Here is a 60948-nt window from a genome sequence, read left to right on the forward strand (position 1 = left end):
AACAGCTTCAGTTAACCCCTTTCAATCTATGACTTGTTGTACCACAGTAAAGTAGAACATTTACCCGGTCTGTATGGGATGAATGAGGGTTGTTGAGCGAAAAAATGGTAGAAATAGCTTCGGCTCAGGCCAGAATCTTTCAATCTTCCTTGGATATGCGAGTGAAGCCAGAGGTCTGGAGGGTTGCAAATGTTACAGCCTGTTTTAAAATGGAGAGAATTATAAACCTTGTAATTATGGGCCAGTCAGCCTAAAGTCGGTGGTGGTGAACAATCAACAGGCCATAATCTCGAGAAGAAATTACGTGTCACTTGGAAAAACATGAATTAATAAATTACAACCAGAACAGATATTGTAAAGTCAAAGTGTGTCTGACAAACTTGAATGAGTTATTTGATGATATAATGGAGAGAGTTGATGAGGCTACTGCGGTTGATGTTGTGTATCTAGACTTTCAAAAGGCTTCTGATAAAGTACCGCTTAACACAGTTGATTGGACAACAGATAAATCTTGGGATTAATGGGGCAGTGACTGTATGAATACAAAATTGGCTAAGGGACTGACATCAGCTAGCAGTGGTGAACCGCTGATTTTCACGTGGAAGGGAAACATACCGTGGTGTCACCCACCCAAGGATTCAATATTAGGTCCAGTGGTCTTATTAATCGCAATTAAAAGACTGGACATAAGTCTAAAGACATCATTTCAAAGTTTGCAGATGAAACAAAACTCAGAAATATAGTGAGCAGTGAGGAGAGTAGCAGAATTCAGGAGCAAATACACAGTCTGGTGAAGTGTGTAGAAAGGTGGCAAATAAAATTTAACAAATGCAAAGTGATACATTTTGGGAGAATAAATGAGGAGAGGCAATATAAACGGAATGTCACAATTGTAAATGGGGTGCAGGTACAGAGGGACCTGGGTGTTTAAGTTTTCTAATCTTTGAAGGCCAAGTGATAAGATTGTAAAAACGAAATGCAGGATCTTTGAATGTAAAAATCACTGAGTACGGTAGTATAGTGTTTATGTTACTAGACCAGTAACCTCAAAGCCCAAGAATAATTTTCCAGAGACATGAGTTCAATCCCACCATGGCAGCTGTGGAATTTAAATTCAATTAAATAAACCTGGAATAAAAATATAGTATCATTAAGGGTGAGCATCTAACTATCAGATTGTAGTAAACTCCCATCTTTCCTGTACTAATCCCGTATACCTTGATTAATTTTATATACAAAATCTATCGATCTCTGGCTTGAATATAGTCAACGACTGAGCCGCCAAAGATTCAACACCGAATATATTTCTCCTCATCTCAGTCCTAAATAACGGAGTGCCGATTCTGAGATTGTAACCCCTGGTTCTAGATTCGCTAGTCGTTGAAAACATCTACACTGTCAAGCCCTGTAAGAATGTTGCATATATTAACGAGATCAGTTTTAATGTTAGAGAATATGGACGTAATCCACATAATATCTCCTTATAGGACATTCCCCTCATCCCAAGGATCAGTCTGGTGAACCTTAGTTCCACTCCTTCTATGGCAAGTCTATCCTTCCTTAGGTAAAGAGACCAAAACTGTACACAATACTCCAGGAGGGTCTCACCAGGGCCCTATATAATTGCAGTTAGATGTCTTTACTCTTATACTAAAATCTTATGCAATAAACATAGAAACATAGAAAATAGGTGCAGCAACAGGCCATTCGGCCCTTCGAGCCTGCACCACCATTCAATAAGACCATGGCTGATCATTCACCTCATTACCCCTTTCCTGCTTTCTCTCCATACCCCTTCATCCCTTTAGCCATAAGGGCCATATCTAACTCCCTCTTGAATATATCCAATGAATTGGCATCAACAACTCTCTGTGGTAGGGAATTCCAGAGGTTAACAACTCTCTGACTGGAGACGTTTCTCCTCATCTCAGTCGTAAAGGGCTTACCGCTTATCCTTAGACTATATCCCCTGGATCTGGACTTCCCCAACATCAGGAACATTCTTCCTGCATCTAACCTATCCAGTCCCGTCAGAATTTTATATGTTTCTATGAGATCCCCTCTCATGCTTCTAAACTCCAGTGTATACAGGACCAGTCGATCCAGTCTCTCCTCAAATGTCAGTCCTCCTATACCTGGAATCAATCTGGTGAATCTTCGCTGCACTCCTGCAATGGCAAGAACGTCCTTCCTCAGATTAGGAGACCAAAACTGAACACAATATTCCAGGTGAGGCCTCACTCAAGCCCTGTACAACTGCAGTAAGACCTCCCCAATCCTATACTCAAATCCCCTCGCTATGAAGGCCCACATATCATTTGCCTTCTTCACCGCATGCTGTACCTGCATGCCAACTTTCAATGACTGATGCCCAGGCCCCGTGGCACCTCCCCTTTTCCTAATCTTCCGCTATTCAGATAATATTCTACATTCGTGTTTTTGTCATCAAAGTGGATAACCTCACATTTATCCACATTATGCTGCATCTGCCACTCATTTGCCCACACACCTAACCTGTCCAATTCACCCTGCAGCCTTTCAGTGCCCTCCTCACAGCTCACACCGCCACCGAGTTTAGTGTCATCTGCAAACTTGGAGATATTACGCTCAATTCGTTCATCCAAATCATTCATGTATATTGTAATAGCTGGGGCCCCAGCACTGAGCCCTGCGGCACCCCACTAGTCACTGCCTGCCATTCTGAAAAGGACCCGTTTATCCCAACTCTCTGCTTCCTGTCTGCCAACCAGTTCTCTATCTATGTCAGTACATTACCGCCAATATCATGCGCTTTAATTTTGCACACCAATCTCTTGTGTGGGACCTTGTGAAAAACCTTTTGAAAGTCCAAATACACCACATCCACCGGTTCTCCTTTGTCCACTCTACAGTTACATCCTCAAAAAATTCTCGAAGATTTGTCAAGCAAGATTTCTCTTTCATAAATCCGTGCTGACTTGGACCGATTCCGTCACTGCTTTCCAAATGTGCTGCTATTTTATCTTTAATAATTGATTCCAACATTTTCCTCATTACTGATGTCAGGCTAACCAGTCTATAATTACCTGTTGTCCCTCTCCCTCTTAAAAAGTGGTGTTACATTAGCTACTCACCAGTCCATAACATCCGATCCAGATTTGATAGACTTCTGGAAAATGATCTCTCACCATTTAAAAAAATCTTCAGCTTTTGGATTTTTCTTGCTAAAGTGGATAAGTTCACATTTCTCCACAGTGTCTGCCATTTGCTCTGATCTTGCCCACTCACATAGCCTATCTATATCTCCATGAATCCTCTTTGCATCCTCCTCACAACTTACATTCCCACCTAGCTTTGTATCATCAGTGAAGTTACATATATAACTTAGGCCCCCTCATCCAAAATCATTGATATAGATTGTAAATATCTGAAACCTAAGCACTGATCATTGTGCTATCCTACTTGTTATAGCCTGACAACCCGAAAATGATGTTTATTCCTACTCTGTGTATTCTGTCCATTAACCATTCCTCGGTTAATGCTAATGTATTACCCCCAATCCCATGAGCTCGAAATTTGTTTAATTACCTCTTGTGTGGCGCCTTAGCGAAAGCCTTCTGAAAATCAAATGAACCACCCTTATCTATTCTGCTATTTACAACCTCAGAAAATCTAACATATTCGGCAAACAAAATTACCCATGAATAATTCCATGTTGAATCTGCCCAATACTATGACTATTTTTTAAGTGCCCAGCTGCCACGTCTTTAATAATAGATTCTACCATTTTCCCTATTACTGGTGTCATTCTAACTGGTCTGTAGCTCCCCGTTTTCTCTCTCACTCCTTTCCTAAATATCGGTGTTACATTTGGTAACTTCCAATCCGCAGGTACTGTTATAGAATCTATGGAATTTGAAAAATGTCAGCCAATGCATCCATATTCTTTATAACCAGCGCTTCCAAAACCTAGGATGTAGGCCAACAGGTCCAGAGGATGTATTGAATTTCAGTCCCATTAATTTCACCAGTGTTATTTTTTTACAAATACTAATTTCTTTCAGTTTCTCATTCTCACTAGACCATTGGTTCTTTGCTATTTCTGTGAGGTTTCTTGCACCTTCTTCATGAAGGCAGACACAAAATATTTGTTGATTTTGTAATATTCTCTATTATAATTGCTCCTGTCTCAGCTTCCAAGGGACCCACATTTACTTCCTCTAATTTTTTCCTTTTGTTTACTTATATAGCTTTTAGTCTCTTTTCATTGTTTTTGATAGTTAGCTCTCATATTATATTTTCTCTTTCTTCATAAATTTATTGGCCCTCCTTTGCTGCATTCTAAAATCCCCCCCCCAATCCTAATGCTTACTCCACCTTTTGGCAACATAAGAAGTTTATTCCTTTGTTCTAATAATACCTTTGCTTGTCTTTTTAGCCAAGGTTGGGCCACTTTTCCTGACTGCTTTATGTGCCTTAAAGCAATGTGTATTTGTTGTTAATTATGCATTAATTCTTTAAATGGTAGCATCGCTTGTCGGCCATCATGACTCTTAATGTAGTTTCTCAACGTACTGTAGCCAACTCATCGCTCATAACTACGTAGTTGCTTTTTTACATTAAAGATCCACGTTTCGGATTTAACAAAATCACGTTCAAAGTCCCTTTGTCCCTCCCTCCACGCCTCTCTAACTCTCACTTTCTGTTGCTGCATTTCTCTTCCCTCTGTATCTCTTTGTTTCTCTGGCTCTCACTCTCGCTTTCATGGCTTGCCCCCCCCTCCCCCACCCCACCGCCCAGTTTGCATATTTCTTTTTTTCTATCTCTCCGTCTGCCCATTCCCTTCGTGTCTCTTTCTCTATCTGTTTATCTCTATCAGTCTAACTCTCTTTGCCCCCTCTATTTATCTCAATATCTCTCTCAATATCTCTCTCAATGCCTCTCTCAATGTTATTCTGTCTCCTATTCTGTCTTTCTCTCTGGCTCTCTCCTTCTCTATCTCGCTCAATGACTCTCATAATTGTTCAGGGTGACGAGGAGTTTATTGGCCCATTTCGTAGTGGCAGCGAAACAGTTAAAATATGCACCGAGCAACCTGTTAATTCAAAGAATAGTCATTTAATTCATGGCCCCATTTATACCCAGTTCACCATCGGCCATCCCTTAAAATCGAGCTTGACTTGCTTCCACTCTAAAAGTCAGTTCTCACGTGATTGTACAGTTCAATACGGGAATTACAGTCTCTGTCACAGGTGGGACAGACAGTCGTTGAAGGAAAGGGTGCGTCGGGAGTCTGGTTTGCCGCGTGGTCCTTCCGCTGCCTGCGCTTGTTATCTGCATGCTCTCGACAACGAGACTCGAAGTGCTTAGCACAGTCCCAGATGCTCTTGCTCCACTTAGGGCGGTCTTTGGCCAGTGATTCCCAGGTGTCGGGGGGATGCTGAAATTTATCACTGAGGCTTTGAGGGTGTCCATGAAATGTTTCCTCTGCGCACCAGCGGATCGCCTGCCGTGCAGGAGTTCCGAATAGAGTGCTTGCTTTAGGGGTCTTGAGTCGGGCATGCGGACAATTAATGACTAATGGAAACATATTTTCTAATTTCCAGCCCTGCAGTATAGAACACGCAGATCAAAGTTAAACAAGAGAATGTAATTATTAATGGAAAAGTGAATAATTTCTGCTCTAAAATTATACTCGGTGATGTGGGCAGTCGTTCTACTTCAGATTGGACAGGACTGTTATAAAACATAATAAATTACTGTATGTTTAAAACAACTGAAAAACGGTTTCAATATTCTGAAACTCAATCTAACAGGAGAATGTTTCTGGACAAGTAAAGGCCATTGGCCCTAAAAGCCTGTCCCGGTTAGAGAAATGAACCACCAACCTTTCCTCCCAGTTTATCCACAGAAACATGTTCAATTATCTGTGGACCCAATTTACACTGACCCTTTAGTGTCCTTTCCTGGTATCTAATACCCCGCTCTATTATGCTCCGGATGAACAATATCACCCTGACTTCATTCTCAGTCCTCACTTCACAATCTCAGCTGATCCGTTATTAAATCATGTTGTTATTTGCGTGTTTGTTTCCCGCATTCATTTTATGAACTACCTTCAAAATATAGATCAATAATTCAACATCATTTGTCTCTTCGCGCAACAATACAAATCCAACTCTCACAGCCTTTCCTCTGTCGATATTCCTGGCGCACACAATATTTTTGATTCTTCTTTGTAACTTCAATGTTGTAAAAACAGTTTTCCTATAGTCAGACAGTTCGAAGTGCACACACTACTCCAGATAACACAGTCTGATACAATAACAGTGATACCCTGATCATTCACAGTCTGACCCTCTCCCAGTGTACACTATACCCCAGATAGCCTGCCCACGTTCTGATACAGTAACAGTGTACCCTGACCATTCAGTCTGTCCCTCTCCCAGTACACAAAATACCCCATATAACCTGCCCACAGTCTGATACGGTAACAGTGGTACCCTGACCATTCACAGTCTGTCCCTCTCCCAGTGCCAACAGTACCCCAGATAACCTGCCTACAGTCTGATACAATAACAGGTGGACTCTGGTCTATTCACATTATGTCCCTCTCCCAGTGCATACATTACCCCAGATAAACTGACCACAGTTTGATACAGTGACCGTGGTACCCTGATCATTCAGAGTCTGTCCCTCTCCCAGTGCACCCATTTGTCCAGATAACCTGCCCTCAGTCTGATACAATAACACGGGGTCTCCGGGCTATTCACACTCCCTCCCTCTCCCAGTGCACACACTAAACCAGATAACCTGCCCACAGTCTGATACAATAACACTGGTACCCTGAACATTCACAGACTGTTCCTCTCCCAGTGCACACACTAACCCAGATAGCCTGCCCATGGTCTGATACAGTAACGGTGCTACCGTGACCATTCACAGTCTGTCCCTCTCCCAGTGCACACACTACTCCAGATAACCTGCCCACGGTCTGATACAGTAACAGTGGTACCCTTACCATTCACTACCACTGGAGTCTACTACCACTGAACCGTCTCAAACATCACAGGAGGATGAAGAAGAAGAGAGCCACTGCAGACTCCTGCTGCTGTGCATCAGCAGGAGCAGGAGTAGGAGGAGATAGAAGAAGAAGATATTTATTTAGTGGCGGAGGAACAACCTGCGGCCATCTAGGTAGAGATGGAAGAAGCACTGGGACCAAGCAGTGTGCAGGTAGTGATGCCAAGGTGCGTCATATTGCAAACGCTGACCCCACGGAGGTCCGCTCAGCGTGGCAAGCAATCGCCTACCATGGAGGGCCAGACAGAGAGCTTGATTTTCCAGTGCAGGGAGACAGTCGCGATAGGTTGTTTGCAGGATTCTCTGCGAACTGAATCAAGTTCCCTGCAAACTGTAGCCAGTTCCCAGCAACTTGGAGTGAGTTCTGCGAGAACTTCTCGAACTGCTCTTCTGAGCAGTCACAGATTGCAAGGGAGACCTTGGAGGCTGTTCGGCAGCTGACAGCCGCAACCAATGCCCTATGGCACGCGTTGCTGGCTGGACACGACGCTGTACCCCAAGGTGTCATGTCTGCTTGCAGCAAGACACCGAGCATGCAAGCGAGTATGGAGGGCACAGTTGCTCCTGACTCGGAAGTAGAGCCTCAGGCTTCCACTTCCTCTCCATCACCTCCAGCACAGCAGGAAGTCTTGCACGATGTCTTGGTGTCAGTCTGCATAGACCATAACGGATGGGTGGGGTGCGACCAGGAGGTGGGGCTGACCTGGAGGGAAACGTGACCGCAGGTAGGGAGGGGGCGTTTCTTCACAGTTTGTTCACTTGTTCACTTGTTCTTGTTCCTGTTTTGTGGGTTTTGTTTGTTGGTATTGGTTAATTGTTACTTGTTAATTGTTAACATTTTGTATTTGAGGGAAGGGTGGGTTGATGCCGAGGGCAGGGGGCGGGGAATATGCGCTTTGTTAATTTTTTAAAAAATCTTTAATTCAATAAATTGTGTGTGTCTTCTCTCTTAGTTATCAACTATACAGATGTTATTCCATATCTGAGCATCCTATTAATGTACGAGTACTTTAGTAAAACCTTCTAATAAATTCTATTATATAAAAGCTATTCACTAAACACCTCTGTAAACCTATTCACTAAAAACAATGTAATAATACTGATATGAAAAATTACAGCTCTCATCCTCATTAAATTCTATTATATAAAACCTAATTATATAAAACCAAACGTAATCATAACTATATGAAAACTTACAGCGCTCAGTAACTTATACTATATAAAACCTATTTAATAAAATAACGTAATAATACCTATTTTATATTCCCTAACTCAATATTCTGAGTACAACTCTAGTTGAATCACAACTAATCCTCTACCTTTCCATTGAAGTCAAAATGGCGTCCGAGATACCCAATTTCCTTCTCTTAGATCCAGAAAAAGCAACTATTTGTCAGCACTGTTTTGGGCCTTACATCGGCCCAGCGAAGTGCATGGTAAGTGCTGAAACTTGGGATGGGCCTTCTGTGGGCTATAATTTCGGCGATCTTCTCTGCGATCAAAGTGGAAACGTTTCTAACTTGTATATTTCACCTTCTTTCTGATGTGGAATAGCACAATCCCACAGCAGATTCTTCTACTATCAGACAGTCCTCGAAGGAGTATTCAATCAAATCCGCATGGCATCAAGTTGCATGTAATGCCTTTTTTCACACATGACATGAAATGCACAGTCAGAACGCACATCACGTTTGCACTCGCTATCGCCCTTATACACAAACTCACAAACAAACTAAAATTCCTGCATCCTCCAAAGGCATCTTTTCCAATTTGACATTTGAAATCCGGGTCAGACAGCACATCTGTTTTAATCAGACACAGAATGATCCGGGACTGACAGCACATCATTTTAAACAGACAGAGAATGATCCCGGACAGGCAGCAGAGAGCCTTAAAAGGGATATGGAAAGAGAATGAATAACAACAGAAAATTCTGTAAAACTCATCAGGTCGTGCAGATTCCATGGCTGAATAAGCTGGTTTGAAGTTCAGTTGGATGATCATTCCGATCTTTAAAGAGAAAGTTAAAAATTACAGATTATTTCAACAACAGCAGCGCCTGGAAAAAATAGGCAGCGAGAAAGGACTAAAGGGAAGGTCTGTAATACAGTGGAGTGATTAAATAATAAATGGCACAATGGGAAAAGGCAAAGTGGTTGGTAATCGAGCAATAAAGTAACAAAGGATGGTCCAGAGGAGTTGTTAGTGGAAACAGCAGAACCATTAGCATCATCTGCTGCCCCAGACAATAGGAGCGGTGCTTATGATCCGAGTTGTTGAACGTACTGCTGAGGCCTGAAGACTATAAAATGCCTAATCGAAAGATAGTTTGCAAAAACCTTTTAATCAGACCAGGTAGCTTGGCCATCACGGATTGATTTCCTGTACAGTTTGAATTCGGGAACCAAGGGAGTAATTCAAAAGCCAGTTTCTCACATCTTTTCTGCGCTGCAGAAAAAATGACACAATCATATTCAGGGCAGAGTGTGTTTCACGTTGACGTACAGATTGATGCTGAATGTATGATGATCCGAACTGAAGTGGGCTCATGCGTGCAGCAAGGAAGATATACTGATCAATTTTAGCTGGAATTGAACACGGATTTATGGTTGTCCAATGAGACACGGAGCCGAGTACATCTGAGAACTTTAACTTTACTCAGTAGGGTGAATTTCACTTTGCTCCGTGAAAGTCTGGGATTTGGACGCTGTGGGAAGAAGGTGCGAAATCACAAGTTTTAATTTGAAATATGTCTGTTTTCTCGCATGTCGACCGGCTGTGAGAAGCGGATCTTTGATTAAAAGATGGCGGGGCTCGTCTGGGATTTTAACCCAAGACCTCTCGCATTTCAGCTGTGAAGATCCCAAAGGGAGAATCATACCCCTAGACCAACGATCCGCCGACAGTAGACAGCGTGGCTCTCAGATTCTAATGGTAGTGAGAAAGCAATTCGGCCCCTCGTGCCATTGTTATGTCTCTGAGAGTGCTATCTAATTAGTCCCCCTCTCCATAGCCCTTATCATGTTTTCCCTTTGATGAATATGTTATTAGTTTGAGACAGGACACGACCGACGTGCAGCAACCTTGATCATAAATCTGAATTTGCAATGAGTTGTAATTGACAAAACAGCCAGAAGCGCAAAATCTGTAACACAATACCGACGAGGATTTAATTCGAAACCACCCGTGCAAAGCACAATGTATTAGCAGTCCATCGGCCTAACCTCTCGGCCACCTCGTCTCCCATTCGGATCAAAGTCGGCCATTCAATCTCCTGCCTTTGGCACCCAAACAGAAATAAACTGCAAGAATGTTCTCTTCGCCACTTGTCCCGCCCGAGCAAGCAGATCGACAATCTTGAAAATATGCCATCAGCGTCGTGAAGCAAATTTTGCTTCCGGTGAGTGACTGTGCGACATGTTTCGGTTGGAGTCAGATTCACAACAGGGAATATAAAATTTCCCGCAGCGATTTAACTGGCCGCAGCAGGACTCAAACCTGCAATGTTCTGATAACGTCGCAGATAGAAACGCCGTCAGACGCCTTATTTATTAGGCCACGCGGCTGCTGCCAGCAGCGCAAATTTGCTGTGAATATTGAGAGCAAATTCGGGACAACAACTTTGTCAAGGAGTGCATTTAGTAAAAGATGAGCATATTTCGAGTATATGAACAGATGCGCTGCGCTCTGGGTTACACGAGCGCAGCCAACTCCAATGTAACTTGGAACACAACAGTTTAATAATTCGGTCATCACAGCTGAAATTCCACAATTTTTAAAAATATACAGGATGATCCGTGATTATTAGAAAATTCGTCTTAAAGGGACAGATTATGAACCGGAACTGACAACTATCCCTTTTAAACAGACACAGAATGATCCGGGACTGCAAGCAAATCCCTTTTACACAGATGCTGGATGATCCTGGACTGGCAGCACATACCTTTTAACAGAATAAAATTAGATTCCCATCATCCCTGAAGGCAATTGTGCAGTGCGTGATTGAGTGTGGAGTTCAGGACCACGCGGGGCTGAGACGGTTATTGAAGTCCCAGGTGGTAGACAGGCAGGGAGGTGGGTGGGAAGTAAAACCAACCCAGAAAGAAGCAAATTAATATATATATATATATATATATATTAGTTTTTTAATAGAAATAAATTTACATTTTATTTTCAAAAAATTGAATTGATTTGTTTTGAATTAATAAATAATAACTTAATAATCTATATATTTTTTGATTGAACTTAGCCTGTGTGTCTGGATGGGTAGCATTGGAAATCAGGGGGAGCAGCCAGTAAATACCCACACATACATTAAGACCATATTGGAAGACAAGCCACGAGGGAAGATTTGGGCTGCAATAGCGAACTTATAAAGTGGCGTGTGTCTTTCTGCTATTTTTCAGTTATGCAATGTCACTATCCGACAGCAGTTGCTTGTGCTGCAAAAGAGGTCAAAAGTAATAGAGCCCAGTGCAGGCAGAATAGAAAAAGCACATTGATTGTGACAGTTAAAAAGAAGGGTTGAATACTTTGTATATAAGTATACATATGTATAGATATATATACACATATATATATATATATATATACACACACATATATGGTCATGTCTTGTCTTGTATTGATTTGATTTGAATTTGAAAATAAAGGGGAGGAGGTCATCATGTCACACAGCCCACACACAAGCTCTGGCTGAAATCGCTGTTTCTAATTTGTGTATTTTTCCTTCTTTCAGAAGTGGAATGGCAAGATCCCACAGCAGATTCTTCGACAGTCAGACAGTCTTCGAAGGAGTGTTCAATCATATCAGCATGGCATCAACTTGCATGTAATGCCTTTTTTCACGCATGACATGAAATGTACAGTAAGATCAAACAGTACGTTTGCACTCTCTCTTACAGAAAATCACAAACAAACGTAAATTCCTGCATCCTCCTAAGACAGTTTTATGAAGTTTGATATTTGAAATACGCAGCAGACAGCACATCCCTTTAAAACAGATACCTAATGCTGCAGAACTGGTAGCACATCCCTTTTAGACAGATTCAGAATGATCTGGGACTGAAAGCAAATCTTTTTGAAAACAGATACAGATTAATCCTGGACTGACAGCACATCCGTTTTAGACAGACACAGTATTATCCGGGACCTCTCGTATTTCAACTGCGAGAATCCCAAGGAGAGAAACATACCCCTCGACCAATGAGCCGTCAAAAGTAAAGCGCGCAACCGATTAAGTATAAATCCTCATATTCTGAGGGAAGTGAAGAAAGCTTATCAGGCCTGTGCTGTGTCTCTGAGAGCGCTATTTAATTAGTCGCCCTCGCCATAGTTCTATTAATGGCTCTCCATTGAAGATTATAGTAGTAAATTGATTCATGACATTACCTAAGTGCAACATGCTTGACAGTAAAAGATGAATTTGGACATGAGGTTTATGGTGATTTACAAAACGACCAGAGGTATCAACGTTTAAAAACGTTAATGGGATTCAAACCACGCGTGCAGAGAACAATTGATTAGCAAGCCATCGCTTTAACCTCTCGGCCACCTCGTCTCCGGTCTGCAGCACCCTCAGCCATTCCATTTCCTGCTTTTTGCTTCAAAACAGAAATGATCTGCAATAAAGTTCCCTTCACCGCTTGTCCTGGCCGTGCAACCAGATCGACAATGCTGAAAATGTGCCATCAGCTTCGTAAAGCAAACGGCATTCATTTACTTCAGGTGAGTGACTCGAAGGCATAGTTGACTTTGAGACAGAGTCACAACAGAGAATATAACATTTTGCACAGAGAATTAATTGATCGCGGCACGACTCGAACCTGCAATCCTCTGATAACGTCGCGATAGAAATGGAAAGCGGGTGCATTATTCATTAGGCCACGCGGCCGTTGCAGCCTGAAAAAAAATTGTTGTTGGCTATATTGGGAGCAAATTCGGGGCAATAGCTATATCAAGGAGTGGATTTAGGAAAATATGAGCATATTTCGAATATATGAACAGATGCGCTGCGATCTGGGTGCTCACCGGCGCAATAACCCCAATGTCAGTTGGAACATAACAGATTAACAATTCGGTCAATACAGCTGAAATCCCACTCCTTTTAATAATATACAGGATGATCCGGGATTATGAGAATATCCGTTTTAAAGGGACAGATTATGAACCGGAACTGACAACCATCCCTTTTAAACAGAATCATCCGCGACTGCAAGCACATCCCTTTAACACAGATGCAGGCTGATCGCTGACTGACAGCGCATACCTTTTAAAAGAATAATGTGAGATTTCCTGATGGCAATTGTGCAGTGCGTGAGTGAGCGTTGGGCTCAGGACCTCGCGGGGCTGGGAAGGTTATTGAAGTCCCTGGTGATAGACAGGCAGGAAGGAGGGTGGGAAATAAAACCAACCCAAAAAAAAGCCAATTAAAAAAATATATATATTTAAAATTAAAAAAAAATACATTTAAATGTTATTTTTAAAACATTGAATTTGATTTGTTTTAAATAAATAAATCATTAATTAATAATCTATATAGTTTTTGATTGAACGAAAGCTATGTGTGTGGATGGATTACATTGGAAATCAGGGTGTGCAGTCTGTAAATACCCAAACACATTAAGCCCATGGTGGAAGACAAGCCACGAGGGAAGATTTGGGCTGCAATGGCGATATTTTAAAGTGGCGTGTGTCTTTCTGCTGTTGTTCAGATGTGCAATGGCAGGATCCGACAGCAGCTGCTTGTGCTCTGAAAGAGGTCAAAAGCAATAGAGCCCAGTGCAGGCAGAACAGAAAAAGCACATTTAATGTGACAGTTAAAAAACAGGAATGTCGACATTGTATATATTTATATATATAAAGAAAGTCAGTCAGTCAGTAAGTCATGTCTTGTCTTGATTTGATCCCACAGCATATTCTTCGACTGTCAGACAGTCCTCGAAGGAGTGTTCATTCAAATCCGTATGGTTTCAAGTTGCATGTAATGCCTTTTTTCACACATGACATGACATGGATAGTAAGATCGCACAGCACGTTTGCACTCTCTCTATCTCTCTCACACACACAAATTCATAAACAAACTCAAATTCCTCCACCTTCCAAAGACAGTTTTTGAAATTTGAAATTCGAAATCCGGGATTGATAGCAAATCCCTTTTAAACAGACAAAGAATGCTCCGGGACTGACAGCACTGATCCTTAAAAAGGGATATGGAAACAGAATGAATAAAAGCAGAAAATTGTTAAACTCAGCAGTTCGAGCAGATTCCGTGGATGAAGAACCCGATGTCCCATTCAGTCAGATGATCATTGCGATCTTTTCGGAGAAAGTTAAAGATTACAGATTTTATCAAGAAGAACAACGTCTGGAAAAAAAATAGGCAGCGAGAAAGGACAAAAGGGAAGATCTGCGATACAGTGGAGTGCAGCAGTGATTAAATAATAAATAGCATATAGGGAAATGGCAAAGTGGGTGGTAATCGGCCAATAAAGTAACAAAGGATGGTCCAGAGGATGGGTTAGTGGAAACAGCAGAACCATAACCAGAATCTGGTTCCCCAGACAATGAGAGCGATGCTTATGATCCAATTTTTTGAACTTGCTGTTGAGGATGGAAGACTGTAAAATTCTTGATCTAAAGATAGTGCGCAAACCACTTTTAATCAGACCAGGCAGCTTGGCCACCCGGATTGATTTCCTGTACTTCGGCAGCCATGGGACTAATTCAAAAGGCAGCCATGGGACTAATTCAAAAGGCAGCTTCTCACATCTTTTCAGCGCTAGAGAAAGCAGGACATGCAATGTATGTAATAACTCGATAGACTTAATACTGTAAACTAACACAGGTATATATCTGGATTTATTAGGGCCCAAAGTGATTACATTAGATGATGGCTGATCTTTTATACTTGCGCCGCACACATGTGTGTACAGCCTAATGACCTCTGACAGTGGCGCCACCTGGTGGCTGGTAACGCCAAGCATACATACATGACGATATCCCCATTTAGATATTAATAACAGTCTTTTTACAAATTGCGACGGTCCAGGGCTTTCTGCTCCCGAATTGATCGTCTCAGTTCAACTCCAGCCTTGGGCGAGCGTTCTGAATTTGTTATAACTGGGGGCTGGGTAGCCGATCTGATGGGAGTGACAATGACCATGTCAGGGATTGAAAGTCCAGATTCATTGATGACAGCGGAGTCCTCTGATGACTGAGGGTAGGTTGGTTGGTCACTGATTGTATCTTCCTCAGACTGTTCCGGTTCTTCCGTGTGCCGCAGCTTTATCTGATCAACATGTGTCCTGCATGGTTGCCTATTCTTGAACTTGACAATAAACACTCTGTTCACCTCCTTTGCCGCAACAGGTAACAGTACCGGCGATCCACTTGGGACCTTAATTTAGTACATACACAGCATCGTTAACAGAAATGTTGCGTGACACAGCAGCATGATCACGATATCACTGCTGACGTTGTCGTCTGTATTCAACATGATCATTCACTCAGGATGGACCAGAGAGAGCTTGGTCTTGAGATCTCTCTTCATGAATAGTTCAGCAGGGTGGACCTCGGTAAGCGTGTGGGATCTTTTCCTATAACTAAGCACTAGGCATGATAAGCGAGTCTGCAGTGAATCTTGAGGTACATGTTTCATACTCTGCTTGATGGTTTGGACAGCACAATCTGCTTCACCATTAAATGCGGGTTTGAATGGTGCTCACCTCACATGTTTGATACCATTGGGTTTCATGAACTCTTGAAACTCCAGATTAGAGAAGCAAGTTCTGCTGTCGTTTACAATGAAGTCAGGCAGACCATGGCAAACATGACACGAAGATTCTCAATGGTAGTGTAGATGTACTGGATGACATGATTATACGCTCTGTCCACTTGCAATATTCATCCACCACAACTAAAAATATATTTCCCAGAAAGGGACTTACAAAGTCAGTGTGGATCCTGGACCATGGTTGAGATTGCCACGACCACAGACTCAGCGGCGATTCCGCTGGTGCTTTAATTAGCTGCATGCAAGTGTTGCACTGATGCACACATGATTCCAGATCAGAGTCAATTCCAGGCCACCATACACGAGACCTGGCAATGGTTTTCATCATAACAATACCGGTATGAGTGCTATGTAGATTATGTACAAGCTTCTCTCTCCCTTTCTTAGGCATAACAACAGGATTACCCCACAGTAAACAATCTGACTGAATGGATAGTTCGTCTTTGCGACGGTTGTAAGGTTTCGTCTCATCACCCATTTGCTTCGGTATGGCAGACCAATCACCACTAAGGACATGACGTTTCAAAACTGATACTATCAGGTCCTGGCTGGTACAGTTCTTAACTTGTTGAGCCGTGATAGGGGTGCCTTCACTTTCAAAAGCATCCATAACTAACAGTAAGTCTGCAGGTTGTGACGTCTCCATCTCCGGTGTGGGCAACGGCAGACAGGTCACTGCATTGGCACAATTCTCGGTGCCAGGTCTATAGAGAATGACATAATCATAGGCAGATAATGACAGCGCCCACCTCTGGATGCGGGATGATGCAATGGTATTTATACCTTTGTTTTCCGAAGACAATTAAACGAGTGGATTGTGATCTGTTTCCAGTTCAAACTGAAGACCGAACAGGTACTGATGCATCGTTTCAACCCAATACACAAAGGCTAATGCATCTTTTTCTACCATGTTATAGGCTCTTTCCGTCTTTGAAAACTGTTAGAAACATATGCATCAGGTTGTAGTTTACCCGACTCATTGGCTTGTTGCAGCACACAACCAACTTCATATGACGATGCATCACAGGCCAATAATTGATGTTTAAACGGATCATATGTATCAGCAGCTTGTTAGAGCAAAGCAGATTCGTAGCTTTCTCAAAAGCTCTATCTTGAGACGCAGCCCAAACCCAGTTGTCGCCTTTTCTGAGCAGCATGTGCAGTGGCTCTAATAAAGTGCTCAATCTAGGTCGGAAATTACTGAAGTAGTTGAGTAGATCAAGGAACGAACGCAGCTCCATCACATTCTGAGACTTGGGTGCATTTTTGATGGCCTTGGTTTTCGTGTCTGTAAGCCTGATACAGTCAGGAGCAATTTTCCTCCCCAGGAATTCGACTTCCGGTGCCATGAAGATGCACTTCGAACGTTTCAGTCTGAGTCCCACTTTGTCCAGATGATGTAAAACCTCTTCCAAGTTGTGCATTTGTTCGGTGGTGTCACGACCTGTGACCACGATGTCATCTTGGAATAAGATGGTTCTAGGGACGGACTTCAGTAGACTCTCCATGTTCCTCTGAAATATGGCTGCAGCCGAGCGAATTCTGAAAGGCCACCAGTTGTAGTTAAACAGTTCTTTATGACTGTTGATTCACATAAGTTTCTTCGACGTCTCGACCAGCTCCTGTGTCATGTAGGCCGACGTCAGATCCAGTTTAGTGAACGACCTTCCCCCGGCTAGTGTTGCAAACAGGTTATCAAACTTCGGTAACGGGTATTGATCCTGTTTCAAAATTCGGTTGGTCATAACCTTGCAGTCTCCACAAATCCTGACAGTGCTATCACTGTTCAACACAGAAACAGTGGGGCTGGCCCATTCATTAAATTCGACTGGTGATATGACCCCTTCAAGATGGAGTCTGTCCAATTCGATTTTGACCTTCCCCCTCATCATGTACGGAACTGCTCGAGCTTTATGATGGACGGGTCTTGCATCCGAGTCCGCGTGCATCTGCACATTGGCTCCCCTGAAATTGCTGATGTCTGGTTCAAACAGTGAGGGGGACTTGCTCAGCACTTGAGCACATGGATTATCATTCTCTGACGACATTGCATTGATATCATTCAAATTCGTTTTGATTTTTCCCAGCCAATTCCTGCCGATCAGCGTTGGACCATTGCCTGGAACGATCCATAAATATAAATCATGAACCGTGCCATCATACAACACTCTGACCACTGCAATGCCAATTACCATTATGAGTTCTTTAGTGTACGTATGCAACTTGGCATTGACTGGACTCAGCTTAAGCCTCACAGCCTTAGTATCCCAAAGCTTGTTGAATGTCCTCTGGCTCATTATTGATTGACCTGCACCCGTGTCCAACTCCATCGGTACCGGCACACCGTTATGGTTCACATTAATCATGATTAGTTGGCTCTTTGTTAGGAATGAATACAGTCCATACACTTCCTTCTTTGGTATTTTGGATGGTATATACGGATCCGCGCTATACTGGTCATCAACCTCCACCTGGTTTGTCGCAGCATGCTTGCTCAGTTGCGGACACATGCGCTGGAGATGCCCCAGTCTCGAACAGCCTTTACAAATGTACAGTTTAAACCAGCAATGATGAGGCCAATGATGGCCTCCACAACACGAACACAATGAAATCGGATTCATTCCCGTTGGTGGACTTTGGGCAGCCACAAGTTTCTCATATGTCGTTGAGTAGGCCCTGCCACATGCAGCTCTGCCAAACGACGATACAATCTTGTTTACAGTACTTGCCAAGTTCCGATTTTTCGATGATGTCTACTTAAAGTTTTTGTCCATTGTCATGCATGCCTGGGCAAACGTGATGGCCTTGCTCAAATCCAACATCTCCGCTGCCAGTAGCTTATGCAGGTTCACCTCTTGGTTGATGCCGATTACGAGGAAATCTCGCATGTCTCCCACCCCATTTTCGAACTTACACAGTGCAGCTAGTCGTCTTAGGTCGGCAACAAATTCCGACACATCCTGGCCCTCAGAACAAACATGCTTGTAGAATCGATAACGAGAGATGATGATGCCTTCTTCTGGTCTGAGATGGTCACGTACCAGAACACACAATTCCTCATAGTCCTTGTCGGTTGGACTTGCAGGCGAGAGAAAATTCTTTATGAGTCCATAGATTTTCAGACCGCATACCAGGAGGATGACTGCCCTGCGTCTAACTGCATCAGTGAGTTCCTCCATTTTGTTGGCCACGAAGTACTGGCCCAGGCGAGCTACAAAATCTGCCCAGTCCTCTCCCTCCACGAACCTCTCCAGAATTCCAATTGAGCTCATTTTTGCATGCGAAGGTTCTTAAGTTACCTCGTCGCCAATTGTAATGTATGTAATAACTCAATAGACTGAATACTGTAAACTAACACACCTGACTGCTTTATTAGGGCCCAAAGTGGTTACATTGCATGATAGCTTGCCTTTTATACCTGGGCCGCGCACACGTGCATATAACCCAATCACCTCCGGCAGTGGCGCCACCTGGAGGCTAGTAACTCCAAGCATACATACATGACAGGACACACTCATATTCAGGTCAGAGTGTGTTTCACGATGACGTGGAGATTGACGCTCATCCCAATTAAGGTGAGCTCATGCGTGCAGAAAGAAAAATATACTGATCAAGTTTTGGCCTGAATCGAATACTGGTTTAGGTTGTCCAATGAGACAGCGAGCTGAGTACATCTTTAACTTTACTCAGCTCGGTGAATTTCACTTTTCTCCTGTGAAGTTCTGGGATTTGGACTCTGTGGGATCAACGGCGCGATATCACAGTTTTAATTTAAAACATTTCTGCTTTTTTCCATGTGAGAAGCTGATCTTTGACTGAAAGGTGGCGGGGCTCGTCCTGGATTTGAACGCGGGACATCCCGCATTTCTGCTGTAAGAATCCCAAAGCTAGAATCATAGTCCTAGACTAACAATCCGCCGACCTTGGACGCGCAGCTCTTAGAATCTGACGATAGATACCTTATCCATTAGGCTATGCGCAGCTGCCGTCCATACATCATTTGTTGTTGGTTTTATCGGGGCAACTGCTGTATCAAGAAGTGGATTTAGGAAAAGATGAGCATATTTCGAGTAAATGAACAGATGTGCCGTGGTCTGGGTGCGCATCATCGCAGGAAAACCCAATGTAACTTGGAAAACAACAGCTTAACAATTCGTCACAGCTGAAGTCCAACTCCTTTATCAATACACCGGATGATCCGGGATCATGGGAAAACCCGTTTTAGAGGAATAGATTATGAACCGGAACGGACAACCTTCCCTTTTACACGGATGCAAAATGACCTTTGACTGACAGCACATTCCTTTCAAAAGAACAAAGTGATATTTCTATCATCCCAAAAGGTAACTGTGCAGTGCATGAGATGGCGTGGGGCTCAGGACCACGCGTGGCTGGGACGGTTATTGAAAGCCCAGGTGATAGACAGGCAGGAAGGGGAGAGGGAAGTAAAACCAAACCATAAAAAATCCAATTTAAAAAAATATATATGTATTTAACATTTTTTGTTAATTACATTTTATTAAAAAAATAAATTTGATTCGTGTTAAATAAGTAAATAATTAATTCTATTTATATTTTGATTGTGTCGATAGATAGCATTGGAAATCAGGGGATGCAGGCAGTAAATCCCCACTGAAGGAGGATTTTATAATCCCACTATAGTAAAACCCGGGCAAAAGTCAATATGGTCAGCGGCAAACCTGACTGCCCGAGCAGCAGGAGGATAGAGACATCACTTACACTGTTCCAAGAAGTTGCATGGGACAAGATGTCCAGCTTTGAGAATGTAAAACCGCAGTCGTCTGAGACTGCGAGTAGTGTGCTTCTCTGTAACTGTCATAGGCATTGTGGTTGAGACGTGCAAGCCACACAATTCGAGTGAACGTGTATTAATACACTGTCAACCCAATGTTTTAGATGGAACGCTAACTGTCATGAAACCTTACGGTCAGGCCAAGACAGGTGTATCTATGCCCAAAATAGGTCAATGTAGCTGTATAATTGAAGCAATAATGTTATGTTTGGGGAGAATTAGCTGTGGAAACGCCTGAGTAAGGATCCAACAAGACCGCTCTCCCCTGCAGGTATAGGAATAAACGATTCTTTGACTTTTAACAGACTTCGAGTCGTGTATCCATTTGTTACACTATATCGGATGGCATAATCGGGAGGATAACTCCTGGGAGACCAACAGACGACCATTGACAGATCATACAGGAATTAGTATTTTAAACTACCACTCTTAAAATCCGATTTAATCTGTGACGGGACATGTCGGTCAACTAGGGAATCCCTACATAGAGAAGTCTGTGAAAGAATAAAGACTCGTGGTAAAAGTAAGTTTGTTTGTGATGTGTAGGTGGCGGTGTCTGGTTGACATGTGAAACTTAGAATATTATAATGTTTTCTTAAAGGAATTTGTAGAGAATTGTTGTTGCAATATTTGCCAGCAAGATTTTTTTAGGATAAGAGGTACATAGATATTGAAGGGGACGTATATATTGGATATATATGCGTACAGTGGACAGTATAAGAGATAGTGGTCTAATTGTGGTCTATTATCGGCTGCCTGACACGGACACTGATAATACTGTATAAGAAGTAGGCAGATAATTGTTATCCGTCTTTCCATTCGGTCATTGGGAATTGCCGACAGCGGTAAAATAGAGCGGGTGCCCGAAGGATCGCTCACCATGTTTTACGCTGATGGCCGCCCGGGACTTATAGACAAAATGAAAAAGGACGACAGGATCCGTCTCAGGAGCCACCAGTTCAGAAAGAATGGTGGCAGGAAGAAAAACGGAAAAGGGCAACAAAAGCTCCTATAATTATAGCATGGCAAGCATTAAAAAACAAATAACTGGCTAAACTAACAATAGAAGAACTTAAGAAATTAAGAAGGAAATTAAGAAATTAAAGGAAATGTTAGAGGAACGTAGAAATGGAAGATTTGGAGGGGGATACATTGAAGAAAACAAGGATGTGCCCCGCCATATACAGAAGTCGGGACGACAGCGCTGGAATGCTCATCAAGTGATGAGGAGGAACATGCACCTCTGGCGTCTTTCAGAATCTCGCTAAATCACCAGGGAAATATAAAGGCAACATATACAGCCTTCACCCCATTAGAGAAACAGGGAATTATCAAGGACTTACCTCCTTTATATGTCCGTCACTGAAATATAGATTTCTGGGGCTAGTTAAAGGAGATCTCAGAAATACATAACATGCATGAACAAGATGTACATCAAATCGTACACCAAATAGGTAGAGTACCTTGACAGATGCTGAAAACAATAGAGGATGGATTCCCGCGTATAACGCTCTGCCTGACATAGGACAGACGGCGTTAGAAGTTTTTATCCTGGCAGTTCGTACAGCTTTGGGAAACCCTGTGCCAAATTGGGGACCCATAATGTTAGTTGAACAAAAGAAACATGAGAACAGTAATGAATATGGAGAAGACTGTGGACGGCGTATCAGGAATACTCAGCACAGCCAGCGCCAAACGATCACACGGCATTTAGGTAAGTGCTTAAAAAGCGGATTGTCCGCAGAGCACCAACAATATGCTAAAAATGGGGGTGATAGCCATCGACACCTACGACTGCTTGATTACCTGGTAATGTCAGGTGGGCAGTGATTGTAATACTAAACAGAAAAAATGAAATTGGCCGCAGCTACAACCCCTGGGGGGCAGACTAAACGAGGGCCTCCAGTCTGTTATGGCTGCGGGTAAGTGGAACACATGAAAAAGGAATGTAGACAGAAACAACTCACCCGGCCGCCAGTCCAATGTACTAATAGCCAACGGATTTTGGTCCATACCCCAGGCAAAAGAACACCAGGATAAATGTGCCTTTCTGGTAGGCCAGTATACCTGGACATGGTTCCCACAATGGTTCCACAATAGCCGGGCGATATTTCACCAGAATATGTGTCAAATCATAGAGACGTTGGCCTGACACCGTACAGAAGCACAATGCTGCAGTAAGTAGATGACCTGCTGATTGTCTCAGAAGATGATTTAGTTGTCACAGGATCCTGGAAGTCGTACAAGAAGCAGCGTTTAAGGTGCACCCCAAGAAGGCACAGATTAGAATAAGCACAGTGCAGTGCCTGGGACACGAGATATCCCAAGGAGCTCAGACAATGTCCAATGACAGGAAAAAAGCCGTTAGAATTATGCCCCGACCAAAGAGAGTCCAGGGAGTACGCAATATACTGGGTCTCTTTAATCACTACAGGAACATTATACCTAACTTTGCGGCAATTGCAGAAGCCATGCAGAAACTGGTAAAAGGGGGAAAACCATCCCTAGAGACCATTTAATGGGGTCCCGAGCAGGAGGTGGCACATGGACATCTGAAGAAAGGCTTAATGTCCGCCCCAGTATTGGGACTCCCGAATATGGACCTCCCTTTCTACATATACTGTGAGAACCTAGAAGGCTTTTATGGAGCTGTGGTAACACAAATGCATGTGGACAGAATAAGACCCGTAGCTTTCTATTCAACCCAACAATCAGCAGTAGCCGCGGGCCTGTCGAGATTGTGCCACATGGGCAGTCTCGGTCAGTGAACCTGTCGGCATGACAGGTGAGATTGTCCTACACACAAAACACACTGGTGGAAATGTTGAAAGCTCCGGGCAATCTCCATTATCCGACGAGCAATGTGAGAAAAAGCCTTTTTACCACATGATGAATCAGTAAAGATAGTCAGAGACACCGGGGAGAACCCGGCGGAAGGAATCATGTCCAGGAGAGTACCCCACGAGTGCAGTGCACCAGAATGGGAGGATTCCCCAGGAAACTTGAGTGAGGTAGCCTTCGAGAATCCGGACGTCACGTTATATGTGGACGGATCTCGACGGTACGTAGATGGCCACCCCTGTACGGGATGGGCAGTAGTAGACCAACATCTACAGGTAGTGATGCAAGGAGCATTGGACAGAAGCATCTCAGTTCAGGTGGCAGAATTGACCACGCTGACCGAGGCCCTGTTGTTAGCAGAAGGGAACATGGTAAACATATATACAGATAGTAGATCTGCCTTTGGGGTGGTGCATGACAATATGGTCGCCTGAGGGAGACGAGGATTCATCACTTCAGGCGGCGAGGTTATCAAACTTGATGACCAAATAAAATGTCTGTTAGATACTGCAAGTAACACATCAAAGGGGCGGTGATTAAGGTGAAAGCCCACCAACAATTGGTAGACCAGATTCAGTGAGGAAATGAAGCCACAGATAACGCCGCCCGCGAGGTGGTCACATCTGCAGAAGCAGAAATAGAATCAGTCTGCAGTGTTAGCACAGAGGAAGACATAAACATAGTAAAATGACACGCAAACATGAGCAATAGGGAAAAGGCAGAATGGAAAAGAAAGGGAGAAATGCTAGGCCCGGACTCCGTATGGAGAAAGGATGGAAAGGTATTAGCCCCTCCTGCATAAAGAAGATGCTCAAGGAATTACAACATGACATTAATCACGCCTGGCTTGACGCTATGATAACAAGTACCTCCCGAGATTAGTGGTGGCCAGGAATGGAACACGACATTGCTAAGTATTGTCAGCAATGCATTACATGCGCCCACCATAACCTCGGAAAGGACATAAAAATAAACATGGCCATCAGTCACGCCCACAGGGATCACGGAAGAATATATAAATTGATTTTACAGCGCCACTGCCAAACTCTCGAGGAAGAAAATACTGTCCATTGATAATAGATTTGTTCACACGGTGGGTGGAAGCACTTGCTACCCGAAACTCCAAAGCGACAACTGTAGCAAGAATAATCGCAGAAAAGGTAATTCCCGCTGGGGAATTCTCACTCAAATCGACTCTGATCAAGGAACCCATTTCACGGGCCAAGTAGTAAAGTTATTGTGCACCACATTAGGCATCAAGCATAAATTTCACATCTCTTACCATCCCCAGAGTTCTGGGGTGGTGGAACGGATGAACCGCACTATAAAGACAGACCTGGCCAAGGCCATTCAGGAGACTCGACATGCCTGGCCTGAACTGTTATCTGCCATATTAATGAGGCTGAGAACAGCTCAGAACCGTACAATGGGTCTAACCCCATACGGGCTCATGCCAGGAAGGGCCATGAGGCTAACCAAGGGAGTAATTACAGAGGGAGTGGACCTGGGTCTATTAAGGGACCACAGTCTAAGATATGTACTGGAACTGAGTAAACAGTTACAAAGGCATGAGACATAAAATCAGGTAATAGCAGGTTTATAGGGGCCAGGATGGGGATTTAGAATCACCGGCAGACGTGCCATAGATAGGAGAAAAGATAATGGTAAAAGGTTTACCAGGCCGAATGGGATTTGCTGCGCGGTGCTCATAATTGGCGACACGTGTGCATATGTAGATATTAAGAGCGTCAGGCGATGGAAACATTGGACCCAGTTGAAAAGATATACTGACATGTAATGGATAGCCCAAGGGCTTCTACTCCGTTTCCTATTGACAGGATGACCTGCAGGATCGTGGTTCTGATAATACTTTGGACCCACGAAACAGAACACCTTCTGAGAAATCGGCATCCAGATGATCAGGGAGACTCGAATTACCAACAGGTCCTCATGGAATCAATCTGACTGGCATATTCTGGCGAGAGGGCGCAGAGACTCCCCTCGGATTAGGCTGAACATTTTGCAGGTGTAATCGAACCAACCCACAATATCGGGTGTCGCAATCGGGTACAATAGGACCCTGTGCATTGAATGTGGTATTAATAGAATATGGACCAAATTCCGGACCTATCCGAGCTGCGTACAGATTAAGTTCAAGTATCTACCAGGGATGACACAGGTATTCGATGCCTGCAGAAACATGGCCACGTGCTAAATATATGCGGTGCTTTTCAAAGGAGGGTAGCCACAGGGGTATCAATATAGATGTCACATCAGACATCGTGAGAGATTGTGCCCCATCCCCATAATCCATACCGATGGACCTTCGAGCAGAGTGGTCTTGTGTGCGGAGGGGATCCAGTTGTATGATAATGTACACCACGAGATACTCCCGGCAATAGTCCACTTAATTGACCTGAACTTACCAGAGAAATGCGATCCCAAGGATAGGGCCCTACATACCAGAATGTTGGATATAATGCTCAGGGAAGCTAGGGACGCCTCAAGGGCCTCCCAATACCGAGGACACACGGGGTTCCGCTGACACAAGCGAGGATTAGTCATACTGATTGGCATAAATAGTGGCACATCCCTTGTAAATGCCCTGGACATCCAATCCTAGAAAGCAAGCTCAGAGAGTCTTAAGGAGACCATGCGGATTTTGCTCCAGAGGTAAGTGGGTGACGCCAGGACGGGAGTAGACTTGGGACAGCAGACCTACAAGGTATTATTGCAGGGACGTACGATGCTAGAGGGTCATGCTGCCACTGTTAACCATTTAATTGACCACGAATACAAGGACGCCAGCGATGGGGTGAAACGGGACATTTGCCACACATATGGGGGATGAATGATAGGACAAGTCCGACATACCTGGACCAGATGCAGGCAGGCAGGGTCCCCGACTGTATCAACAGCATCCACCTAATATAGGATTGATCAGGAAAAGGGACTATTGTGGTACTACCCAATGGATCATTATGCGATCAAAAGAAACGTAACCATCAGAGGGGTCTCTTTGACTGGGTGCCGCGGGGAATGGAGCCTCACGATCTGTCCACATCCGGTGGGACAAGGTATTAAGGATGCCGGTTCAATCAGACTATCGGATGTGTGCTGGAAATATGTCCAGCGGAATCCGAACCTACCCATCTGCTTACCGGGGAAAAGTGCAGAGTAACAACCCAACGGATGTACGTCTATGGCGGAAATATCACTGACCCCAACTTCTGCTTTACACCCAGCCTACCCATGACAACCCGGCATGCATGGAAGACGTACATTCACGCACGAAAAACGGTCACCCAGAACCTAACAGACGAGATAAGAGCGGACCTGGGGCTATACGACGAACGCATCGCAGCGCCCATCACGCATCTTCCAGAGGATCTAAAGAACCTCAGGAATCTTTTACGGAGAACATTAAACAGTATCACCTCCGAAAACAAGAATTACAAGAGCTAGACAAAGAGATTGAAACTAAAATCCATAAGATCCCGTGGTACGAACAAGCCTTGAATTGGGGCTTAAATGTAAATATCCACCTTTGGATTCGCATTATCTCATTTAAATTGGTGGCATTACAGGTGGTTTTGGCATTATGCTGGTTGGTGATGGTATGCACCGTTTGTTCGAAGCAAAGAAATAAAAAGAAAGCTGAAGCTATCGTTAAAAAACAGGCAAAACTACTTAAAGTTGTTATTTAGGCCTTAAAATGCAGTGGACCTCCCCACGACACAAGGGGGCGGGACATGCAAGGCAGGTTAGCCAAGGGCCAAAATGGGAGATTGAAGTAGGATTTTTGAATCCCATTGTAGTAAGACCCTGGCTATTGCAAATTAGGTCAGCAGCAAACCCAACTGCCCCAGCAACAGCAGGTATAGGCTGTAATAACGAACATCACATAAACAGTTCCAAGAAATCTCATTGGACAGGATGTTCAGCTGAGTTGTGCGCTTCTCTGTAACTCTCATAGTCCTTGTGGTTGAGATGTACAAACCACACAATTCAAGTGAACTTGTCAACATGATGTTTTTAGATGCAATGTTAAATGTCATGAACCTTGCGGTCGAGCCGAGCAGGTGTGTCTCTGACCGAAATAGTTCAATGTAGCTGTATAATTGAAGCAACAATTTTATGTTCGAAGAGAGCGAGTGTGGATTGGCCTGAGTAAGGACACGCTCTCCCCTGCAGGGAAAGGGAATAAACGATTCTTTGACTTTCAACAGACTTCCAGTGTGTATTCATTTGTTACACGACATCAGCGCTATCCCACCTCCTTTTCCTTTCTACCTGTCCTTCTGAAATATAAAGTAACCCGAAATATTCAGTTCCCATCCTTGGTCACCTTGCAACCACATCTCTGTAATGACTATCAGGTCATAGCCATTTATTTTAATTTGTGCCGCTACACGCCTCACGGTAATACTTTGATAAACACCACTCCCCTCACTGTAACCAATGATATACCCACACCGCTCACTGTAATCAATGATATACCCAAACCCCTCATTGTAACACACTGTTATCCACCCAAACCACTCACTGCAACACTCTGATAAACACCACTCCCCTCACTGTAAACAATGATATAACCTCTCCCCTCACTGTAACCAATGGTATACCCACACCCCCCACTGTAACACATTATTATATGTCCAAACCATTGACTGCAACACTCTGATAACCACCACACCCCTCACTGTAACATACTGGTATACACCCACACTACTCACTACAACACTCTTCTAAACACCACACCCCTCACTGTAACATACTGATAGAGCTATGCCCCTCACTGTAACACTCTGATATACCACACACCTCTAACTGTAACATACTGATATAGCTATAACCCTCACTGTAACACTCTGATATACCCCACACCTCTCACCGGAACACACTGATATACCCAAACCACTCACTGTAACATTCTGATATAGCCACAACCCTCACTGTATCACAGAGAAATACCATACCCCTCATTGTAACACATTGATATACACCAACACCCCTCACTGTAAAACTCTGATAAACACCACACGCCTTATTATAACACGGATATACCACACAGCCCCCTCTGTAACACACTGATATATCCCACATCGCTCAAAGAATCGGGTAAAAGGTCCCGGTTGACAGCCGCAATCATTGTGCGGTGCACCAGAGCCGCTATCTTCGTGCTGTGGATCAGCTCAACCATCTTAGTGCGGGACCCCAGAGCCGCCATCTTAGTGCGAGGAGCAAGAACCACCATCTTTGTGTGGGGGCGCCAGAGCCGCCGTCTTACTATGGGTTCGCACAACCGCCATCTTAAAGTAGGGCGTCAGAGCCGCCATCTTAGTGCGGGGACCAAGATCAGCCATCCTCGGGCGCGTAGCCAGAGCCGCAATCTTAGTGCAAGACCCCGGAGCCGCCATCTTAGTGCAGGTCTCCAGTGACACCATCTTAGTATAGAAGACCCGTGGCCATCATGTGTGGTGAGCCAGAGCCGCCTTCTTAATATGCAAAGCCTGAGCCGCCATCTTTGTGCGGGGCGTCAGGAGCCTCATCCTTGTGCGGGGTCCAGAGTCGCCAGCTTTGTGCATGGACCAAGCGCTGCGATCTTATTTCAGGGACCAAGACCTGCCATCTTATAGCAGGGACGAACAGCCACGATAATAGTGTAGGACCGCAGAGCCGCCGTCTTAGTGCAGGGCCTCAGATTCGCCATTTTAGTGCTAGATCCAAGAGCCGCAATTGTAATGCAGGATCCAAAAGACACAATCATAGTGCAGGACACCAGAGCCGCCATCTTAGTGCAGGGGAGATAGTCTCGCTTACAATACCAAACCGTTGGGAGTCGGAGGCTGCAAATTCTGCGCTTCTGCTCATCGTTTAATTTTTTTGACAATCAGAGTAAAGGGATATTTCCCCACATTCTTCAACTGCTCTCTGAACTTTGTCTGTGTCACGGCATAAGTACCGGTGTTTGTGCAGCAACTCAGCTGCTGCAGCCCGAATCCCATTTCCTGTACATAACCAGGTAGAAATACAGACCGATACCCCATCCACCACATTCGGATCGATATACAATACACCATAAACACTGCCCATAACAGGATGAAATTTCCCGAGATAACAAACAGTACAATGATGGATTTCCTGCGGCTTTCCATCTCTGGGTCTCTGGAACTCTCCCCACTGCTGGGACCCCGGAGTCTCCTGCGGGCTCTGCTGGCCACTAAAATGTGTCTAACAGTGACAGCATTGAGCAGCACAATCACAACAAATGGGAGACATGGAGTGAGGATATAATGAAGAAACTCGATTGCTGTCCAGACTGGTGAGTCCTTAACTGCCCATGTTACATCACAAAACCAGGGGTCGTTCATGAGCGAATACCGATTTGTCATCATAAAATACCAGAAAATGTTTTTTAATCCACTCAGCACACTCACTGTTCCCAGAACCTGAGCCGCCGTTTTCTTTGTGCAATATTTAGTTTTCAGTTTGTGGCAACAAATGGCCACAAATCGATCAAAGGTGAAACTTACAGTGAACCAGACAGAACAGTCTGTGGCTGCAAACAGCAGGACGGCATGGATATTACACACAGGGAGGTCATACAGGAAGCGAAACTGATCCCAATAAACAATCGGCATGTGCCTCAATACCAGGTCGAGGATAACAAGCAGTAGATCCGCCGCTGCCATGGCCACCAGGTAGCGAGTGACACAATTGGAGAGACCGCACTTTCCCCGAGACAGGATCACAATCGTCACTACGTTCGCTGTGAGGAAGGGAAATAAACAGATAAATTATACATCAGGCTGGGAGCAAGAGTAGCAGTTGGATGGAATATGTGGTGAAATCTGCAAGTCATTAAATGATATAATCTAATTCGATTACCCGTGGAGCAGAATGCAGGGTTTAGTGCCCGAATAATTGGGAATACATTGTGAAATCAATAAATGAAATGGTGATAAATACAACAGAAAGTAACAGATGGTTGATCAATGAGAGATTAAATGATAGATCTCGCTTTAACCCAGCAGACCAACGAACCACCCGAGGTACCAGTGACAAAAAGCACTAGAATCTCTCAGGAAGCCGTCGTGTCCCGGGATCAGTGAGCATTCAGAGCTGTGCAATTCGCTTCTGTGCCATTATATTAGGGAGGATGTCAACCCTGCTCCTGTTTAGAATATCCATTCTATTTAGAACTGAAAATGAATGCAACAGCAAAATAAATAAACTGCAACTTTGCCATGCGATTACAGACAATTGTATTTAAAGTGTACGGATGTAATATGCAACTGCTAAGGTAACAAATACAAGTTAACTGTAATTATAAGTATAACTCGTCTATAAGATGTGCGTTAAAGGGTGAGTTTTCTGCCGTTTTTATTGAAATACACAAATTGCAACTCATTGAAAGGAAGTTATTACAAATAAAATTGCAAGGAATAGACACTGAATTAAAATAATAGTCATGATTGACCAGGTGACGTCCCACCAAATGCATTTATTAGCATCGAAACCAGGCGAATTATCTCACAGGCAAAGAGCCGCCGAATGTGTTTGTAAATTATATGAAAACAAATGGAAGGGAAATATCCTCGTACTTTTTCACCAGTTGGCTTCCATTCGTGTAGAAAATATTACACGAGAAAATATGAAAGGATTTTCTTATTCTCACTCATTCACTTACCATCAGCTGGGATTTTTTATCCTGAAATACAGCAGGAGGCGATAGAGAATCACTCTGAACTATGCCAGTGGGGCATGGGATCCAGTTGTAAATTCAAAACAAAGATGGGAAATAAATGTATTAAAATCTGACAGAATGAACATTTGGTGAGAATAAAATGATCCTTGTAATCCTGCTTCAACAATCAGAAGCAATGTGACTAATGCAGAACTGAAGATGGTGGTAAAGGAGACACTGAGTGGAACTGAATGATGAGCGGGTATTTCAGACATTTGAAGATGTGTTATAAACTGCTAGGATTTGATCCTGTGACTCTGTGCAAGTAACCATGCTGAGCGTTAGGCGAAAACAACAGCAACATAGTGCGGGTGCTGGAAATTTGAAATGAAAACAGAAAATATTGGAAATAATCAGTATGTCAGGCAGAAACGTGGAGAGAGAAATAGAGTTAACATTTCAGGTCGATGCCCTTTCGCCATCAGGTGAAAAATATCCTAAAGCAATGCAAAATTCTCTTGATCTGGTACAAATAATCCTTGGAGATAGCAGACTGAAATTCGATTGCGCATTAAGAAATGTATGTTTGTTGCAAATTATGCATTAATTCTTTAAGCGCTAGCCATTGCTTGTCCACAGTCAGAACTTTTAATGTAGTTTCAAATCTATCTTAGCCAAGTCTCCCCTCATACGTACATAGATTCCTTTGTTTAGATTTAAGATCCTAGTTTCGGACTTAACTAAATCACTTTCAAACTTAATATAAAATTCTATTATATTATGATCACACTTCTCAAAAGACCACTTTTATTACATGGTTATTAATTAAACTTTTCTCGTTGCACAATACTAAGGATAGACCGAGTAATTACAGGTCAGTCAGCTTAACCTCAGTGGTGGAAAATTTATTGAAAAACATCCTAAAGAAGGGGATAAACCTTTATTTATAAAGACAAGGATTAATCGAGGAGAGTCAGTACGGATTTGTTAAAGGAAGGTGGTGCCTGATTAAACTGATTGAATTTTTCAATGAGTTAACCAGGAGGGTCGATGAGGGCAAAGCGTATAATATAGTGTATATGGATTCTAGCAAAGCTTTTGATAAGGTCCCATATGGAAGACTTGTCACAAAAATAAAAGCCATGGAATCCAGGGCAAAGTGACAAGCTGGATCCAAAATTGGCTCAGAGGCAGGAAGCAAAGAGTAATGGTTGATGGGTGTTTTTGTGACTGGAAGGATGTTTCCAGTGGGTTTCCGCATGGCTCAGAACTATGTCCCTTGCTTTTTGTGATCTACATCAAATATCTAGACTTGAATATAGGGGGTATGATTAAGAAGTTTACAGATGACACTAAAATCGGCTGTGTGGTTGATAATGAAGAAGAAAGCTGCGGAATGCAGGACGATATCAAACATCTGGTCAGGTGGGCAGAACACTGGCAAATGGAATTTAATCAAGAGAAATGTAAGGTAATGCATTTTGGGAGGCCTAACAAGGAAAGGGAATACACATTAAATGGCAGGATAATGAGAAATGTAGAGGAACAAAGGGACCTTGGAGTGCACGTCCACAGATCCCTGAAAGTAGCAGGCCAGGTAGGTAAGGTGGTTATAAGGCATATGGAATGCTTGCCTTTATTAGCCGAGGCATAGAATAAAAGAGCTGGAGGATTATGCTTGAACTGTACAAAACATTGGTTAGGCCACAACTGGAGTACTGCGTGCAGTTCTGGTCACCACATTACAGGAATGACGTGATTGTACTGGCGAGGGCTCAGAGGGGATTTACGATGATGTTGTCGGGAGTGGAGAATCTAAGCTATGAGGAGAGATTGGATAGGATGGATTTGTTTTCATTGGAACAGAGGAGGCTGAGTGGAGTCCGCATTGAGGTCTATACAATTATGAGGGGCCCGCCAACACTCTAATGAAGAAATTCCACTCAAATCCCCTCTAAACCTTCTACCAATGACTTTAAATTTATGACCCCTGGTTGTTGACACCCTCTGCTAAGGGAGGGCGGAGGTACGTGGAACTCACTGCCTGAAAGGGTGCTCGAGGCAGAAACACTCACCATATTTAAAAAGTATTTTGATGTGCTTTTGGATGTGCGCCCAACGTGCCGTAACCTACAGGGTTGGACCTAGAACTGGAAAGTGCGATGAAGCTCGATAGCCTCTTTTTGGCCAGCATGGACATGATGGTCCGAAATGGCCTCCTTCCATGCTCTATGATTATATATGAAATAGCCTGTTCTCTAGATCGTTCTACAAAATACTGGTCCAGAACCTCATGATCTATAAAATTATGAGGGGGAGGACTCAGAAAAGAGTAAATTTAAAACCAGCAAGAGAAATGTCAAGGCTCTGGAGCACAGCAGAGCTTGGGGTAAATTTAAGCACAATAGTTCAGGAAGGCACAAAGACAGTAATAAAGGTAATAGGGCACATCTGTCTAAGATGACAGCAGGGAAATATAGAAAAAAGACAAAACCTAAAGGCACGATATCTGAATGTGCGAAGCATTTGCAACAAAATAGATGAATTAATAGCGGATATTTAAATTACTGAAAATGTGGTTTGCCTAGTCTATATGTAGATTAAAGTCCCCCATGATTACTGTATTACCATTGTTATATGCATCTCTAATTCTCTGATTTATACTCTGCCTTCCATTAACACTACATTTTGGTTGCCGATAAAAAAAACTTCCACCAATGTTTTCTGCCCCAGCTGTTTCTTACCTCCACCAAACCTTATTCTACTTTTTGATTATCCGAGCTAAGAAAGAATCTTTGTCTCTATTGTCTTTATCCCATCCTTTATTATCAGGACCACCTCTCTTCCTTTTCCATTTTGCCTATCTCTTCTAAAAGTTATGTATACTGCTATTTTTGGTTCCCAACCTTGGCCATTTTGCAACCACGTCTCTATAATGGCAATTAGATCAAACCTATTAATTTATATATCCGCTATTAATTCATCTATTTTGTTGTGAATGCTTCGCGCTTTCAGATATAGTGCCTTTAGGTTTTGTCTTTTTTCTATGTTTCCCTGCAGTTATCTGAGTCAGATAGAATATGTCCTAATACCTTTGGTACTCTTTTTGTCCCTTGCTGAACTACTCTGCTTAATTTTACCCTAAACTCTACTCTGCTCCAGAGCCTTGCTGCTTTTAAATTTACTCTTTTCTGAGTCCTCCCCCTTATTTAGTTTAAAGCCCTGCCATCTGCCTTAGTTATCGATTGCCAGGGCACTGGCTCCAGCCCGGTTCAAGTGAAGCCCGTCTCCTTCTCTGGTACTGGTGCCAGGGCCACCTGGAGCAAAACCCCTGTCTCCCACACTTCTCTTTGAGCCACGCATTTAATTTTCTAATCCGCTTATCGCTATACCAATTGGCGTGTGGCTCAGGTAACAATCCTAGATTATTACCTTTGAGGTTCTACTCTTTAATTTGGATCCCAGCTCCTCAAACTCTTTCAGAAGAACCTCATTCCAAGTTCTACCTGTCGTTGTTTCCTACATGAACCACGATAACTGGATACTCCCCTACCCATTCCATGTTCTTCTCCAGCCGCGAGGCATCGTCTTTAACCCTGGGAAAGAACATGACCTTCAAAACTACCAGTCACGGCTGCAGTGATTATACTGTCCCCTATTGCAATTACATTCCCTTTCACTTCACCCATTTGAATGGCGTCCTGCATCATGGTGCCATGGTCAACCTGCTCACCCATCGTGCGGGCTTTTCCCTTATCCACACAGGCAGCAAAAACCGCGTACCTGTTGAATAAGGGCAAAGGCTAAGGCTCCTCCAATTCTGCACATGTGGTCCTCTTACCTGCCTAATTTGGAGCCACAACCTCCTGCCCGTGACCAGTAACCATACCTGCACCACTACCTAACCTAAGGGATGAGCCGGCCTCCTGGAACAAAGTATCCAGGTAAATCAACTGCTTCCTGATGCTCCTCAATGTCTCCACCCAGACTACAGCTCAGCAACTCTGGGCTAAAGTTCGTCAAGTTGCAGGCACAGAATGCAAATGTGGCTTTCCGGGATCACAATACTTGCGAGAAACCCAGATGCTGCATTGCCATCCCGACATGGCCTTGTTCTATTTAATTAACTGTAATTAAATTGGTATTTGACTAACTTCATGCACAGTTTAGTTCACTGACTTCTTAATTTCTCTGTACAAGGTAATGGGTAATGAAATTAAATATCTGCATGTAACATAAAGCACTACAAATACTGTGGGCAAGAAGTTATACCTCGTCCTCGTCTCCAACTCCCCACTCTTTTCAAATTCCCAAGTAAACCACTTTTTACTTCCACTCTATGCAGACCAGCCTTGTAATATCAGCATTACTAGTATCGCCCATATCCTGAGGACAAACACATATAAATAATAAAATGGGAATAAAAGTAATGATTTTGCAATTCATTGGTTGAAACCAGGCAAGGCCTGTAATCAGAGTGGGGCGGCATGCTCTGCTAAAGAAATTGTTAACGCAACTTGACTCACCAATTCTATGATTGATAATGCTCATACTTTCCCGATTTTTCTTTCCCTTCAGGATGCGTTTGATAAATAGCACACAATGCCAAAATTGAAGTGCATGCGATTAAATGGGCAGTGGGGACATGGCTCAGAAATTGTCTAAGAGACTGAAAGCAGAGAGCAGTGGTGAACGGTTCTTTTTCAGACAAGAGGGACGTATGCAGTGGTGTTCCGCAGGAGTCACTGTTCGGACCACTGCTCTTTTGGTATATATTAAAACCATGGAATTGGATGTAAAGGCATAATTTCAAAGTTCTTGAAGGCACGAAACTCGGAAATATTACTAAATAATGAAAAGTATAGAGTTTAAGTCACAAAAGTGTGATATAATACATTTTGGTAGAATTATGGGCAGAGGCAATATGAATTAAAGGGTATCAATTCAAAGTGCGTGCACGATCAGAGAGACTTGAGGTGTACTTACCCAAATCTTTCAACTTGGCAGAACAAGTTGCGATGGTTATTAATAAAGCATACACAGTACTTGGCTTTCCAAACAGAGAAATTGGCCCTGAATTCGCGGCGCCTCCGGGCTCCCGCGGGGACAATGCAATTCTAGGTTTAGGTCTGTAATCAGTCAATAATCCTCTGACAGATCGCACACATCTGGAAGTAAAGCATTTCTGCAAGTGGTAATTTGGGCTATTTGTCCAACTGCTGCACAGCAAATGCTTGTGAAACACTTACGACTGATAAAAGCAGGCAGAAAGCAGGCTTTTTTCAGCATAAGACAATTTAAAGACAGAAAAAGACATATTTAAATAATCCAAACATTTAAAATCCGGTTGAATAAGGTAAGTTTATTTATATGCTCTTTAACATATGTACATTTATTTCAATTGAAAGAAAACGTAATTAAATAATTAAATAAATTCAATTTTGATGAATTTTAAATACGTGATTTCTAACAAATGAATATTAAGTGTGTTTTGGGGATATTCCCTTTCATACTTATGATGACGTTCGGAACTTAGCAGAAATATGGCAGGGACTACCCCTACTTTGATTGGTTATACCAGGACATATATGAAGCACATACCTTCCTGGAATATGTCGGCCTCGACCTAGGCCTTCACGTAGAACCCTAGCACCGAAGGTTTCCGAACCGCCCAGACCACCAGGAAAGTTGCTGGAAGTTTTTTTTAGGTCAGAGGTCAACGCAATTTTGGGGCCATAGAGTAACAAAACCCAGGAAGAAATGCTAACGTTTTCTAACTCATTGTTTAAGGTCCAGTGGGGATATTGTGTCCAATTCTGAGCACCACACTATTGCAAGGTAGTCAACGATTAGAGAAAATGCAGAGGAGGTGTATTAGAATGGTACCAGGGATCTGAAACGACAGTTGCTTGGAGAGACTGGAGATGCTGTGTTTGTACTCCTTAGAACAGCAAATGTTAAGGGGAGATTTGCCAGAATGGTACCAGGGATGATCGACTTCACTGACATGGAGGGGCTGTAGAATCTGGAATTTTTATCCTTCGAGCAGAGAAAGTTAATGAGACATTGACCAGAATGGTACCAGGGATGAGGGACTTCAGTTAAGTGGAGAGACTGGAGAAGCTGGGTTTGCGCAATTCGGAGAAGTGACAGTTAAGGGGAGATTTAATATAGATGTGTAATCTCAGATAGTTACAAGATGAAGGGACTGAGTTTGCTGACGATACTAGGCAAATGGGAAGGTAAGCAGTGAAGAGGACACAACGAGCCTGCGAAGGGTTATTGACTGATCATTGAGTTTACAGCTGGAGTATAATGTTCGGAAATATAATTCACTTTGGTAGGAAGAATAAACAAAAAAAGTAATTTTCAATGATAAGTAACAATTAAGTGCTGGCGTTGAGAAAGATTTAGCGATACTTGTACAGGAAACATAGAGGGGATGAAATTGGTTAATTTAGGGTGGTAATTTTTATTATTGGAGAAATATTACAGCCCGGATAGATGGATTTTCAAATTGTGTCATATAGGGAGTTTTCACCACAGGAGTAAGGGTGGGGATCGGTAATGAGGCACTAATGGCCTCAGCTTGGCATTGCCAGGGTGCAGCCATGTGACTCCAGCTCCAGGCCTGTGCACGTCCTGATGTGCACGCACTGTAACGCGCAGTCAAGAGAGGCTTCCCGACCAGGATTTCGCATGGCCGCAGCAGCGTCAGGTAGGTGGGCATCTTTTTTTAAAATCCATTCGAACCCCTGTGGGAAGGAGAACCCTGGATTTCAGGGCCGCTCTCTTTTTCTTACCCTTTGCTGTTCTTTGTATCTTTCACATTTGCCATTTTTGTATACCTTTTCCTTTAGTTTTATGCTGCCCTCTATCTCTTTAGTCATACATGGCTGTTTTATTTTCAACATGTGAAGCTCTTGATCCTTACGGGTATTAACTGGTTCTATATCACTTTAAATACAGTTTGAAAACCTCCCAGATCTAATAGCTGGAAATAGAGAATTACCACGGAAACCAATGGCAAAAAGAAAAGAGTAAATTACAAGAAGAGTAACACAGCTATACCTGGAACACCTAAGCAGAAAGTAAGGTAGAGTAAATGACAAGAACAGTAATACAGTAAAACATGATTTACAGAATTAATAGCTGGATACAGAGACTTACCAGGGATACCAAGAGCAGCAAGGAGAGGATAGTAAATGTATTGAATAATCAAAAGTGCAAAACGTATTCGCTCTTCGAATGATAATATATTGAAATATAGAGAAAATAAGTTAATATCTGACATGAAACTTCTATCCATGGTTGTAGCATTCCAATCCATTTTTCTCCAATTCCAATCCATTGTTGTAGCCTTCCAGTCCACTCTTCTCAGATTCCGACTGACTCTCTGTTAGCAGTGCGCTGATCCCTGTTAACGCCAGAGGTGATGCTCTCACTGACACTATGGGATAACACATTGAAAGGAATCCCTTATTAATAGAAGAGGGAAACCCTGCACTGATACAATTAGGGTCCATGGAGACTGACATTAATTACAGTCACTGAACAAACAGGTTCAGTTAACCCATGGAGACTGGCATTAAATACAGTCCCTGGACAAACAGCTTCAGTTAACCCCTTTCAATCTATGACTTGTTGTACCACAGTAAAGTCGAACATTTACCCGGTCCGTATGGGATGAATGAGGGTTGTTGAGTGAAGAAATGGTAGAAATAGCTTAGGCTCAGGCCAGAATCTTTCAATCTTCCTTGGATATGCGTGTGAAGCCAAAGGTCTGGAGGGTTGCAAATGTTACAGCCTGTTTTAAAATGGAGAGAATTATCAACCCTGTAATTATGGGCCAGTCAGCCTAAAGTCGGTGGTGGGGAAAAATCAATAGGCCATAGTCTCGAGACAAAATTACGTGTCACTTGGAAAAACATGAATTAATAAATTACAACCAGAACAGATATTGTAAAGTCAAAGTGTGTCTGACAAACTTGAATGAGTTATTTGATGATATAATGGAGAGGGTTGACGAGCCTAGTGCGGTTGATGTTGTGTATCTAGACATTCAAAAGGCTTCTGATAAAGTACCGCTCAACACAGTTGATAGGAGAACAGATAAATCTTGGGATTAATGGGGCAGTGACTGTATGAATACAAAATTGGCTAAGGGACTGACATCAGCTAGCAGTGGTGAACAGCTGTTTTTCCCGTGGAAGGGAAACATACCGTGGTGTCACCCACCCAAGGATTCAATATTAGGTCCAGTGGTCTTTTTAATCGCGATTAATGGATTGGACATAAGTCTAAAGACATAATTTCAAAGTTTGCAGATGAAACAAAACTCAGAAATATAGTGAGCAGTGAGGAGAGTAGCAGAATTCAGGAGCAAATGCACAGTCTGGTGAAGCGTGTAGAAAGGTGGCAAATAAAATTTAACAAGTGCAAAGTGATACATTTTGGGAGAATAAATGAGGAGAGGCAATATAAACGGAATGTCACAATTGTAAATGGGGTGCAGGTACAGAGGGACCTGGGTGTTTAAGTTTTCTAATCTTTGAAGGCCAAGTGATAAGATTGCAAAAACGAAATGCAGGATCTTTGAAGGTAAAAATCACTGGGTACGGTAGTATAGTGTTTATGTTACTAGACCAGTAACCTCAAAGCCCAAGACTAATTTTCCAGAGACATGAGTTCAATCCCACCATGGCAGCTGTGGAATTTAAATTCAATTAAATAAACCTGGAATAAAAATATAGTATCATTAAGGGTGAGCATCTAACTATCAGGTTGTAGTAAAATCCCATCTTTCCTGCACTAATCCCGTATACCTTGATTCCCTTAATATACAAAAATCTATCGATCTCTGGCTTGAATACAGTCAACGACTGAGCCGCCAAAGATTCAACACCGAATATATTTCTCCTCATCTCAGTCCTAAATAACGGAGTGCCAATTCTGAGATTGTAACCCCTGGTTCTAGATTCGCTAGTCGTTGGAAACATCTACACTGTCAAGCCCTGTAAGAATTTTGCATATATTAACGAGATCAGCTTTAATGTTAGAGAATATAGACGTAATCCACATAATCTCTCCTTATAGGACATTCCCCTCATCCCAGGGATCAGTCTGGTGAACCTTAGTTCCACTACCTCTATGGCAAGTCTATCCTTCCTTAGGTAAAGAGACCAAAACTGTACACAATACTCCAGGAGTGTCTCACCAGGGCCCTATATAATTGCAGTTAGATGTCTTTACTCTTATACTAAAATCTGATGTAATAAACATAGAAACATAGAAAATAGGTGCAGCAACAGGCCATTCGGCCCTTGGAGCCTGCACCACCATTCAATAAGATCATGGCTGATCATTCACCTCATGACCCCTTTCTTGCTTTCTCTCCATTCCCCTTCATCCCTTTAGCCATAAGGGCCATATCTAACTCCCTCTTGAATATATCCAATTATCCAATGAATTGGCATCAACAACTCTCTGTGGTAGGGAATTCCACAGATTAGCAACTCTCTGACTGGAGAAGTTTCTCCTCATCTCAGTCGTAAATGGCTTACCGCTTATCGTTAGACTATATCCCCTGGTTCTGGACTTCCCCAACATCAGGAACATTCTTCCTGCATCTAACCTATCCAGTCCCGTCAGAATTTTATATGTTTGTATGAGATCCCGTCTGATCCTTCTAAACTCCAGTGAATACAGGACCAGTCGATCCAGACTCTCCTCAAATGTCAGTCCTGTTATATCTGGAATCAATCTGGTGAATCTTCGCTGCACTCCTGCAATGGCAAGAACATCCTTCCTCAGATTAGGAGACCAAAACTGAACACAATATTCCAGGTGAGGCCTCACTCAAGCCCTGTACAACTGCAGTAAGACCTCCCCAATCCTATACACAAATACCCTCGCTATGAAGGCCAACATATCATTTGCCTTCTTCACCGCCTACTGTACCTGCATGCCAACTTTCAATGACTGATGCACCATGACGCCCAGGCCCCGTTGCACCTCCCCTTTTCCTAATCCTCCGCCATTCAGATAATATTCTGCATTCGTGTTTTTGTCATCAAAGTGGATAACCTCACATTTATCCACATTATGCTGCATCTGCCACTTATTTGCCCACACACCTAACCTGTCCAATTCACCCTGCAGCCTTTCAGCGCCCTCCTCACAGCTCACACCGCCACCCAGTTTAGTGTAATCTGCAAACTTGGAGATATTACGCTCAATTCGTTCATCCAAATCATTCATGTATATTGTAATAGCTGGGGCCCCAGCACTGAACCATGCAGCACCCCACTAGTCACTGCCTGCCATTCTGAAAAGGACCCGTTTATCCTAACTCTCTGCTTCCTGTCTGCCAACCAGTTCTCTATCTATGTCAGTACATTACCACCAATATCATGCGCTTTAATTTTGCACACCAATCTCTTGTGTGGGACCTTGTGAAAAACCTTTTGAAAGTCCAAATACACCACATCCACCAGTTCTCCTTTGTCCACTCTACCAGTTACATCCTCAAAAAATTCTCGAAGATTTGTCAAGCAAGATTTCCCTTTCATAAATCCGTGCTGACTTGGACCGATCCCGTCACTGCTTTCCAAATGTGCTGCTATTTTATCTTTAATAATTGATTCCAACATTTTCCTCATTACTGATGTCAGGCTAACCGGTCTATAATTACCTGTTGTCCCTCTCCCTCTTAAAAAGTGGTGTTACATTAGCTACCCTCCAGTCCAGAAGAACCGATCCAGATTTGATAGACTTCTGGAAAATGATCACCAATGCATCCACTATTTCTACGCTTCTTCCTTAATTACTCTGGGATGAAGACTATCAGACCCCGCAGATTGATCGGCCTTCAATCCCATCAATTTCCCTAACACAATTTCCCGCCTAATAACGATTGCCTTCAGTTCCTCCTCCTCACGAGAGCCTCGGACCTTAGTATTTCCGGAATGTTATTTGAGTTTTCCTTCGTAAAGATAGAACCAAAGTATTTGTTTAACTGGTCCACCATTTCTTTGTTCCCCATTATAAATTGACCTGAATCTGAATTCAAGGGACCAACGATTGTTTTCACTAATCTTTTTCACTTCACATATCTATAGAAGCTTTTTCAGTCAGTTATTTTGTTCCCAGCAAGCTCTATTTTCCCCCTCCTAATTAAACCCTTTGTCCTCTTCTTCTTTGTTATAAAATTCTCCCAGTCCTCAGGTTTGCTGCTTTTTCTGGCCAATGTATATGCCTCTTCCTTGGATTTAACAGTATACTTAATTTCCGTTGTTAGCCACGGTTGAGCCACCTTCCCGGTTTTATTTTTTACTCCAGACAGGGATGTACAATTGTTGAAGTTCATCCATGCAATCTTTAACTGTTTGCCATTACCTATCCACCGTCAACTCTTTAAGTATCACTCGCCAGTCTATTCTAGCCAAATCACGTCTCATACCATCGAAGTTACCTTTCCTTAAGTTCAGGACCGATAAAGGCCAACATACCATTTGCTTTCTTAATTGCTTGCTGTACCTGCAGGTCAATTTATTGTTACTGGTTTAGTTTAAAGATACTGAGTAGCTTTATTGTTGCTGGTTTAGATTACAGATATTTGTTTACTTTGTTGGCGCTGGTTTCATTTATAGATAATGGATTATAATATCTTTGCTGGTTTAGATTATAGATACTGGTTGACTTTATTGCTGCTGGTTTAGTTCACAGAATCATACAAACACAGAAATGTACAGCAAGGAAGGAGTGTATTTCAGCCCATCATGTCCGTGCCGGCCAGCAAGAGGCTATCCAGACAAATCCCACTTTCAAGCTCTAGGTGCGTAGCCCTGCAGGTTACAGCCCTTCGAAAGCATATCAAAGTATATTTAAATGTGGTGCGGGTTTCCGACTCTGCCACTCTTTCAGCCAGTGAGTTCCAGACACCCACAACCATCTGGCTGAAGGAATTTCCCCCCAAATCCCCTCTAACCTTTCTACCAATTACTTTAACTTCATGCCCTCTTATTGTTGACCCCTCTGCTAATGGAAATAGTTCCTTTCCTACACTGTCTCTAGGCTCCTCATAATTTAAAAAACGTCAATGAGGTCTCCTAGTAGCCTCATCTGTTCAAAGGATAACAAACCCAGCCTATCCGATTTGTCCTCCTAGCTAAGATTCTCCACTCCCGGCAACATCCTCGTAAATCTCCCCTGTACCCTCTCTAGTGCAATCACATTCTTCCTGTAATGTGGTGACCAGAATTGCACACAGCACTCCAGCTGTGGCCTAACCAGTGTTTCATACCATTCAAGCATAATCACCCCGACCCCAGCGTCCTCAACCATGCTCTTGTATTCTATGCCTCGGCGAATAAATGCAAGCATTCCGTATGCCATATTAGCCACCTTATCTGTCTGGCTTGCTACTTTCTGGAATCTGTGGACATACAATCCAAGGTCCCTTTGTTCCTCTGCACTTCTTACTGCTACCATTTAATTTTTATTCTCTTTCCTTGCTAGCCCTCCCCAAGTGCAATACATCACATTTCTCTGGATTAAATTTAATTTGCCACTGTTCTGCCCACCTGATCAATTGATTCAGATCTTCCTGTAGTCTGCAGCTCTCTTCTTCATTATCAACGACACAGCCAATTGTAGTATCATCTGCAAACTTCTTAATCATGCGTCCTATATTCAAGACTAGATCATTGATGTTTTCCTCAAAAATCAGGGGACCTAGTACTGAGCCCTGGGAACCCCACTGAAAACATCCTTCTATTCACAAAAACACCCATCAACCATTATCCTTTGCTTCCTGCCTTTGAACCAATTTTGTATCCAACTTGTCACTTTGCCCTACATCCCATGGGCTTCTACTTTCGTGACCAGTCTGCCCCATACTAGGAACCAGTCTGGTTAACCTTTGTTGCATTCCCTCTATGGCAAGTATATCCTTCCTTCAGTAAGGTGTACACAACACTCCAGGTGTTGTCTCACCAATGCCCTATATAATTGCAATAAGATATCTTTACTCTATACTCAAATCCTTTTGTAATAACGGCCAACATACCATTTTATTTCTTAGCTTGCTGTACCTTTATGTTACCTTTCAGTGATTCGTGTACAAGGACACCCAGGTCTCTCTGAACAACATTTCCCAATCTCTCACCATTTAAAAAAATCTTCAGCTTTTGGATTTTTCTTGCCAAAGTGGATAAGTTCACATTTCTCCACAGTATCTGCCATTTGCTCTGATCTTGCCCACTCACATAGCCTATCTATATCTCCATGAATCCTCTTTGCATCCTCCTCACAACTTACATTCCCACCTAGCTTTGTATCATCAGTGAACTTAGATATATAACATTTGTCCCCCAACCAAAATCATTGATATAGATTGTAAATATCTGAAACCTAAGCACTGATCATTGTAATAACCTACTTGTTATAGCCTGACAACCCGAAAATGATGTTTATTCCTACTCTGTGTATTCTGTCCATTAACCATTCCTCGGTTAATGCTAATATATTACCCCCAATCCCATGAGCTCTAAATTTGTTTAATAACCTCTTGTGTGGCGCCTTAGCGAAAGCCTTCTGAAAATCAAATGAACCACCCTTATCTATTCTGCTATTTAAAACCTCAGAAAGTCTAACATATTCGGCAAACAAGATTACCCATTACTAAATCCGTGTTGAATCTGCCCAATACTATGATTATTTTTTAAGTGCCCAGCTACCACGTCCTTAATAATAGATTCTACCATTTTCCCTATTACTGGTGTCATTCTAACTGGTCTGTAGCTCCCCGTTTTCTCTCTCGCTCCTTTCCTAAATAGCAGTGTTACATTTGGTAACTTCCAATCCGCAGGAACTGTTATAGAATCTATGGAATTTGAAAAATGTCAGCCAATGCATCCACATTCTTTATAACCAGCACTTCCAAAACCTCGGATATAGGCCAACAGGTCCAGGGGATGTATTGACTTTCAGTCCCATTAATTTCACCAGTATTATTTTTTTACAAATACTAATTTCTTTCAGTTACTCATTCCCGCTAGACCATTGGTTCTTTGCTATTTCTGTGAGGTTTCTTGCACCTTCTTCATGAAGGCAGACACAAAATATATGTTGATTTTGTGGTATTCTCTATTGTAATTGCTCCTGTCTCAGCTTCCAAGGGACCGACATTTACTTCCTCTAATTTTTTCCTTTTGCATACTTATAAAGCTTTTCGTCTCTTTTCATTGTTTTTGATAGTTAGCTCTCATATTATATTTTCCCTTTCTTCATAAATGTTTTGGTCCTCCTTTGCTGTATTCTAAAATCCCGCCCAATCCTAATGCTTACTCCACCTTTTGGCAACATTAGAAGTTTATTCCTTTGTTCTAATAATACCTTTGGTTGTCTTTTTAGCCAAGGTTGGGCCATTTTTCCTGTCTGAATTTTGTGCCTTAAAGGAATATGTATTTGTTGTTAATTTTCTATTAATTATTTAAATGGGAGCCATCGCTTGTCGACCATCATAACTCTTAATGTAGTTTCTCAACATACTGTAGCCAACTCATTGCTCATAACTACGTAGTTGCTTTTTTAAATTAAAGATCCACGTTTCGGATTGAACAGAATCACGTTCAAAGTCCCTTTGTCCCTCCCTCCACGCCTCTCTAACTGTCACTCTGTATTGCTGCATTTCTCTTCCCTCTGTATCTCTCTGTTTCTCTGGCTCTCACTCTCGCTTTCATGACTTGCCCCCCCCCCCACCCCCACCGCCCAGTTTGCATATTTCTTTTTTTCAATCTCTCCGTCTGCCCATTCCCTTCGTGTCTCTTTCTCTAACTGTTTATCTCTATCAGTCTAACTCTCTTTGCCCCCTCTATTTATCTCAATATCTCTCTCAATATCTCTCTCAATGCCTCTCTCAATGTTATTCTGTTTCCTATTCTGTCTTTCTCTCTGGCTCTCTACTTCTCCATCTCGCTCAATGACTCTCATAATTGTTCAGGGTGATGAGGAGTTTATTGGCCCATTTCGTAGTGGCAGCGAAACAGTTAAAATATGCACCGAGCAACCTGTTAATTCAAAGAATAGTCATTAAATTCATGGTCCCATTTACACCCAGTTCACCATAGGCCATCCCTTAAAATCGAGCTTGACTTGCTTCCACTCTAAAAGTGAGTTCTCACGTGATTGTACAGTTCAATACGGGAATTACAGTCTCTGTCACAGGTGGGATAGACAGTCGTTGAAGGAAAGAGTGCGTCGGGAGTCTGGTTTGCCGCGTGGTCCTTCCGCTGCCTGCGCTTGTTATCTGCATGCTCTCGATGACGAGACTCGAAGTGCTTAGCACAGTCCCAGATGCTCTTGCTCCACTTAGGGCGGTCTTTGGCAAGTGATTCCCAGGTGTCGGGGGCATGCTGCAATTTATCACTGAGGCTTTGAGGGTGTCCGTGAAATGTTTCCTATGCGCACCAGGGGATCGCCTGCCGTGTAGGAGTTCCGAATAGAGTGCTTGCTTTGGGGGTCTTGATTCGGGCATGCGGACAATTACTGACTAATGGAAACATATTTTCTCTTTCCAGCCCTGCAGTATAGAACACGCAGATCAAAGTTAAACAAGAGAATGTAATTATTGATGGAATAGTGAATAATTTCTGCTCTAAAATTGTACTCGGTGATGTGGGCAGTCGTTCTATTTCAGATTGGACAGGACTGTTATAAGACATAATAAATTACTGTATGTTTAAAACAACTGAAAAACGGTTTCAATATTCTGAAACTCAATCTAACAGGAGAATGTTTCTGGACAAGAAAAGGCCATTGGCCCTAAAAGCCTGTCCCGGTTAGAGAGATGAAACACCAACCGCTCCTCCCAGTTTATCCACAGAAACATGTTCAATTATCTGTGGACCCAATTTACACTGACCCTTTAGTGTCCTTCCCTGGTATCTAATACCCTGCTCTATTATGCTCCGGATGAACAATATCACCCTGACTTCATTCTCAGTCCTCACTTCTCAATCTCAGCTGATCCGTTATTAAATCATGTTGTTATTTGCGGGTTTGTTTCCCGCATTCATTTTATGAACTCCCTTCAAAATATAGATCAATAATTCAACATCATTTGTCTCTTCGCGCAACAATACAAATCCAACTCTCACAGCCTTTCCTCTGTCGATATTCCTGGCACACACAATATTTTTGATTCTTCTTTGTAACTTCAATGTTGTAAAAACAGTTTTCCTATAGTCAGATAGTTAGAAGTGCACACACTACCCCAGATAACACAGTCTGACACAATAACAGTGATACCCTGATCATTCACAGTCTGGCCCTCTCCCAGTGTACACTATAGCTCAGATAGCCTGTCCACGTTCTGATACAGTAACAGTGTACCCTGACCATTCAGTCTGTCTCTCTCCCAGTACAAAAAATACCCCATATAACCTGCCCACAGTTTGATACGGTAACAGTGGTACGCTGACCATTCACAGTCTGTCCCTCTCCCAGTGCCAACAGTACCCCAGATAACCTGCCTACAGTCTGATACAATAACAGGTGGACTCTGGTCTATTCACATTATGTCCCTCTCCCAGTGCATACATTACCCCAGATAACATGCCCACAGTGTGATACAGTAACCGTACTACCCTGACCATTCACAGTCTGTCCCTCTCCCAGTGCACCATTTGTCCAGATAACCTGCCCACAATGTGATACAGTAATTCTGGGACTCCTGACCATTCACACGCTGTCCCTCTCCCAGTGCCCACACTAAACCAGATAACCTACCCACAGTCTGATACAATAACAGTGGTACCCTGACAATTCACAATCTGTCCCTCTCACAGTGCACACAACAGCCAGATAACCTGCCCACAGTCTGATACAATAACACGGGGGACTCCGGGCTATTCACACTCCCTCCCTCTCCCAGTGCACACACACAATACACCAGATAATACGCCCCTGGTCTGATTCAGTAACAGTGTTACCCTGACCATTCACAGTCTGCCCCTCTCCCAGTGCACACAGTGCCCCAGATAATCTGCACACAATCTGATACAATAACAGGGGAATTCCGGGCTATTCACAGTCTGTCCCTCTCCCAGTGCCCACACTAAACCAGATAACCTGCCCACAGTCTGATACAATAACACTGGTACCCTGACCATTCACAGACTGTTCCTCTCCCAGTGCACACACTATCCCAGATAACCTGCCCACGGTCTGATACAGTAATGGTGCTACGTGACCATTCACAGTCTGTCCCTCTCCCAGTGCACATATTACCCCAGATAACCTGCCCACGGTCTGATACAGTAACAGTGGTACCCTTACCATTCACTACCACTGGAGTCCACTACCACTGAACCGTCTCAAACATCACAGGAGGGGATGAAGAAGAAGAGAGCCACTGCAGACTCCTGCTGCTGTGCATCATCAGGAGCAGTAGTAGGAGGAGATGGAAGAAGAAGATATTTTTTTGGTAGCGGAGGAACAACCTGCGGCCATCTCGGTAGAGATGGAAGAAGCACTGGGACCAAGCAGTGTGCAGGTAGTGATGCCAAGGTGCGTCATATTGCAAACGCCGACCCCACGAAGGTCCGCTCAGTGTGGCAAGCAATCGCCTACCATGGAGGGCCAGACAGAGAGCTTGATTTTCCAGTGCAGGGAGACGGTCGCGATAGGTTGTGACCTTATCCAGGGGTTTGCGGGATTCTCTGCAAACTGAATCCAGTCCCCTGAAAACTGTAGCCAGTTCCCAGCAACCTGGAGTGAGTTCTGCGAGAACTTCTGGAACTGATCTTCTGAGCAGTCACAGACTGCAAGGGAGACCTTGGAGGCTGTTCAGCAGCTGACAGCCGCAACCAATGCCCTATGGCATGCGTTGCTGGCTGGACACGACGCTGCACCCCAAGGTGTCATGTCTGCTTGCAGCAAGACACCAAGCACGCAAGCGAGTATGGAGGGCACAGTTGCTCCTGACTCGGAAGTAGAGCCTCAGGCTTCCGCTTCCTCTCCATCACCTCCAGCACAGCAGGAAGTCTTGCTGTCCCACTCTGCACGACGTCTTGCTGGCAGTCTGCATAGACCATAACGGATGGGTGGGGTGCGACCAGGAGGTGGGGCTGACCTGGAGGGAAACGTGACCGCAGGTAGGGAGGGGGCGTTTCTTCACAGTTTGTTCACTTGTTCACTTGTTGTTGTTCCTGTTTTGTGGGTTTTGTTTGTTGGTATTGGTTAATTGTTACTTGTTAATTGTTAACATTTTGTATTTGAGGGAAGGGTGGGTTGATGCAGAGGGCAGGGGGCGGGGAATATGGAAGGATAGTTTTTCAATTTTTATTTGCGCTTTGTTAATTTAAAAAAATAACGTAATACTACCTATTTTATATTCTCTAACTCAATATTCTGAGTACAACTCTAGTTGAATCACAACTAATCCTCTACCTTTCCATTGAAGTCAAAATGGCGTCGAGATACCCATTTTCCTTCTCTTAGATCCAGAAAAAGCAACTATTTGTCAGCACTGTTTTGGGCCTTACATCGGCCCAGCGAAGTGCATAGTAAGTGCTGAAACTTGGGATGGGCCTTGTGTGGGCTATAATTTCGGCGAACTTCTCTGCGATCAAAGTGGAAACGTTTCTAACTTGTATATTTCACCTTCTTTCTGATGTGGAATAGCACAATCCCACAGCAGATTATTCTACTATCAGACAGTCCTCGAAGGAGTATTCAATCAAATCCGCATGGCATCAAGTTGCATGTAATGCCTTTTTTCACACATGACATGAAATGCACAGTCAGAACGCACATCACGTTTGCACTCGCTATCGCCCTTATACACAAACTCACAAACAAACTAAAATTCCTGCATCCTCCAAAGGCATCTTTTCCAATTTGACATTTGAAATCCGGGTCAGACAGCACATCTGTTTTAATCAGACACAGAATGATCCGGGACTGACAGCACATCATTTTAAACAGACAGAGAATGATCCCGGACAGGCAGCACAGCGCCTTAAAAGGGATATGGAAAGAGAATGAATAACAACAGAAAATTCTGTAAAACTCATCATGTCGTGCAGATTCCATGGATGAATAAGCCGGTTTGAAGTTCAGTTGGATGATCATTCCGATCTTTAAAGAGAAAGTTAAAAATTACAGATTATTTCAACAAAAGCAGCACCTGGAAATAATAGGCAGCGAGAAAGGACAAAAGGGAAGGTCTGTAATACAGTGGAGTGATTAAATAATAAATGGCACAATGGGAAAAGGCAAAGTGGTTGGTAATCGGGCAATAAAGTAACAAAGGATGGTCCAGAGGAGTTGTTAGTGGAAACAGCAGAACCATTAGCATCATCTGCTGCTCCAGACAATGGGAGCGGTGCTTATGATCCGAGTTGTTGAACATACTGCTGAGGCCTGAAGACTATAAACTGCCTAATCGAAAGATAGTTTGCAAAAACCTTTTAATCAGACCAGGTAGCTTGGCCACCACGGATTGATTTCCTGCACAATTTGAATTCGGGAACCAAGGGAGTAATTCAAAAGCCAGTTTCTCACATCTTTTCTGCGCTGCAGAAAGATTGACACAATCATATTCAGGGCAGAGTGTGTTTCACGTTGACGTACAGATTGATGCTGAATGTATGATGATCCGAACTGAAGTGGGCTCATGCGTGCAGCAAGGAAGATATACTGATCAATTTTAGCTGGAATTGAACACGGATTTATGGTTGTCCAATGAGACACGGAGCCGAGTACATCTGAGAACTTTAACTTTACTCAGTAGGGTGAATTTCACTTTGCTCCGTGAAAGTCTGGGATTTGGACGCTGTGGGAAGAAGGTGCGAAATCACAAGTTTTAATTTGAAATATTTCTGTTTTCTGTCGACCGGCTGTAAGAAGCGGAACTTTGATTAAAAGATGGCGGGGCTCGTCTGGGATTTTAACCCAAGACCTCTCGCATTTCAGCTGTAAAGATCCCAAAGCGAGAATCATACCCCTAGACCAACGATCCGCCGACAGTGGGCAGCGTGGCTCTCAGATTCTAATGGTAGTGAGAAAGCAATTCGGCCCATCGTGCCATTGTTATGTCTCTGAGAGTGCTATCTAATTAGTCCCCCTCTCCATAGCCCTTATCATGTTTTCCCTTTGATGAATATGTTATTAATTTGAGACAGGACACGACCGACGTGCAGCAACCTTGATCATAAATCTGAATTTGCAATGAGTTGTAATTGACAAAACAGCCAGAAGCGCAAAATCTATAACACAATACCGACGAGGATTTAACCACCCGTGCAAAGCACAATGTATTAGCAGTCCATCGGCCTAACCTCTCGGCCACCTCGTCTCCCATTCGGATCAAAGTCGGCCATTCAATCTCCTGCCTTTGGCACCCAAACAGAAATAAACTGCAAGAATGTTCTCTTCGCCACTTGTCCCGCCCGAGCAAGCAGATCGACAATCTTGAAAATATGCCATCAGCGTCGTGAAGCAAATTTTGCTTCCGGTGAGTGACTGTGCGACATGTTTCGGTTGGAGTCAGATTCACAACAGGGAATATAAAATTTCCCGCAGCGATTTAACTGGCCGCAGCAGGACTCAAACCTGCAATGTTCTGATAACGTCGCAGATAGAAACGCCGTCAGACGCCTTATTTATTAGGCCACGCGGCTGCTGCCAGCAGCGCAAATTTGCTGTGAATATTGAGAGCAAATTCGGGACAACAACTTTGTCAAGGAGTGCATTTAGTAAAAGATGAGCATATTTCGAGTATATGAACAGATGCGCTACGCTCTGGGTTACACGAGCGCAGCCAACCCCAATGTAACTTGGAACACAACAGTTTAATAATTCGGTCATCACAGCTGAAATTCCACAATTTTTAAAAATATACAGGATGATACGTGATTATTAGAAAATTCGTCTTAAAGGGACAGATTATGAACCGGAACTGACAACTATCCCTTTTAAACAGACACAGAATGATCCGGGACTGCAAGCAAATCCCTTTTACACAGATGCTGGATGATCCTGGACTGGCAGCACATACCTTTTAACAGAATAAAATTAGATTCCCATCATCCCTGAAGGCAATTGTGCAGTGCGTGATTGAGTGTGGAGTTCAGGACCACGCGGGGCTGAGACGGTTATTGAAGTCCCAGGTGGTAGACAGGCAGGGAGGTGGGTGGGAAGTAAAACCAACCCAGAAAGAAGCAAATTAATATATATATATATATATATATTAGTTTTTTAATAGAAATAAATTTACATTTTATTTTCAAAAAATTGAATTGATTTGTTTTGAATTAATAAATAATAACTTAATAACCTAAATATTTTTTGATTGAACTTAGCCTGTGTGTCTGGATGGGTAGCATTGGAAATCAGGGGGAGCAGCCAGTAAATACCCACACATACATTAAGACCATATTGGAAGACAAGCCACGAGGGAAGATTTGGGCTGCAATAGCGAACTTATAAAGTGGCGTGTGTCTTTCTGCTATTTTTCAGTTGTGCAATGTCACTATCCGACAGCAGTTGCTTGTGCTGCAAAAGAGGTCAAAAGTAATAGAGCCCAGTGCAGGCAGAATAGAAAAAGCACATTGATTGTGACAGTTAAAAAGAAGGGATGAATACTTTGTATATAAGTATACATATGTATAGATATATATACATATATATATATATATACACACACATATATGGTCATGTCTTGTCTTGTATTGATTTGATTTGAATTTGAAAATAAAGGGGAGGAGGTCATCATGTCACACAGCCCACACACAAGCTCTGGCTGAAATCGCTGTTTCTAATTTGTGTATTTTTCCTTCTTTCAGAAGTGGAATGGCAAGATCCCACAGCAGATTCTTCGACAGTCAGACAGTCTTCGAAGGAGTGTTCAATCATATCAGCATGGCATCAACTTGCATGTAATGCCTTTTTTCACGCATGACATGAAATGTACAGTAAGATCAAACAGTACGTTTGCACTCTCTCTTACAGAAAATCACAAACAAACGTAAATTCCTACATCCTCCTAAGACAGTTTTATGAAGTTTGATATTTGAAATACGCAGCAGACAGCACATCCCTTTAAAACAGATACCTAATGCTGCAGAACTGGTAGCACATCCCTTTTAGACAGATTCAGAATGATCTGGGACTGAAAGCAAATCTTTTTGAAAACAGATACAGATTAATCCTGGACTGACAGCACATCCGTTTTAGACAGACACAGTATTATCCGGGACCTCTCGTATTTCAACTGCGAGAATCCCAAGGAGAGAAACATACCCCTCGACCAATGAGCCGTCAAAAGTAAAGCGCGCAACCGATTAAGTATAAATCCTCATATTCTGAGGGAAGTGAAGAAAGCTTATCAGGCCTGTGCTGTGTCTCTTAGAGCGCTATTTAATTAGTCGCCCTCGCCATAGTTCTATTAATGGCTCTCCATTGAAGATTATAGTAGTAAATTGATTCATGACATTACCTAAGTGCAACATGCTTGACAGTAAAAGATGAATTTGGACATGAGGTTTATGGTGATTTACAAAACGACCAGAGGTATCAACGTTTAAAAACGTTAATGGGATTCAAACCACGCGTGCAGAGAACAATTGATTAGCAAGCCATCGCCTTAACCTCTCGGCCACCTCGTCTCCGGTCTGCAGCACCCTCAGCCATTCCATTTCCTGCTTTTTGCTTCTAAACAGAAATGATCTGCAATAAAGTTCCCTTCACCGCTTGTCCTGGCCGTGCAACCAGATCGACAATGCTGAAAATGTGCCATCAGCTTCGTAAAGCAAACGGCATTCATTTACTTCAGGTGAGTGACTCGAAGGCATAGTTGACTTTGAGACAGAGTCACAACAGAGAATATAACATTTTGCACAGAGAATTAATTGATCGCGGCACGACTCGAACCTGCAATCCTCTGATAACGTCGCGATAGAAATGGAAAACGGGTGCATTATTCATTAGGCCACGCGGCCGTTGCAGCCTGAAAAAAAATTGTTGTTGGCTATATTGGGAGCAAATTCGGGGCAATAGCTATATCAAGGAGTGGATTTAGGAAAATATGAGCATATTTCGAATGTATGAACAGATGCGCTGCGATCTGGGTGCTCACCGGCGCAGTAACCCCAATGTCAGTTGGAACATAACAGATTAACAATTCGGTCAATACAGCTGAAATCCCACTCCTTTTAATAATATACAGGATGATCCGGGATTATGAGAATATCCGTTTTAAAGGGACAGATTATGAACCGGAACTGACAACCATCCCTTTTAAACAGAATCATCCGCGACTGCAAGCACATCCCTTTAACACAGATGCAGGCTGATCGCTGACTGACAGCGCATACCTTTTAAAAGAATAATGTGAGATTTCCTGATGGCAATTGTGCAGTGCGTGAGTGAGCGTTGGGCTCAGGACCTCGCGGGGCTGGGAAGGTTATTGAAGTCCCTGGTGATAGACAGGCAGGAAGGAGGGTGGGAAATAAAACCAACCCAAAAAAAAGACAATTAAAAAAATATATATATTTAAAATTTAAAAAAAATACATTTAAATGTTATTTTTAAAACATTGAATTTGATTTGTTTTAAATAAATAAATCATTAATTAATAATCTATATAGTTTTTGATTGAACGAAAGCTATGTGTGTGGATGGATTACATTGGAAATCAGGGTGTGCAGTCTGTAAATACCCAAACACATTAAGCCCATGGTGGAAGACAAGCCACGAGGGAAGATTTGGGCTGCAATGGCGATATTTTAAAGTGGCGTGTGTCTTTCTGCTGTTGTTCAGATGTGCAATGGCAGGATCCGACAGCAGCTGCTTGTGCTCTGAAAGAGGTCAAAAGCAATAGAGCCCAGTGCAGGCAGAACAGAAAAAGCACATTTAATGTGACAGTTAAAAAACAGGAATGTCGACATTGTATATATTTATATATATAAAGAAAGTCAGTCAGTCAGTAAGTCATGTCTTGTCTTGATTTGATCCCACAGCATATTCTTCGACTGTCAGACAGTCCTCGAAGGAGTGTTCATTCAAATCCGTATGGTTTCAAGTTGCATGTAATGCCTTTTTTCACACATGACATGACATGGATAGTAAGATCGCACAGCACGTTTGCACTCTCTCTATCTCTCTCACACACACAAATTCATAAACAAACTCAAATTCCTCCACCTTCCAAAGACAGTTTTTGAAATTTGAAATTCGAAATCCGGGATTGATAGCAAATCCCTTTTAAACAGACAAAGAATGCTCCGGGACTGACAGCACTGATCCTTAAAAAGGGATATGGAAACAGAATGAATAAAAGCAGAAAATTGTTAAACTCAGCAGTTCGAGCAGATTCCGTGGATGAAGAACCCGATGTCCCATTCAGTCAGATGATCATTGCGATCTTTTCGGAGAAAGTTAAAGATTACAGATTTTATCAAGAAGAACAACGTCTGGAAAAAAAATAGGCAGCGAGAAAGGACAAAAGGGAAGATCTGCGATACAGTGGAGTGCAGCAGTGATTAAATAATAAATAGCATATAGGGAAATGGCAAAGTGGGTGGTAATCGGCCAATAAAGTAACAAAGGATGGTCCAGAGGATGGGTTAGTGGAAACAGCAGAACCATAACCAGAATCTGGTTCCCCAGACAATGAGAGCGATGCTTATGATCCAATTTTTTGAACTTGCTGTTGAGGATGGAAGACTGTAAAATTCTTGATCTAAAGATAGTGCGCAAACCACTTTTAATCAGACCAGGCAGCTTGGCCACCCGGATTGATTTCCTGTACTTCGGCAGCCATGGGACTAATTCAAAAGGCAGCCATGGGACTAATTCAAAAGGCAGCTTCTCACATCTTTTCAGCGCTAGAGAAAGCAGGACATGCAATGTATGTAATAACTCGATAGACTTAATACTGTAAACTAACACAGGTATATATCTGGATTTATTAGGGCCCAAAGTGATTACATTAGATGATGGCTGATCTTTTATACTTGCGCCGCACACATGTGTGTACAGCCTAATGACCTCTGACAGTGGCGCCACCTGGTGGCTGGTAACGCCAAGCATACATACATGACGATATCCCCATTTAGATATTAATAACAGTCTTTTTACAAATTGCGACGGTCCGGGGCTTTCTGCTCCCGAATTGATCGTCTCAGTTCAACTCCAGCCTTGGGCGAGCGTTCTGAATCTGTTACAACTGGGGGCTGGGTAGCCGATCTGATGGGAGTGACAATGACCATGTCAGGGATTGAAAGTCCAGATTCATTGATGACAGCGGAGTCCTCTGATGACTGAGGGTAGGTTGGTTGGTCACTGATTGTATCTTCCTCAGACTGTTCCGGTTCTTCCGTGTGCCGCAGCTTTATCTGATCAACATGTGTCCTGCATGGTTGCCTATTCTTGAACTTGACAATAAACACTCTGTTCACCTCCTTTGCCGCAACAGGTAACAGTACCGGCGATCCACTTGGGACCTTAATTTAGTACGTACACAGCATCGTTAACAGAAATGTTGCGTGACACAGCAGCATGATCACGATATCACTGCTGACGTTGACGTCTGTATTCAACATGATCATTCACTCAGGATGGACCAGAGAGAGCTTGGTCTTGAGATCTCTCTTCATGAATAGTTCAGCAGGGTGGACCTCGGTAAGCGTGTGGGATCTTTTCCTATAACTAAGCACTAGGCATGATAAGCGAGACTGCAGTGAACCTTGAGGTACATGTTTCATACTCTGCTTGATGGTTTGGACAGCACAATCTGCTTCACCATTAAATGCGGGTTTGAATGGTGCTCACCTCACATGTTTGATACCATTGGGTTTCATGAACTCTTGAAACTCCAGATTAGAGAAGCAAGTTCTGCTGTCGGTTACAACGAAGTCGGGCAGACCATGGCAAACATCACACGAAGGTTCTCAATGGTAGCTGTAAATGTACTGGATGACATGATTATACACTCTATCCACTTGCAATATTCATCCACCACAACTAAAAATATATTTCCCAGAAAGGGACTTGCAAAGTCAGTGTGGATCCTGGACCATGGTTTAGATGGCCACGACCACAAACTCAGCGGCGATTCCACTGGTGCTTTAATTAGCTGCATGCAAGTGTTGCACTGATGCACACATGATTCCAGATCAGAGTCAATTCCAGGCCACCATACACGAGACCTGGCAATAGTTTTCATCATAACAATACCGGTATGAGTGCTATGTAGATTATGTACAAGCTTCTCTCTCCCTTTCTTAGGCATAACAACAGGATTACCCCACAGTAAACAATCTGACTGAATGGATAGTTCGTCTTTGCGACGGTTGTAAGGTTTCGTCACATCACCCATTTGCTTCGGTATGGCAGACCAATCACCACTAAGGACATGACGTTTCAAAACCGATGCTATCAGGTCCTGGCTGGTACAGTTCTTAACTTGTTGAGCCGTGATAGGGGTGCCTTCACTTTCAAAAGCATCCATAACTAACAGTAAGTCTGCAGGTTGTGACGTCTCCATCTCCGGTGTGGGCAACGGCAGACAGGTCACTGCATTGGCACAATTCTCGGTGCCAGGTCTATAGAGAATGACATAATCATAGGCAGATAATGTCACCGCCCACCTCTGGATGCGGGATGATGCATTGGTATTTATACCTTTGTTTTCCGAAGACAATTAAACGAGTGGATTGTGATCTGTTTCCAGTTCAAACTGAAGACCGAACAGGTACTGATGCATCGTTTCAACCCAATACACAAAGGCTAATGCATCTTTTTCTACCATGTTATAGGCTCTTTCCGTCTTTGAAAACTGTTAGAAACATATGCATCAGGTTGTAGTTTACCCAACTCATTGGCTTGTTGCAGCACACAACCAACTTCATATGACGATGCATCACAGGCCAATAATTGATGTTTAAACGGATCATATGTATCAGCAGCTTGTTAGAGCAAAGCAGATTCGTAGCTTTCTCAAAAGCTCTATCTTGAGACGCAGCCCAAACCCAGTTGTCGCCTTTTCTGAGCAGCATGTGCAGTGGCTCTAATAAAGTGCTCAATCTAGGTCGGAAATTACTGAAGTAGTTGAGTAGATCAAGGAACGAACGCAGCTCCATCAAATTCTGAGGCTTGGGTGCATTTTTGATGGCCTTGGTTTTCGTGTCTGTAAGCCTGATACAGTCAGGAGCAATTTTCCTCCCCAGGAATTCGACTTCCGGTGCCATGAAGATGCACTTCGAACGTTTCAGTCTGAGTCCCACTTTGTCCAGATGATGTAAAACCTCTTCCAGGTTGTGCATTTGTTCGGTGGTGTCACGACCTGTGACCACGATGTCATCTTGGAATAAGATGGTTCTAGGGACGGACTTCAGTAGACTCTCCATGTTCCTCTGAAATATGGCTGCAGCCGAGCGAATTCTGAAAGGCCACCAGTTGTAGTTAAACAGTTCTTTATGACTGTTGATTCACATAAGTTTCTTCGACGTCTCGACCAGCTCCTGTGTCATGTAGGCCGATGTCAGATCCAGTTTAGTGAACGACCTTCCCCCGGCTAGTGTTGCAAACAGGTCATCAAACTTCGGTAACGGGTATTGATCCTGTTTCAAAATTCGGTTGGTCATAACCTTGTAGTCTCCACAAATCCTGACAGTGCTATCACTGTTCAACACAGAAACAGTGGGGCTGGCCCATTCATTAAATTCGACTGGTGATATGACCCCTTCAAGATGGAGTCTGTCCAATTCGATTTCGACCTTCCCCCTCATCATGTACGGAACTGCTCGAGCTTTATGATGGACCGGTCTTGCATCCGAGTCCGCGTGCATCTGCACATTGGCTCCCCTGAAATTGCTGATGTCTGGTTCAAACAGTGAGGGGGACTTGCTCAGCACTTGAGCACATGGATTATCATTCTCTGACGACATTGCATTGATATCGTTGAAATTCGTTTTGATTTTTCCCAGCCAATTCCTGCCGATCAGCGTTGGACCATTGCCTGGAACGATCCATAAATATAAATCATGAACCGTGCCATCATACAACACTCTGACCACTGCAATGCCAATTACCATTATGATTTCTTTAGTGTACGTATGCAACTTGGCATTGACTGGACTCAGCTTAAGCCTCACAGCCTTAGTATCCCAAAGCTTGTTGAATGTCCTCTGGCTCATTATTGATTGACCTGCACCCGTGTCCAACTCCATCGGTACCGGCACACCGTTATGGTTCACATTAATCATGATTAGTTGGCTCTTTGTTAGGAATGAATACAGTCCATACACTTCCTTCTTTGGTATTTTGGATGGTATATACGGATCCGCGCTATACTGGTCATCAACCTCCACCTGGTTTGTCGCAGCATGCTTGCTCAGTTGCAGACACATGCGCTGGAGATGCCCCAGTCTCGAACAGCCTTTACAAATGTACAGTTTAAACCAGCAATGATGAGGCCAATGATGGCCTCCACAACACGAACACAATGAAATCGGATTCATTCCCGTTGGTGGACTTTGGGCAGCCACAAGTTTCTCATATGTCGTTGAGTAGGCCCTGCCACATGCAGCTCTGCCAAACGACGATACAATCTTGTTTACAGTACTTGCCAAGTTCCGATTTTTCGATGATGTCTGCTTAAAGTTTTTGTCCATTGTCATGCATGCCTGGGCAAACGTGATGGCCTTGCTCAAATCCAACATCTCCGCTGCCAGTAGCTTATGCAGGTTCACCTCTTGGTTGATGCCAATTACGAGGAAATCCCGCAGCATGTCTCCCACCCCATTTTCGAACTTACACGGTGCAGCTAGTCGTCTTAGGTCGGCAACAAATTCCGACACATCCTGGCCCTCAGAACAAACATGCTTGTAGAATCGATAACGAGAGATGATGATGCCTTCTTCTGGTCTGAGATGGTCACGTACCAGAACACACAATTCCTCATAGTCCTTGTCGGTTGGACTTGCAGGCGAGAGAAAATTCTTTATGAGTCCATAGATTTTCAGACCGCATACCAGGAGGATGACTGCCCTGCGTCTAACTGCATCAGTGAGTTCCTCCATTTTGTTGGCCACGAAGTACTGGTCCAGGCGAGCTACAAAATCTGCCCAGTCCTCTCCCTCCACGAACCTCTCCAGAATTCCAATTGAGCTCATTTTTGCATGCGAAGGTTCTTAATTTACCTCGTCGCCAATTGTAATGTATGTAATAACTCAATAGACTGAATACTGTAAACTAACACACCTGACTGCTTTATTAGGGCCCAAAGTGGTTACATTGCATGATAGCTTGCCTTTTATACCTGGGCCGCGCACACGTGCATATAACCCAATCACCTCCGGCAGTGGCGCCACCTGGAGGCTAGTAACTCTAAGCATACATACATGACAGGACACACTCATATTCAGGTCAGAGTGTGTTTCACGATGACGTGGAGATTGACGCTGATCCCAATTAAGGTGAGCTCATGCGTGCAGAAAGAAAAATATACTGATCAAGTTTTGGCCTGAATCGAATACTGGTTTAGGTTGTCCAATGAGACAGCGAGCTGAGTACATCTTTAACTTTACTCAGCTCGGTGAATTTCACTTTTCTCCTGTGAAGTTCTGGGATTTGGACTCTGTGGGAACAACGGCGCGATATCACAGTTTTAATTTAAAACATTTCTGCTTTTTTCCATGTGAGAAGCTGATCTTTGACTGAAAGGTGGCGGGGCTCGTC

General features: G+C 43.1%; 1 protein-coding gene across 1 annotated transcript; it reads right to left on the reverse strand.

Annotated features, from left to right (window-relative positions):
- Window positions 1–29380: 29380 nt before the first annotated feature.
- On the reverse strand, window positions 29381–38587 carry LOC139272766 (probable G-protein coupled receptor 139). The gene is made up of 2 exons (XM_070888881.1): window positions 38371–38587; window positions 29381–30282 (listed from the first exon to the last, which is right to left on the reverse strand). The coding sequence occupies exons 1-2, from the start codon at window positions 38549–38551 to the stop codon at window positions 29381–29383; spliced, it is 1083 nt and encodes a 360-aa protein (XP_070744982.1). The 5' UTR covers window positions 38552–38587.
- Window positions 38588–60948: the final 22361 nt, after the last annotated feature.

Source organism: Pristiophorus japonicus, chromosome 9, assembly GCF_044704955.1.
Source record: "Pristiophorus japonicus isolate sPriJap1 chromosome 9, sPriJap1.hap1, whole genome shotgun sequence".
Taxonomy (NCBI): domain Eukaryota; kingdom Metazoa; phylum Chordata; class Chondrichthyes; family Pristiophoridae; genus Pristiophorus; species Pristiophorus japonicus.

Bases quoted from the DNA above. Each gene is read 5' to 3' on its own strand.
- LOC139272766 (XM_070888881.1), bottom strand. From the start codon at position 38,551: ATGGATTGGAATTGGAGAAAAATGGATTGGAATGCTACAACCATGGAT. The intron at 30,283-38,370 runs GTAAGTCTCTGT...CCTTCCTCACAG, and splicing joins TGCTGCTCTTGGTATCCCTG to CGAACGTAGTGACGATTGTG.